This window comes from Mus pahari, chromosome 8, assembly GCF_900095145.1.
Source record: "Mus pahari chromosome 8, PAHARI_EIJ_v1.1, whole genome shotgun sequence".
Classification (NCBI taxonomy): domain Eukaryota; kingdom Metazoa; phylum Chordata; class Mammalia; order Rodentia; family Muridae; genus Mus; species Mus pahari.
Window position 1 is genome coordinate 37,558,002 of NC_034597.1, and position 65,144 is coordinate 37,623,145.

General features: G+C 44.9%; 2 protein-coding genes across 4 annotated transcripts; one reads left to right on the forward strand and one right to left on the reverse strand.

Moving 5' to 3' along the window:
* The first annotated feature begins 32,028 nt into the window (after window positions 1–32,028).
* Window positions 32,029–44,254, forward strand: Cdkn3 (cyclin dependent kinase inhibitor 3). 2 transcript variants are annotated; one of them, XM_021203563.2, is made up of 8 exons: window positions 32,029–32,136; window positions 34,142–34,224; window positions 36,122–36,177; window positions 36,642–36,686; window positions 39,913–40,135; window positions 41,594–41,625; window positions 42,508–42,611; window positions 44,134–44,254. In XM_021203563.2, the coding sequence occupies exons 1-8, from the start codon at window positions 32,128–32,130 to the stop codon at window positions 44,218–44,220; spliced, it is 639 nt and encodes a 212-aa protein (XP_021059222.1). In that variant the 5' UTR covers window positions 32,029–32,127; the 3' UTR covers window positions 44,221–44,254. The 2 variants fall into 2 exon arrangements, with proteins under 2 accessions (XP_021059222.1, XP_021059223.1); XM_021203564.1 differs by having other exon boundaries at window positions 42,511–42,611.
* Window positions 44,255–47,875: 3,621 nt separating this feature from the next.
* Cnih1 (cornichon family AMPA receptor auxiliary protein 1) lies at window positions 47,876–60,723 on the reverse strand. Of its 2 annotated transcripts, XM_029541913.1 has the most exons (6): window positions 60,540–60,723; window positions 56,677–56,745; window positions 56,395–56,442; window positions 52,679–52,791; window positions 51,132–51,275; window positions 47,878–48,761 (listed from the first exon to the last, which is right to left on the reverse strand). In XM_029541913.1, the coding sequence occupies exons 1-6, from the start codon at window positions 60,618–60,620 to the stop codon at window positions 48,734–48,736; spliced, it is 483 nt and encodes a 160-aa protein (XP_029397773.1). In that variant the 5' UTR covers window positions 60,621–60,723; the 3' UTR covers window positions 47,878–48,733. The 2 variants fall into 2 exon arrangements, with proteins under 2 accessions (XP_021058994.1, XP_029397773.1); XM_021203335.2 differs by lacking the exon at window positions 56,395–56,442 and having other exon boundaries at window positions 47,876–48,761; window positions 60,540–60,719.
* Between the last annotated feature and the right edge of the window lie 4,421 nt (window positions 60,724–65,144).

Below are 65,144 nucleotides of genomic sequence, written 5' to 3' on the forward strand. Positions count from 1 at the left end.
TTAACTCTCACCTTCCCTGATTTTTCTCACCAAGGATCTTGCATCTTGAGGTCCCAGTCTCCAGTGTTTGGTCTTCCTCCTCAGCTGCTGTTGCTACATAAATATTCCCCAAAATGCATGCTTCCAGGGCGCCTGAGTTTGAGAGGGCAGAAAAAGCCAGGGGATCTCCAAACAGGCCTGCCTTGTTGGGCCTTGTTGTGGAGAGGGATGCCAAAATTCCAAGGTCTGACCTCCCTGCGATTATTGAGGCATAGTGATGTCCTCACATCCTTCAGAGAGCCGGACATCCCAAAACATCAGCTGGAAGGAAGGCCAAGACATACAGATGCTTCATAAGGAACTGACCAAAATACAGTGAATTACCCTGTGGTGTGCTGTGTAGCCGTTCAAACCATGATTTGGACAGTTAGTGAGACAGAACCTCGAGTACCATATGTCATTAAGGAGACAGAAAGCAGGTCATCAGTCTCAGTGTGCATGATATCTCGACACACGTGTGGGTTTGCACACATTTGGCCCTCACAAAGTCCCTGTCATTCTACAGCTACCTGCACAAAGGTCACTCCTGTTAGCTTCATGACTACTCAGTTATGCCCAAAGAAACAAGGTGAGCTAAAACCAATTCTTGATGTCTTTGTGTGTGTGTGTGTGTGTGTGTCTGTGTGTGTGTGTGTGTCTGTGTGTGTCTGTGTGTGTCTGTGTGTGTGTGTTTATGTTTGTTGGAGATGGGATTTTGCTATGTAGCCTAGGCTGGGTCAAATTTGCAATCCTCCTGTCTCTGCATTCCCAAGTTCTGAAATTTTAGGATAGTTTTTAAGTTTGTGTTCATTTGTTTATGATGCTGGAGATATACCTGGGACCTTAAACATGTGAGGCAAGTGTTCTACCACTGAGCTATATACACCAGTCTTTGAGTTTTAAAAAGTGGATTAGTGAGTGTGACAATTAGTTTGAATTGTCACCTAGAATAACCGAGGGAGAGAGTCTGAGTGAAAGGTTGTCTGGATGACCTATGGACGTGGGAGGAGGAGCTGCCTTGATGCCCCTAATGGCTTTACCTGAGCTCTGTGGGAACCACCACTCCCTGGGTTTGGGTTCTGGCTTGTATGAAAGTAGAGAAGACTAGCTGAGCACTAAGTGTGAGTGCTGTCATTTCCCTCTGCTCTTGACCATGTGTGTGACATGACTATCTGACATCCACACAGTGATAGAATTGTAAGCCAAATAAACCCTTTTCCCCAAGAAGTTGATTCTGTCAGAGTATTTTATCACAGCCATAGAAAGTCACAGTGTGTGTTCTCTGTACAAAGTGACAGCATTCACAAGGACATTTTATTCAAGCATGCCGTGTTCTTTGCCATAGTTTCCTCCACCAGTATAGAGGAATTGGTCTACAGTCCTGGTTTTATGTTGCTGATTCTCCACTGGAGGGAGTTTTGGGCCCTGGCATCTGTTAATTTCGTGTACTCTCAACGGGACCCACTGTATGTCACCAGATAGGTGTTGCCAGCCCTAGCCTGAGGAGCATCGCCATCACCACCAGCTCAGCCACTCATCCAGCCACGTGAGCCAGCTTCTGCAGTCCAGCCCCCCTTTCGAGCTGCAACCGGAAGACCACTCCCACAGTCAACAGCAGAGTGTGTTGGACGGGGTGTTTCTTACTTTCTGTTTTTCATACTACAGTTCAGCAAAACCATAAACTTCCATGATAAATGGTTTCCTTCACCCCCCCCTCTCTCTTTCTCTTTCTCTCTTTCTCTCTGCTCATATAGCCCAGGCTAGGTAGTCAAGGATGACAACCTATAAATTATGGTTTTCCTGCCTCCTGCCCCCACCTCCTAAGTGTTGGGATTACAAGCGTGCACGACCATGTCCAGTTGATCCAGTGTTGGAGAATTGAGCTCAGGGCATCAGGTATGCTAGGTGATCATTCTACTGACTTACCCACACCAGCTGGAGCCTCCACCCATGAGATGTGTTTTTAAAAATTATTTAAAATAATTTATGGTTTTTTATCACCCAAGGAAGATCTTTGCAACTAGATAGAAGTCTTGGTGCCATCAATAACTATGGCAAATTCAACTACACAGAGATAAAACCTTCTGTAGGGTGAAAACTATTCCACAAGCAAACTAGAAACAAAGGATGGACTGGGGATAGGGTAATCTGGGACTGGAAAGATGGTTCGGTGGCTATGGGTACCTATCGCTCTTACACAGGACCTGAGTTCACTTCCCAGAGCCACATCAGGAAGCCTCCTGTAACTTTGATTCCAGAAGGATCAGCTGGCCTCCTCTGACACCTGTGGCCCTGTGCACACAGCACACACCCACACACAGATACACATAAGCATACAGAGTCAGAAATGGAACAAAATCTCATATAAATAAAAAAATTTTGAAAATGTTTAAATGTGTAATTCATTTCTCAGAAATACCATCTATTGTTACTAATATATTTATAATAACCTTCCTGAATGGCTGTTAGAAAAAGAATATCAAACCAATCAAAACAGCCCAAAAGAAAAACAAACAAACAAAAAACCTTCCTTAGATATGTGGTTGAGGAATTCAGTATAAAATTCATGTGGAAAGATAATTTATTAATTTATTAAATTTAACCAGCCTGATAAGGCTGTCTGGGTGGGCTCAACAAAACCACAAAGATTTTTACAGACAAGAGGCAGAAGTATCAAACTCAGAGACAATGTGGCACAAATGCAAAGATCAGAGAAAAAGTGATGTAAAGATGTCCTTGCACCTGCGTTGAAGATGGGGAGGCCACTGTCCAGGGAACACACACAACTTGGGAACCTGCAAGACAGTTGATTCTCCCTTCAGATCTTCCAGAAGGAGGTCAGTGGGTCAGCTCGTGGATTTCAGCACTTCTGACCTCCAGACTGTAAAATAATTGTTGTGTACTGTCTAAGCCATTGAGCTTGTGGTAGTTTCTTTGGAGCAGAAGGAAACTCACACACATTGAAATCTGACTCTTCGTGCATGCACAGTGATACCCACCCTTGGCCCTGCACACTCACTATCTGGGCATTTAAACAAACCAAAAAATAATGCATAAATGCAAAATGATGCAAGCACTACTTTTTTTCTGTAAGAACAAACAACCAGAACCTGCATTAGTATCAGTCACAATAATTAAGATATAACTGAACTATGTAATATTCTGCACCCGTTCTAAGGAAGTGAGGAAGTTCTCTATGCCCTGACATGAGGTGATAACCAAGTTGTAAGAAGTGAGAAAAGAGAGGCACTTTGGGGACAGTGAGTGTGGTGGGTCCAATAAGGTAACAGGTGACCAGGAGTGGGAGGGGGAAGAGCACCTCCTTCTTTGTGTGTATATAAACAAGTATCTATGGAAGAAACAACTCAGAAACCAGGAGTATGTGCCGCCTCTGGAGACAGAGCTGTGTGGACAAGAGACAGAAGATGAAATGCTTCTCAAATACCCATCACGTTTTATACAAATCTATACGCTAGTAGGCTATCTATATGAATAGTTTACCATTGCTACATTGAAATAAAAAAAAAACAAAAAGATTATGAATCCAACAAGAATAAGAAAGATTATGGAGCTCCGCCCAGACCACCACCAGGCCAGTGAAAGTATGGAAACTAGAGGTGGAAACTGCCTACAACTCTGAGGTCTGCTGTGCCTTGAATTCTTGTTGTTCAGTGAATTCACAGTGTTCTTTGCAGCCTAGGAGCACAATCTGAGGAAGCTGTTCTAGGTGGGTGAGGTGTGAACCTGAGGCCATCTCTAATCTGGAATAAAACATCACATCTGCACTGGGCACATAAAGACTCCTTTTTGTCAGTATTTCCTTAAAACAGAGAACAACTATTCACACTACACGACCCACACCATCGTAAATACTCTGAAGGTGGCTTAAAATACACAAGGGCCACAGAAACGCCACAGGGAGTACAGGTCCTTGCCCAAGGATCCAAGTTCAGCTCCTGGGGCCGTAGTAAAAAGCGGGGTGTTGGGGCTAAAGACATGACTCAGTGGTTAAGAGGACTGTCTGCTCTTCCAGAGGACCTGAGTTTAATTCCCAGCACCTGCTTGGCCGCTCACAACTGTCTGTAACTCCAGTTCCAGTGGATCCTACACCCTCACACAGACAGACATGCAGGCAAAACACTAATGAACATGCGTGAGATGAAAATATGTTTTAAAAAGAAATGTGTTTTGGCTCCAATCTATAATCCCGCCACTCCTACTTCACAGTGTGAGGTAAAGACTGAAGAATATTCTGGAAGCCTACGGGCACCCACCCTGCAACAATAAGACCCTGCTTCCATAAGCTGAGAGGAGAGAAGGAACAACTGAAAGTTGGCGGCGGCGGCGGCGGCATGGGTGGTGGTAGTGGTGGTGGCAGTGATTGTGATAAAATTGTATCCATACAAGGATGTGAGCAGGTTAGATATTAATACAATACCATTTTGTATTAGAAACTTAACCACCCAAGAATTGGGCACCTACAGGGGGTCCTGGATCAAATCTTCCTCAGAGAGAGAGTGTACTTTAAACTGCTTAAGGCCAGGGAAAATGACTCCGTCAGTAAGATGCTTGCCCTGCACGTGTAAGACCCTGAGTTCAGATCCCCCAGAATCTGCATAAACAGCCTGGCATGATACTATGAGCCCTTAATCCCAGCACTGGAGAGGCAGAGACATAGCGATCCTGGGGTTCCCAGTCCAGCCAATTGGTAAACTCCGGGTTCAGTGAGAGAGTCTGTCTCCAAAACGTAGATGAAGAGTGCCTGAGGAAGGACACCCAGTGTCAATCTCTGGTCTCCCCGCCGTGCACACACGTGTACCTTGCACACATATACCAACATACTTGCACACACGAAAATGCTTACATGTTTGTTGTTTGTCTGGGGTGGGGGTCAGGTTTGGCCCAGGTATCCTGAGTCACCTTGGGCAAGTCTATATCTGAGGAGCGTCCAGTGGCCTGGGGCAGCCTTGAGCTAGCAGCTAAGGACGGCAAGAAAGTGGTCTTCATGGAGACCAGTGGCCACGGTGTACCAGCTCAGACTAACGACACATGCTCCTGACAGGAAAGAATGGAGTCTGTGAGGTAAAGTGCTGGTTTCCCGGGCAGGACCACTGGCCCCTGACCAAGTTAAAAAACGGATCTCTTATCTCCCTCATGGCTCAGGAGTTTCTCCTGAAGGAAATGCTGGGGAAGGATCACAACCTGTGGGATAGGGCTAAGGAGCCGGACAACCCAGAGAGAACGTTCTCCCACCTCAGGTAATAAACATATTCCTTTCCCCCAAAATACCATTAAAGATATATTTTTTAAAAAAATCTTTAAAATATATATATATAAAAAAAAACCTTTAAGCTGACCTCCTGCCAAAGTCCACATCAATTATACAGCTTCAGTCAGGCGGATGCTCGGGAGGGGATAATGTTACATCCAGCTGGGCACTTTGTAGTTAGCACAAATGTAATATAACGCGCAGCAGAGTTCGTCAAGTGTCTGTCTGGATTTTCAGTTTTCATTAGCGCCATAATTAAAACCACATTTTCAGCTCTATTACCTGTAACAAGAAAGGAATGAGAAATGAGGTTGCCAGGGTCAGGCTTTTCCAGCTATTTATCCTGAGGATCTGCAGGCCACAAGCTGTTGAATTTGCTGTAAACCAGAGCGAGTAGCCCAACGTCGCACCCCGACCCATCCTGTGTGGCTTGGGAGGCACATTTATGAGGTCACTTCCTTTGAGTGGCCACTGGGCCTTGATGTCTGCAGTGCACACACGAGGCGGGCAAACCCACATTCCACCCCAGGGGTGGAATCAACCCGTGCCCTGGAAGGGACTTTTCTCCTGTCCAGACCCAAATGGTGACAAGGGCTGGGTGAGCAATGGATCAGTGGTTAGAGCACTGCTCTTGCAGAGGACCTGAGTGGCTTCCTAGTACCTATGTCAGGCAGCTCGCAACTGGACGCCTCGGGCCTTGCGGGCAACTGCATTCACTTGCAGGTACCCACACACATATACATAGTTAAAGATTAAATAATAACTCTTAAAAATAATCCAAAAACATAACAAGGAAAAGAAACAAAGAGAACAGGACTCAACAGACACACGTCCTGAAGAGCCCCAGGATATCTAGTCCTCAGACAGCCTCACTGGGGACAGCAGTCCTAAAGCCATCAAGAGCATCATGCAGGAGGGGGATAGACTGGCATGGGAATGTTACACCCAACACACACACACACACACACACACACACACACACACCGCTCCTGCGACCAGCACGCACATGCACACACATGAACTTCAGACAGTCCACCCTGAATGCAGCAAACCTTGTCTCGCGGCCTTCAAAGCAGACCTTGGAGCAGATGCTGGGATCCTGGCCAGTCCCCACCACTGTGCTGGTCCCGTTCACCCTCACTGCTCTCTCCCGTGCTGGGGTGTTCGTGGAGGCTTCTGCCTCCTCCTCTCCCACACAATCTGTTCCCGGCAGAGTGGCCAGACTTCCTCACTGCTCTTCACAAGCCCTCCGGTGGTGTGGCTCCAAGCCTCTCACAGTAGATGCCTAGGCCCTCTCCCTCTCCTCCCTCTTGTCCTGGGGCTTCTCTCCTTGCACACACACCCCCACAAGGCCTCTTCCTCGCAGTCGCAGGTGCCCCAGCTGGGACTGGCAGTTCCTGTCCCTCTGCCTGGAACTCACTGGGATCCGAGGACTTCAGACTTTGCTTTATTGGAAATTCCTCTTTCCTTTTTTACTGGGAAGCCTTTCTGGCCACCTTACTTCATGACCCCCAGTGCCCCACGCACACAGCTAGCCACGGCAGTGTCCATTTCCCCTCCTGCTTCTCTTCTCCTCCACATATGGCTATTTACTAGTTGGCATGTCCCCAGTCCATAGAGCCTGACTATATTAAATAGTCAATGACATCAAGAGAATGCCAGGGAGAAATGATGAGGGTCGGATGGCAGCAGTTGTCTTTCTTGGGGGGGGGGGGCGGTGACTAGTCCCCTGCCACCCAGATAGAAAGTGGGGGAAACCAACCATTCTCAGATCCACCGTCCTAAAGACGGGGTGTATGGCAAGTCCTTGTTCTCTATGTGAACCTCAAGGAGTCTGCCCAGCGAGCTCTCCACAGCAAGCCTTCAGTAGCTCTTGATGGGAGGGAGGCACAAGCTGGACTCCCACATGTAGGGTCAACGATCTCTGACACTTACCCAACAACATTGTCCTCCAAGCCACCCAGTCCAGGTCCTGGGCAACTGGGCTGGCACACTGAGAACTGACTTTGATGGTTAATTTGGATTCTCCTTGGCTGGGCCACAAAACCCAGAACCAGGGTCAAACACAATTCCAGATAGCTGTCTGAGGGCACTCGGGAAGGAAACTTGTACTCAAAGTTGTGGAGTTTGAATCAAGCCAATGAATGGGCTTCTGTGACCTAAGTGGCCCTTGTCCAATCAATGGGGAGTCTGCATAGAATGAAAGGCTGGCCTTTCTTCACTGGAGGAACTCTGCGTCCGAGGTCCTTCAGATATGAGCGGCAGCCCCGGCTCTCCCGCTGTCTCTGGTGGGATAACTCAGAAGGTCCGGATTCCCCAGCCTCCATGATGGGTTAGCCGATGCCTTACAATTCATCTCCAATTATCTATGTGTCCGTTCTCCTAGTTCTGACCCTGGGGAAGCTTGATTAAAACATAAGCCTAAGCTGTAAAGAGTCCATTCTCCTGGGGTCGACCTCCTTCCAAGGCCCACTTGCTTGCGAAGCACAAAGGTTCAATCAGATGGGGGTTCTTCCCGACATCACCCAGTCACTCCGCTTCCAAGGACAACCTGGTGGTCACTTCCCGTGTTTAATAAAAAAAAATAAAAATAAAAAAAATAAAAAAAAAACAAAAAAAAACGCTTCTTTGCTGGTTTATTCATCAAAATCAAGTGATTTCATTGTTTGGGGCCTCTGGGAAGAGCAACGCACTGTGGCAAGAGCCATGGTCAAGCAGGCAGTTTATATCAGGAGATAGGAAACACACAGGGAGAGGTCGGCTTGGGCCAGGGAGAAACTCCTGTGGGTAAGGGCACTTGGCCTCACGCCTGGTGACCCGAGTCTGACTCCTGGGACCCCTATGACAGGGTTCTATATTATCTTCAAAAGTACATCCCCAATGAAATGTACTTCTCGGGGCTGGAGAGATGGCTCAGTGGCTAAGTGCATGGACTGCTCTTCCTAAGGTCCTGAGTTCAAATCCCAGCAACCACATGGTGGCTCACAACCATCCGTAATGAGATCTGATGCCCTCTTCTAGGATGTCTGAAGACATCTACAGTGTACTTACATATAATAAATAAATAAATCTTTAAAAAACAAAAACAAAACAAAAAAAAAAACGAAAAAAATCAACAAGAAAAAAAAGAATCTGGAGAGAGAGAGAGAGAGAGAGAGAGAGAGAGAGAGAGTTCTCATTGAGAAAGGCTAAAGTGGAGGACAAAATTAGATCCACTAGGACCGGGGTAGGCACAGGAGAAGTGGGAAATACATTCTCAATGGGAGCTCTTAGAGAAGGAATGGCTGCTTCCTTCTCTCTTTTTTGAATGACCCCTTACAGCTCCCAGCAGAGCTTAAGGAATTAGACCCTTGTTCCTGAAGGTTCCATCACCTCCTACTAGTGCCACCCAGAGGCCAAGTCTCTAACCCAGGGACCTCTGGACCTCTGGTGGACACTTTACCCAGTGCACAGCAGCTGTGGGGATAGGAACATACTTCTTTGTTTATGATGCCGTGGTGAATCATTTTCGTAGGAGCGATAATGCGGCTGCAGATGTCACGTGTAAACATTGCATCGTGGCTTCGTGCTCGTGTGTGACTGGGTCTGAGAGGCAGCAAGGGAGCAGCGGTTGAGAGCAAGGCTGGCCTGTCAGCACTCCAGTCAAACCGCTGAGTCAAATCCACCAACCCCCTGCATTTGATGTCTGTTAAAAATGGATGCAGTCCTAGAAACGATCAGAGGGTCTACCAGACCCTGTGGAGAGACGCGAGTGAGGCTCTCTGGGAGTGAGGCTTCTCTGAGAATCCTGTTTCTACTTACTGCTACATCCTAATCCAGCTCTCAGAGAGTCTTCTAGAAACGTGCGCAATGCTTTGCCCTTAGACTCTGTAGGTTGCAAGTAAACAGCAGAAACATCTTGGGGGAGACCTGAGTCCCAGGGAGCTGGCAGGGCGGTGGTTGGGAAGATGTCCTCTCCGTGGACTGGGGCGGGATCTCGGGCCCCATCTGCAGACTGGTCCCTTCTACAGTAGCTCCCCAGTGGTCACGTCCCTCGCTGATTACTTCCTTCTGTTACCCGCGCATTTTATTGCCAGGCGGGCTGTGAGGGAACTCCCCATGTTACTCATGGAATCGGAGAAAAAAAATGATACTTAAATGCCCATGCCAGAAAAATAACAAACTTTGTTTCTGGCCTGAAGAGTTAAAGAGAAGAGGGAATGAACTGCGGAGAGCAGGTAAACACAGAGACAGGACGTAGCTCTGGGGATGCCAGGCGGAGGGGAATGGCTTCTCTGTCAACTTTTATAATCACTTGTTTCTATGGAGGAGGGCAGCGGATCCTTGCATGCCCCAGTGCACACGCGGAGGAGGGAGGAGAGCTTGCAGAAGGTCATGCTCTCTCCTTCTACTGTGCACATCCCAGAAAGTCACCAGGCCCCGTGGCAATTGTCTTCACTGGTTGTCTTACCACCCAAGAGTGACTTCTTAATGCCATGGGGTTACTTCAGAGGGTTGGCGATGGTTTGCAATACTGTCAATAAGCTAATTAAGTTAGACATTTTCAAATGGTGGGTTTCATGATATGTGAAATTATACCATAATTTGATTTTTTTGTTAATTAAAAATGTCTGGCTGTGGAGAAACCTATTCAGATGGGATAGACAAAAAAGAAAAGGAGAAAAACGAGAGAGAGAGAAAGAAAGATTACAGCTCTTCTGAGCTGCTTCTCTGATACTGAAGACTAAGGGTCCAGAGGGAACCAGCCAGCCCAGGAAGGTGGGCAAGGGAGCTGAAAGGACTGAGAAGCCAGTGCTGGGCAGGGCAGACTTGCCATTCCTCGCTTGTCTCCAACAGGAAGGGAGAGGGGGAGAGGTTAAAGTGGAGGAAGAAAGCAGGTCCCCTAAGACCCTGGTAGGTGCAGGAAATGCATTCTCAATGGAGGCTCTCGGGGAAGGAATGGCTGCTTCCTTCTGCCATTTTTGAATGACCCCTTGCAGCTCCCAGCATGCAAGTCATTGTCACCAAGGGCAAGGCAAGTGATTCCGGAGGAGAGAGGTCTAGCGGCTCAGCTTTCCCACTTTGAACAGAACTGTAACCAAAGGTGACAAATTACAAGATAACTTTGTTACTAGGGAATAAGCAATCTGCAACAATGAATTTCTTGTCTGTCTGTAAAGGGGTACAGGATCTCCTAACTACAGAGTAAGAAAAAGGTATTCTGGCTTCTTGTCTGGGGCCAGCGGCTATGCTATTATTAAGACAGGAGTGCCCTCTAAAGGTGAAAGTCTAGATTGCAGCTTACTATTAAACCCATCCTGGAACTGGATTTATTAATGGTATGACTGGCAAATGACTGTCAATCAGCCACATTCCACCGTGGCAGGTCAGTTCTGTATTCCTGGAACCTGGAGGGAAATATATAGAGGAAGAAAAACTAAAAGCTTTTTTGTGTGATTATAATATAAACAAGATTCAACATCTTCCGTCTTGGGCAATATTCTCCTTCTGTAGGCTGAAAGGAGAGAGACGGGAGAGAGCAGAAGAGAATGAAGAGAGAAAATGAAACAGATATTCTACCTTACAATGTGATTGTTAGGGGACAACTTGTGGTGGGATGGTCATCTCATGTTTGGCAAACTACAAAGTAGTTTAGAAATGCAAGACTGTGATATCTAAATGAACAACAGAGTGATACTTGGTCCCTGTGGTAAGGGCGGCATGAGACAGGTGGGGACCAGGACACCAGCCAGTCAGCCATAGTATGAGTGTATTTGAAGAAGTAATGGTATATGGGGAGATTGGGCAGAGAGACAGAGAGAGGAGAAGGGGGATGGGTGCAAGCATGAAAATATGCTATAAGAGTTGGGTTGTTTTTTTTTTTTAATTCCGTAGGGATGGATTTTTTTTTTTTTTCAAAACAAAAAGTCTCCAGAAACAAGTATCTAAGTGGTACACACCACAGCCCCCTTGTCCCCAGCACGGGGGAGGGGGATCTATTTGGGAAAGAAAAAGAAAGGGAGGATATATGGCACCTCTAAAAATGGTATAGAAGTTTGTAGTGGAACTCACTTCTTTAAAAGATCCAGGCCACCTTAAGTACCAAAATGGGAAAGTGTCCCTGAGAACCACAGGAGGGGCTTGAAGCGGATAAAGTCCACCCTGTCTTTATGCATCCTCTGACTGACAGCCATTACAAACCCAAATCTATTCACTAGACAGAATGCCGCCCAGCTCCACCTTTACGTAGCTTTCACCTCTGGCCTGTCCTCTCCGTGTTGGCTTTGGTTCCCACCGTCCTCTTAGGAGCCCAGGGGCTTTTTCACTCACCTCTCATCTTACCTCCTGCCTCGTCAGTCAGGAATGAAGTAATAATTCACCCAGCTGCTGGCGTTCCCATCCATTCGACTGCTGGCTTCACCATTCAGGCATTCCAGTGTTGAACTCCATAGCAAAGCAAACCAAGGGAGGGGACCTTCCTCACGCTGGCTTTTTCGACTCAATGGAAGGCGGGAAAGCAAAGTGAGAGACTATGGCCCACCGGCGTCTTCTTTCTTTGGACTCTGTGTTCTTCTGAGGTTGGACTGTTTGTAGACTGTATTTCAACTTCAGCCTGGAGAGGGCTTTCACACAGCTTAAAAGAAAAGGTGACTGTTATGTAGAAGCTTGTTAATACAATGCTAAAAAATAAGTGTGGTTCAGTGAGGCCCTGGGTTCCATTCTCAAAACTTGGGGGGGGGGGGGACAATACTGTGAATGTGTCACATGCATGTTCTCAACACTTAAGATGCTGAGACAGGAAGATTGCAATTTCAGAGTCTTGATATGTTGCTAGCCTGGGGGTGGGCATGGGACAGGAGAGGAAGGGAGGGGAGGGAGAAGAAGCCGTGCTGAGATATATCTCAGTAGTAAGCACTTGTGTAGCATGTGCTCCATGTCCCAGCATTGCAGGAAAAGGAATTAAATAAATATATTACTGTATTTGCTTTTCCTAACGCTAGCCTGCTGTGGTGGCCTTTGAAATATCCTATCACTTTTGTGTCCTCAAGTTCGTTCTGTCTAGAATGAAGGGGCCTGCAGCGCCCCCTATTGGTTGGTTGGTTCAGTGCCAGCTCATAGAGGACACAGGTTCTGACACAGTGTAGAATACCCCCGAATGAAAAGGGTTCCAGCTACTTCAACAGCAATGATACAGCCACAAACAGATTTTTCACATCAGAAAAAAAAAATACTTATTTTGGAAGAAAAGATCTTTCTCCTTTATTATAATTGAAGGTTTGACATCTGGTTGAAGAATCGAGCACCCCAAACCAACGTGAGGTCACTCCCATGGAGCACTGGGGAGCCTCTGTGCCGGGTGGGGTCTGAGTGCTCCCAGGGAAGACACGGTGACATGAGAGGAAGGCTTCCTGTCCTCTGATCCCACGCGACGCTGTGGGACGTACTTGGTGCGGGTTTTGCTTTATTTAGTCTTGGTGCTGGAGAACCAGACATTCAACTCCATTCCCAGAGCTGCTGCACAATGAGTACAAAATGGTGGGAATGGGGAGGCACACAGGCTAGAGTGGTCGGGGGGGACGGCTAAGCACAAGACTAGAAAGGAGGTCACTTCTCAGAAAGACATCCCACGGGATAATGCACAGGTCAAAGCCAAGGATACCTAGTGAAAGTAGACACTTGTGGGCCCGTGTAAGGTAGACTTGTTCCCCGTTGAGCTAAGGCTCGAAAACCTGGTGATCCTGAAGGGATGGTAGGCGCTTCTCCTGGTTCCTGGGCACTGGGTTCCTGTCACTAGCCGCAGCCCCGGACAGATTGGTGGCCATCAGTCACGTAAGGGCAACACCTCAAACTCTCACAAGTAGAGGATGTGACCTGTAGTCCCATAGGCTCAAGACAGAGCTCCATGTTAATGACATAACTAAAGGCCTGGAGGTCTTAGCCAACAAACTCTCCTTCCCAGACACTCCTCCCTGCAAAAGGTATTTACCTGAGAAATAGGCCTACCCTGAGAAATACGGTATGGTTTTACTCATCCGCTTTCTGAAATGACAATAAACACCTTAAAACCATGGACTGCCTCTTTTCCTCAGGATCCAAAGACCTTTGCCTACAGAGCCACCATCTAGTCTCCCCTAGAAGGCCTCTCTGTGCTCCCAGCCACAGCTGCCACCAAGCCCAAGACTGCTGCCCATCAAGCCAAGAACTCTCCCCCTTGGGACCAGCTGGAGTTCCTCCACCCCCTACCCCAGGGTCCCGGGTCACATCCAGCCTGTGGGCCCCAACTCCATTCTCAGCTCTTCCTCTGCTCCTAGTGACACCTGGGTGTCCAAGAGCCTGAGAACCAGACGGCCGAGCCTCACCACAGGCCCGGGGACCCCTAAACTAGCTCCGGCTGTCCTGTACCTCAGAGTGTGCCAGGAGTTGTGTCCTAGGCCCAGGGATGGCATGAGGTAAGTGTGGTCAACTTCCCGTGTCCTGCCTCCCTGAGTGACTGAGCCCTGTGGTAGAGCAGATGAGGGACCCCATAACCTTACAGACACTGATGGGCCCTAAGCACAAGACAGAGCTGTGAACATGAGGGGAAAAAATCACTGGGTTAGCGATCTGGAAGCGTCACAGTGTGCAAGGTGAGAAGGAGAAAGGAAAACAACATTGCAGGCCACATCAGGGCTAGCAATTCCTAGCAAGGGCCATTTGCATCAACGTGCTCCTATCAAATCAACTCATGCATCTTTAAAAGGGCTAAGACACTGAGCTGAACAAAAATATGTTTTTACATGGTACCTGCTGGCATTCTCAGCTTAATGACCTCAGGCAGGAGTCAAATGAGAGACTGAAGCCACGTCTGACTCCGACACATATTGCATGCATACTCACCACCGATGGCCTCTGAGTACGAAGGCCCTTCGTGCTCACTCGCTCTTACTTTTCTATTGGCTCTTTTGCAAGCCCTTCTTCTGGACAGGAAACTACCCACTCTGCTGTGATGTGCGGTATCAGGACTCCAGGTGACTTGATGGGGCCTCGCTGTGTTCACTTGTGAGGGAGGATGAACCGCCTTTGTGAACTTCCAGAACACTCCTTTAGATGACGCACAAAGGGTCGTATATTGTAGGATCCCATTATCCGAAATATTCAAAATAGATACATCAGCACAGTCAGGATACAAACCGATCCACCGTTGCAAAGGCCCGTGGGAGCAGGGATGGGCAAGAATGCTGCAAGTTTTTCATTGGCGTAGTAGGAAGATGTCAGGAAGAACCAGAGATGGTGGTGGCCCAAAGTGAGTGAACTAAATACCACTGAACTATTTACCTGAAAAATGGTGAATTCTATAAGAATTTCTCCACGAATAAGTTATTTGGAAAAAAAAAAAAAAAAAAAAAAAAAAGGCCCAAGATTGCTTAAGGTAGAGATTTTATACAAAGGGCAGAAAATAATTCTGGAGGGGGTGATGGAACTGCCATTTGCTTGACTGCAGCTATAATCACTGTCTGCAACAGCCAAAATTTGCATAGTGATGTACAAGTAAGCATGATTTTTACTGCATGTAATTACAATTTACTGTAAAAACAAAGATGCATCCAATAGAAACAAAATCAATGCTACCGTCTTAGCTAGAGCGTCTGTTCCTGGAATAAAGCACCATGACCAAAAGCAACTAAGGGAAGAGGGAAGTCAGGGCAGATGCTCGCCGCATGGCGGCGGGAACCTGGAAGCAGGAGGTGAGGAAGAGGCCATGGAGGCAGGCACTCACTGGCTTGCTCAGCCTGCTTTCCTGGGGAACCAGGACCACAGCCGCAGGGATAACACCGCTCATTGACCTGGGTCCTCCCACATCCATAATCCGTCACAGAAAAAAGCACCACAGGTTTGCCCATAAGTCAACCAGATGCGGACATTTTCTCAGCCGAGGCTCTCTCTTCCCAAATGACTCTAGCTTGTGTCACGTTGACAGAAACCTAGCCAGCACAGTTACTAACTAAAATGTGCTGCAGACCATTTCCTGAACAATGGCTATTTCATAGGATGGACCAAAAAAAAAAAAAAATCTAGTCTGAAATGTTATTCTACTGAAGCAAAACCACATTGGCTACAGCTGTAAGGAGTCCACACTGCCCTCCCCCACTTAGTGTATTCGCTGTTCACTGTGTGAGGATTTGATGTGTTAGAGGTCCTAAAGACTTTTAAACACAAATATGTAAATTCATCACTAGTATATAACTAAGGAAGAGTGGGGGTTGAGAAGCAGCCCCTGATGCTTCAGTTCAAGCAGGCTGTTTGTGAGACCAGGCAGCATGTCCAAGGCTGATTGGACAAGAACTTAAAGTGTTCTTGGCAATAACATCTTTTGCTAGTTTGTTTCGTTTTGTTTCTCCGCACTTCAAAGGTGTTCTGGCTGTCTGGGGACGCTTGACAAATGCTGTGAACCCTCTTGGCTCGAAATACTATTTTGTCCTTATCCCCCATAGTCCTGTGGTACAGTTCTCGCTGGGGAACATCGTGGGATGGGCTGGCTGCTCAGTCTCACGCCTCACGCCTGCCATAGCTGTTGGCTGAAAGCCAGGCCAGCAGGGGTCTGTGAGTGGCCCACACCTGGCCTCTTCCTAAGACCTAAGGACCACTGCTCATTGCTAAGTTCCCAGGGGGAGTGTCCCGGGAGCAAGCATTTCAAGAAATTCCAGCAGAAGCTCTGTGACCTCTGAGGACCCCTGCTTGGAAACCATCCATTTGTCATCCCATCCCCATCTCTATTCTCACCCCACCCCACCCTCCCCAAGCTGTTGGTTTAAAACCAAACTGCCCTGGGGAGATGGCTCTGCAGTTAAGAGTGCTTGCAGCTCTTCTGGAGGGGACCTAGGTTCAATTCCCAATGCTCACATCTGGTGACTCACAACTATCTAGAACTCTGGGGCCTTTGAGGATGACGGCACACATGACGTATGCTTACGTGGATATAGACACATATATAAAAATAAAATAAATATTTAAAAAACCCAACTCACTGGGGCAGCCTAGATTCTAGGGCAGGGGACAATACAGAAGCATGGATATTGGGGGCATATTTTATTACAGACCAGCTTTGGATGATTTCCAAAAGAGACATCAATATTCATGACAGTATTGAAATAATATTGCTTTGTTTGTTTTGTTGTGTTTTTTTTTCAGACAGGTTTTCTCTTTGTAACCCTGACTGTCCTAGAACTTGCTCTGTAGATCAGGCTGGCCTCGAACTCAGAGATCCACCTGCCTCTGTTTCTCAAGTGCTGGGTGTATGCCACCACATTTGGCTTAATATTACATTTAAACTCTAAAGCATCAGCCGTCCTAGCAGCATTTTATAAAAAAATCAGAGTCTCAATCTTAGAATGTCCAGTTCATTCATTCGACAGATATTGAGTTCCTACTATGTTTCCATTGCCACACAGGGAGATACATGGATAAATAAATCATGGGATATGTCTTCTTGGAGCTAGGTTCTAGACATTGCATCATGGAAATGCATAGTATTTGGAAAAGTCCTAGATCCTTTTGGAATGTGAAGGAACAATTTGCCCTAAAGTGGCATGAAGAGGTGTCAGGAGATTCCAAGAGACTCGTGAAGGAGGGACTTCGCAAGTATTCCAGAGTGCCTGGCAAATGCTTAGGCGACTTAAAGCATTGTAAAAGAGCTGCAGGGAGGAGCATGAGGCATTCTAAAGGGATCAAGGTTGCCATGGAGATGGAGAAAAGGGAGGGAGCTAAGGCAAGTGAGGTTCAGGTGGCGAAAGAGACAACACACAGTCAGACAACACACACCGGTGAGGGTGGATGAGACCAGAATTCCCCAACTTGAACACACTGATTCTTACTGCCCCATACCCACAAAGATGAGAGACAGAAACACAATTCAGGGACACAGAAGGCAGAGAGAGCCAGAGGCAGAGAGGGGACACCAACTGATAAGTCACTGAAGCCACAAGGACACCAAGAGAACAACTGAGGCAAAGCCAGACTGCTCTCTCTTCTTTTTAAATTAATTTTATTTAAGATAGAAGCCACAGGGCCTTGCTTTGCAAACCTTTCCACTGATCTATATCCTCAGTCATACACACACATACACACACATGTATATATACACATGCACATGTGTATATACATGTCATGTGTATGAGTATGCATATACTACGTATACATATGTATATTAGGAGAGGGCCTAAATCACCAGAGCTGGCCTTAAACTCTAACCTCTACAGGTCGTCCCGTCCTCCTACCTCAGGCTTCCCAACATCTGGAATTTCATGTTTCAGGCCATACCATGCTTGGTTATATTGCTGCTTGAGAACTGAGGAAAGAAAACATTTAAGACAAAATTGGATGTCAGAATAACACAGCAAAGAGAGGTCACATGAGATGTTGATTCCTGGGGGTGAATGAAGGTACCATCAAAGTGATCTTCACTGAGGATGTTGGAAGAATGCCAGAGTAGAGGCTAGCTAGCATTCTCAGTGCGACCGTGGAGGAGGTGGCATTCAGTCAACCAAGACATTTTGTGTGCTTAAGCTTTTGGGATTACGGGGATCTGTCACTGCCAGAGGAAGAGAGTAGAGAGTATTTAGAATCATTCTTTTCCTCCCCCACCTCTCTCTCTCTCTCTCTCTCTCTCTCTCTCTCTCTCTCTCTCTCTCTCTCTCTCTCTCTCTCTCTCTCTCTCTCTCTCTTGGGGAGGAGGGGGAAGGGGGACAGGGAGGGGAGAGGGAGGGAGAGGGGAGAGGGGATAGGGAAGGGCAGAGGATAACACAAGCTCTGGTATCATCTCGCCTTGCTTTGTTTGTCTAGTTGGTTGGTTGGTTGGTTGGTTGGTTGGTTGGTTGGTTGGTTGGTTTGGTTGGTTTTTTTAAGACAGGGTCTCTCATTGGCCTGGAACTCAATAAGTAGACTGGCTGACCAGTGCACCCCGGGGACCTGTTTGTCTCCCCTTCCCAGCACTGGGATCACAAGTGTATGTCCCCAAGGGGATCAAGCTCAAGTCTTTATATTTACACAGAATCTGTTTGCATTCTGTTTCTGTGATAAAACGCATGACCAAAAGCAACTTGGGAAGGAAAGGGCTTATTTCAGCTTGCAGTTTATAGTCCACCATAGACAGAAGTCGGGGCAGGAACCTAGAGGCAGGAAGCAAAGCAGAGGCCATGGAGAAGAGCTGCTTACTGATTTGCTCAGCCTGCCCTACCACAGACCCTAGGGCCACCTGCTCAGAGGTAGTACATCCCCCAGAGAGCTTGGCCCTTCTATATCAATCATCGGTCAAGAAAAATGTCTCCACAGTCTTGTCCATGGACCATCTAATGGAGACACTCTCCCAGTTGAGGTTCTTCTTCCCATATCACTGTAGTTTATAGCAAGTGGACGAGTACCAACAAAGACACAAAGCAAGCAGTTTACTGACTGAGTTGTCTCCCCAGCTCCTGGGAAACAGGAGTCCACATGCATTCTTTATACCTTATATCAGTAACGCACCTTAAGAAATACACTCAGCAAATGGCCTGCTGGTTCATTGAATTGATTATTCTTTTCACTTGGCAGTCCATCAACCTTAAGGAAAACTACAAGGACTGAAAGGAATCTAAATGTATTGTGATTCTTGGAATACGGTGGTTTGGATGAGAAATAGTTCCCATTCATACACTTGAACTTCTTTTTTAAAGATTTATTTATCTACTTATTGTGTACACAGTGTTCTGCCTGCATGTATGCTTGCACACCAGAAGAGGGCACCAGATCTCATTATAGATGGTTGTGAGCCACTGTGTGGTTGCTAGGAATTGAACTCAAGACCTCTGGAAGAGCAGAGAGTTCTCTTAGCTACTGAGCCATCTCTCCAGCTGCTGAACATTTGAACTTTTGATCTCCAGCTGGTAGTGCTCTTTGGCGAAGTTATGGGACCTTTAGGAGCTAGACCAATGGTTCTCAACCTTCCTAACGCTATGACCCTTTCATGCAGTTCCTCATGTTGTTTTGACCCCCAACCATAAAATTATGTCATTACCACTTCACAACTATAATTTTGCTACTGTTATGACTCATAATGTAAATACATTATATGGCAACCTTGTGAAAGGGTTGTTTGATCCCAAAGGGGTCATGGCCCACAGTTTGAGAAGTGCTGAGCTTGAACCTTGGTGAAGGAAAGACATCACTGTGTGTTGGTTTGAGAGTTTACACCCCTCCCCACTTCTGGTTCCCTCCTTCTGCTTCCTGGGTGTGGATGAAATGTTACCAGGCCAGCCTCGGGTCTCTGTTGCTGTGCCTTCCCACCATGACAGACGCTACCCCGCTGGACCTGGGAGCCACAATGACCCATCTTCCTTACGTTGTTTTTGTGTTCTTAAGAAAAATCTAGCTGGTGTTGGGAAGAAGCAGAAGAAACTTATCCTAAGTCTACCACTTCCTTTTCAAACTCCATTTCATCATTCCCTGGGGGAGCTGGGGACTTCCCAATAGCTGAACAGCTTCTGTCATAAACAGCTATCTGAGTCGGGACATCTCAGGGACAACACCTCCACCTTGCTGGCAGGGTCAAACAAGCTCATGTTCCCAGGCCTAGGGATGAACATCTACCCCACTTCTCCAAATGTTTTTTTAATTGTCTGTTAACTGGTAAGAAATATAGAAAGTGCTGTTATCTAAACCGAGTAAATTATAAAAATATATAACCGATTACCTGTTATGCTCTAATTAACTACATGCAGCTGACCTGTTCCTTTGTCTCCCTATTACTCTGAACTCCAGAACTAATGTCCAGGAGTATGAATTAAGGACTTTGAAGCCAGGCGCCCTGGATACAGCCCAGTCTCCAACATGTACTGCCATGCTTAACCCATAATGTCAAACTACAACTGGATAATACCTCAGTTCCCCCTCCCCAGTTCCCCCCTCTCTTTGTGTTCTCATCCTTTAAAAATGTACAATGTCTCTTTGGGGACTCAGTTCAGATCCTCCCTGAGGACCTCCCTGAGCACTCAGAAATAACGCTTTCATTTTGAAGCTTCCATAGCTGGAGTTTTCTTCACTTCCACCCTGAACCCAACTCTGGTAAGAAAAGAAAAAGAACAGGTTCTTATTTTTAAAAGAGACATATTTCTTATTTTCTGCCTTTCTCTTTTCTTGTGGAAGGACTTGTTTTTCTTGTTAAATTTCCCAAATAAGAAAGCAGGCAGAGTGTAGATCTGCCCATTGGAACACTTGGCCGTGGGGAGAGCAATGATAGAGAGTGACATTGGGTATAAGGAGGCTGATGCTTTATCCTCGTCCATCTGTCTGTCTGACTCTATAAGAGCTCAGTGTAGAAAGGGCAGCTGAGTGCGACGCGCTACCGTCTCGCCAGCAAGAATGACGCGACACATCGTTAGGATCCTTCTGCAGTAAAGCTTTAATGCATCTCGAGAGACAATGCATAAGCTACTCAAAAGTGGAGACCCCGAGGTGAAAAACCCTCTCCCTTATATAGGAAATGTTCTCCACCTAGGACGTGTAGCTCCCTGGTTGGCTGCTCACTATCGGCCCAGATGACGCCACAGGACAGGCAGGGCGCAAGGGATGGAAATTTACCCGGCACATGCGCAGACCGCTTGTTTACCAGTTAGAACTCTGGATGCCAGCGCCATCTTGCCATGGCGATTGTGAGGACGGCTCCCCACAGCTGAGAAGAATTGCTGATGTCTGAAGACTCTACAGAAGTCAATAACTCTGGTCATGTATAAGAAGCTAAAAAGAGGTGAGCATTTGCTAGGGCTACCCCCTAACACAAAATCAGTCAGAAGGCCAGGCTACCACCTGAAAATGCGGAGGAAGTGGGGGGGGGGGATGCTGCTGGAGACAACAGGAGGAAAATAGTAGGAGGGGTATAGCCTTGGCTAAGGCAGACGGTGCATGCATAGCCTTGGCTAAGGCAGACATCGGTACTTCCCTCTAGCCCTGTTGAGAGGAAGGTGCTTGACTGTGTGTCTGTGTTGGGGGGGTTGCTAGCTTGGCTTGTTTGGTAGTGAAAAAGATCAAACCCAGAGCTTCACAAATGCTAGGCAAAGGATTCTGACTAAATCGAATAAAAAAAAACGAAAGAAAAGTACAAAGGAAAAAATGAAGAAAATGCTGTTTACTGTACAGTACAACTGTGCCCGGACACATCTCTTACTGGCTTCTGTAGTCCAAAACTAAAAGGTAGCACAGCCCCGGTCTTAAGGAGCCCACACTCCAGTGATCTGCAGTGTATCAAGGCAAAACTGCCTTCCAGTTACTTTTGTAACCAGCACCCTCAAGATGCTAAGTGACTGACTCTCCCCCTGACTACATTAAGACTGGAGGACAAAAAGTGTGAAGCAGCTACTCCTGGGACAGGTCATTCACGCGAACCTGTCAGCCAAAGAACGTCATCACTCAGCTTCAGGTCTGAACAGGGATGTAGACCTGATGGCCGCTGAAGAATTAGTGCTTTCTAATAGTCCATCCAATGGGTTACGTTTGAATGTGATTTTCTGATTAAGGTACTCTGCATAAAATGACTTCAAACACACACACACACACACACACACACACACACAAACAAACAAACACAAGTAGCAGGCAGAGGTTGTGAAATCGGCACACAATTGTGTCCCGCCCCACTCTCAGATGTTTACTGCAGCAGCTGAACTGGGCAAAGACGTAGCTGTATCCCTTCTGGTCCGGCTTCAGAACAAGCAGAAGTAAATCAAGTGTAGGCAGGATTTGACCACCTTGGGAAGGAGCCCGGTGGGGGGACACCACCCTCCCCAGATTGAAAGCTGCGGACATGAAGCAACGTCCCAGTATTTTGGCAGGCTGGATCATGCTAGCAGCCAAGCGCATGATTGCCAGGAACCGGCCAGATCCACAGAGACACCACTTACTTCTGAATGCTGAAAACTGTTAGCAATATACTATAATAAATGCAAACCTGACTCACTTAATCAGATTTGAGTCCCAGGCTGGGGATTTCTACACGGGAGACATGTTGACTGAAATCTTAAATTTCTGCACCACCATCTTCCATCCAAGGAAGTACAGAACTATTATCTATGTGGCCTCGCCAGTATGCTTTATATTTCAGGTCATTAATATGGATGCTTAGAGCACACATGTTCTCAATTCCTTCTGAATTCACCTCAGTATGAAGTGCTGAAATAATGTTCTCCCCGTGTCTCGAATCTAAAGTGAGGAGAGGATTACTGAAGGAGATTCTTTCTCTGCTCCTGGCACATCTCTCCACATCTTTTTTTTTTTTTTTGACAAGCCGATGAGATGGAGAAAGATGTTAGCTGTGCCCTCCCATGAGAACCGTCTGCACTTGGAGCACCGGAGTGGGCGGACAGAAGGAACTAGCTGATCTTCCCCCTGAAGCGAAGGTGGGAAATCAACTCTGTTGGTTCTGGCTGAGTTGCCTGGCTTCTCTTACATACAGCTCTGTGTTCTAGTTTCAGTTTTGATGGTCTGATAAAACATCCTGACGAAAAGAAAAGAAAAGAAAAGAAAAGAAAAGAAAAGAAAAGAAAAGAAAAGAAAAGAAAAGAAAAGAAAAGAAAAGAAAAGAAAAGAAAAGAAAANGAAAAGAAAAGAAAAGAAAAGAAAAGAAAAGAAAAGAAAAGAAAAGAAAAGAAAAGAAAAGAAAAGAAAAGAAAAGAAAAGAAAAGAAAAGAAAAAAACATTTTAGGGAAAGGGTTTACTTGACTTACAATTCCAGGTCACAGTTTGGAATTTGGAACTCTGGCAGCCACCCGTGTCATGGGCACAGTCAGCAGAGAAAGTGAATAAACACAAAAATAAACCCATCTTGGCTTGTTTGATAGTTATCTCCTCTCCTATTCTGTTCAGGACCCCATGCCTAGGGAATGGTGCTTCCCATGATTGTCTGGGTTTTCTAGTCAATTAACATTTAAGGAAGCACCCTGCCGCAGACATGCCTATAGGCCAAACCAACCTAGATCTAGGTAATTGCTCATTGAGACTTTCCTTTCAGGCCGTGTCAAGTTGACAGTTAAAAACTGCGTAGTTCAGAAATCTGATTTTCCCAAAGACTGAGCTAGCCTCGGGTAACTGAGTTAGCCTAAGCAAACAAGGAACTCCTCTAGCGCATGTCAATCCTTCCATTCCAAGTAATAATTCCGTTCCACGTTGGGTTGTTGAGGGGATATGTCTGATGTCACACTGGCAACTTCCAAGGTAGAATTTGAATTTGGGTCTTTTGGCTTCAAAGCCTTTGACGCTTCTACTAGAGCACCCCACTTTCCTGGTGGAACCCTGACATAAGAACAGCATGACTTACAAAGCACATTTGCGGGGGGGGGGGGGACAGTGCAGTGGGCAGGCCTTGAGGGGTAGGCCGCAGCCAGTGAAAGAGGCCTAATGACTGAGGTTTCAGGCACGGAGGAGGCCAGGTCTTGGAGACACGGTTAGAAGCCACCAGGACTTCAGTCAGGGTCAGAACTGTCCCCACAGCACAGCAGACATCAGGCAAGGAAAACTGAGAAGTGCATGCTGGGTAATCCCACAGTTACTGCTGCCCGATTCCCAGCTCCTCCCAGCTAGGTTAGGGAAAGTGTGGTTGGAAAAAGAATGACATCCACAATGTTCCAACAAGGATTCTTCCGAGAGTGGACAGGAGGATTAATACAGAACTACAGAACAGCAGGACTAACCCAGACACAAGCAGGGCATCTGAGTCCCTGAGCTGGAGACCAGGGCTGAGAACTCTGGTGTGGGCACAGCTTGGGTGTGGTCCTTAGGACCGTTGACGACAGGACAGATTCCTGGGAAATGCCTGGGGGAAAGGAAAGTCTAAGCATGTAAACTGAGTTCTGTGACAGACTTGGCAAAGTGGAGGGATCAGTACCATTCGGGGTTGGCCACACCCAACATCCTCTGTTCCGTGTTCTATAGATTTTAAAAGTTGGTAAATTTAAAAGAGCTGTCATTGTTTCCAACGATCTTGAAGAGGCGAGGGTTGGGTAGACTCTGTGTCAGCAGTTTCTCCAGAGACAGAGAAGAGTGGGTTAGCACTGCATTGTGGGTAGGTTATGAAGGGGTGGTCTGTAATGTGGGTACCAGTCAACTGCAGGACTGGTCAGCTATCCTAGACAATACCCCAGCAAAAGAGAGCAGATCCAGAAGGAAGGTGGGTTTGCTTTTGTGTCTTGTGGTACACAAGAGCCCAACCATGAGTATTCCTTGAACTATTCTGAGGCATAGAGAAAAGCTGCGGTTCAGGGACATTCAAGCTTCAGTCTGTGGACCACAGGCATCCCAGGATAGCTATGAGTGTGGCCCAACAATTGTGACAATGTGTCACAATTTCACAGGATTAAACACCTCGGGCATCAGGGATAGAGAGAGAAATAAAGAAATAATTGACCAAAGATTCTAGAATCTTGAAGTAGAGAAATAATTCACCAAAGATTTCTTGGATCATCCATTTGAGTTTCACCCCAAGCCTGTGATAATCAGAAACTCATTTTTGTCCCGTTGCAGTAGGAGGTCATCACTGGTGTCCAGTCTTCTTGAGAAGAGGGTTACTTCCAGGACCACTCACTTCATATAGTAGGCTCTTGGTCTACAGAGTAGGCAGGGATATCAAAAATAAATCCATTGCAATGATATTCGCTTTGATAAGGCAATGTAGGAAAGTATCCATACATGGTATTCTATGGTGGTTCTTAGCATGTAGAAACATACTTTTTGAAGATTTATTTGTATTCATGTGTACATATGTGTGGCTGCATACGTTTCTGTGCATCATGAACATGCAGGTGCCCACAGTGGTCAGAAAAGAGTGTCATCAAATCCCCTGAAATTAAAATTACAGACAGTTGTGAGCTGCCCAATGTGGGTCTTAGAACCAAATCAGGTCCTTCTTCATAAACAGGGGATGCTCAAAACTGCTGAGCTATCTCTCCAGCCTCTAGAGGCATATTCTAAGAGCTGGGGCTACGGCTCCATCAACAAACCGCTTGCTTTGCAAGCAACAAGACCTGTGTTCAGATTCACAGGGAGAGATTTTCTAAGCCCTCCTAAAAGCTATCAAGGCTTGGTACCTTTAAAAGAATGCCATCTGCTTATTCTCTCTAATGCTTGGCTCAGGAATTTAGTCTTCCTATAATTTGAAAGTAGTGTTTTCGTAATAAAATGACTCACTTGCCAAATGGCTACCAGGAAAGCCCAAGCATTATCAGATGTTAGCAAAGACAGAATGTGGCGCTCCCTGCTGCCCCAGGACAAAGCCTCTGCTGTCTCTTTAGTGGCACTAAGCTCTTCAAGAATTGCAGATGCTTTGGGAAACCCACTTTGTCTGCATTTAAAAACTCACACTCTTTATTATTTGTTGAGCTTGGTACCTACATCATTGGTGTTCTGTTCAAAAAGTCTTCTCCTGTGCCAATGTGTGCAAGGCCATTCCCTACGTCCTCTTCTGTCAGGTTCAGGGTACCTGGTTTCATATTGAGGTCTCTGATCCACTTGGACTGTAATTTTTATGCAGGAAGATGAATATGAATTTATTTACATTCTTCTACATGCAAACCAGTTCAGCAAGCACCATTTGTTGAAGATACTTTCTTTTTCCAGTGTGTATTTTTGGCTTCTTCATCAAAAAACAGGTGTTCATAGGTGTGTAAATTTATGTCTTCATCTTCAATTTGATTCCATTGATCAATGTGTCTATTGTAATATAATGCCATGCCGTTTTTTTATCACTATAATTGCTCTTTAACTGGCCATATTTTGTAGCCAGGCAAGGAGGGACTGGGTTACATTCAGTTGAGTTTTTGGACAAGGGAGTCTTGTGGAGATCCCTAAACAACCCAGGCAGATGCTAGGACAGAAGGTCACTGTCTGAAAACTGTCCCATTGCTGAGGACAGCATATGGATGCTTGTTGGACATAGAGAGGGCGAGCTGGCACGGGCTTGGAGCTTTCTAGTCTCATTGGCGCAAGAAGGCATTCTGCAAGCTATGGAAAGAGAGACATGGACAGAGCCCAGCCACAAAACTCTCCACCTACAATCTGTCCTGCCTGAAAGATGTGCTGGGGAACGGTGATGCAGAGTTTGTAGGAGCAGTGAACTCCATGAGTTTTAACTTGAGGCCCGTGCCACGAGGGGACCATGCCCTACACTGCTTAGATAGCCAGGAACCAGAGACTGGATCCCAGAGTCTTGGGGATAGAACCAAACAGGACTAGCAAATAGATAGATAGATAGATAGATAGATAGATAGATAGATAGATAGATAGATAGATAGATAGATAATCAATCAATGAAATGATTCCTAATGCTATTCTGCTATTCTCATAGATCAGTTCCTTGTCCAGTCATCCTCAGGACGGCTTCTTCCAGCAGCAGATGGGAGCAGGTGCAGAGACCCACGGGCAGACATTATGCAGAGAGTCTCAATTGGAGTTCATCATCATGCCTCTCCCCTCTGAGATAGTGGAAACCTGTGGAAGAAGGGGAGGAAAGCCTTGGGAGTCAGAGAGGATGGAGGACCTGGAGAACACGGCCCACTGAATGAGCTCAGCAGGGTTCATAGGGGCTCACAGAGACTGGAACAACAAACATGGAGCCTGCATGAGTGTCCACCAGGTCCTCTGCATCTGTTAGGGCTGTTAGATTGATGGATTTGGGGGACTCCTAGCAGTGGGACCCACTGTATCTCTGACTCTCCTATGTCCTTGAGGCTACTTTCTTCCTATTGGGTTGCCCTGTCCAGTCTCAACCCGAGGCCTTTCCTCTTGTCTTATTGTAGCTTGTTTTGTCCTGACTGTCTTCTCTAATGAGGAACTGGAACAAGAGTAGGTCTGATTGGGCGGGGGATGGGGAGCTGAAAGAGTGGAGGGAGAGGAAACTGAGGAAGGCATCATATGAGAGAAGAATCTGTTTCCTTCGTGTGTGTGTGTGTGTGTGTGTGTGTGTGTGTGTGTGTGTGTGTGCTTTGTTTTTGTTTCTTTTGTTGTGTTTTTGTTTGATTTTTTTTTAAGAATATATTTTCAATTAAAAAGCAAAACAGACAAGACTCCACACTCCTTTCCTTGATGAGTCCTGTACTTCTTTCTGCCTTAGGCATAAATGAGAGTCCAGAACCGTGGGCTGAAATTTTCAGGTTCTTGTGTTCCAGGACAAACAACTGCACCAGGGACACACCATCAGGTAATAAAAAGGGGGGAGGGAGAGTTTAAGAATGAGAAAGGCACTCCTCTTGAGAACAGGGGAAGGCTGGTTAGCTGAGGAAAGGCACACATTCAATAGTGCGGGGCCATGAGTCTCTCGCCCCTCTACAGGTCATTTACAGGCGCCTGCCCCTCTCATGTTTGTATGTTGGGCTTTTCCCACAAGTGAGAAAAGACTTCCAGTCCTACCCATCTGACGTTTTATATGTTAATCCCAGTGTCATTCTCTCCAGTCCCTACTCTCCTGACATATGTCTGCTTTTGAATTGTCACCGTGATTCCATTCCACGCAGTAAGCGGCAGCCATTGCACAGCCCGGGTGTAATGCTATCTTGAATTTCCTCCACCGAACAATTTAACCCATCACAATTCAGCCCCACAAGAGGTCTCAAGACATAGCAAGAATAAATCCTAGTTCTTTGCCAGAATAGAACGCTGATTTATCTGTATTGCAGATCCCTACAGACTGCCCTCTGACCCCCATGCGCATCCACTGTTCCCATTTCTCTCAGCATTCTGGTCTTCCACAAACACACCTCAGTAGTCCGTGAAGCTCTGCTTACAGCATCCTAGGGCTCCTCTGACCTGTGGTTCCAGATCTGTCCTGTGGACAGATACCTCCCACAAGCCAGTTCCAAAGACCTGGTCAGGTTTATCACAGCCACAGCCTCCGTCTTTGGCAACTTTAGGATTACGGGTTTGTCTCATTGCTGTGACAAAATACAGAACAGACGCAACCTGAGGAAAGAAACATCTGCTTTGACCCAAAGTTTAAAAGGATATAATAAATTATAAATAAAAAGCACGGCAGAGTCCAGGGCAATGGGAGACGGGGCTGGGACCTCTCCCATCTTCATAGTTTGGAAGTAAAGGGTGAGGAACAGTAGCATTTGGTGAGCTGTCTCCTTTCCCAAGACTGCAGCTCATCAGCTGGTTCCACACATGTTAAGGACCAGTCTTCTTTCATGGGTTAATCTCAGGAAATGCCCTTACAGATTCACCTGTAGGTGTGCTTCCCCAGTGCCCTGGTACTTCTTAATCTAAGGAAGATTAAGCGTCACATACTCAGTAGAAGGAATGAAAAAAGTTACACAATATGTTGTGCTGGTTTGTACACGCTTGGCCCAGAGGCTGTCACTATTAGGAGGTTGGAGTAGGTGTGGCCTTGTTGGAGGAAGTTTGTGGGGGCTGGGCTTTAAGACCCTCGTCCTAGTTGCCTGGCAGCCAGTCTACTCCTAGCAGCCTTCAGATGAAGACGTGGAACTCTCAGCTCCTCCTGCACCAGGCCTGCCTGGATGCTTCCATGTTCCCACCTTGGTGATAACAGACTGGACCTCTGAACCCGAGCCCTCATCACTTTCTGTGGGACCTTCCATAATGAAACAAGCTGCAAGAAGAAATACTTTAACCTAGTAAGTCTAAGCAAACAGTTTTTTTTTTTTTTTTTTAGCACAGAGCCCCGAAGAGGTGTTATATGAAGAACTGCACGGTCCTTTGCTAGACTATGTAGGAATGGGCCAGCTTTTCTATAAAAGCTTGACTGTGAACCTTGGGGTTTGCGTGTATTAATCAGCAATGTTAATCAGCTTCCTGTTACAGCAAAATATCACCTGCGATAGTCAACTTGAAAGGAGAAGAGTTGTTTTGGTTCAGTGTTTCAGAAGTTCCATAGTCACCCTGTGCTTGTTTGGGGGCTAGGGAGGTTAGGGGATGGGAAAGGGGTATTTGGGCAGTACACCATGGTGGCAATGTGCAGAAAAATAGGATGTGCTCATCCTGTGACAACCAGGAAACAAGGAGAGGAGAGGGGGAGGAGCCAAAGACACAATACCCAGTTCAAGGGCACACTTGCAATGGCTTAATGTCCTCCACCTCAGGTTCATTACCTCCCAGTAAGGCCACAGGGAACCAAGCCTCAGTACCTACGCTTTTGTGGAATAGTCAAGTTCCCAACTGTAAGATAGGCATACTAGGTCTGGCGAGATGACTCAGTGGGTAAGAAGACTGACTGCTCTTCCGAAGGTCCTGAGTCCCAGCAACCATGTGGTGGCTCACAACCACCGGTAATGAGATCTGACACCCTCTTTTGGTATGTCAGAAGACAGCTAAAGTGTACTTTGTGGGCTTCCCTAGGTCAGCTCCTCAGCCCACACTTCCAGGGCTCCCACCCCTGAGCCTCTCGCCCACCTGACTCCGCACACAGGACACTGCTTCTCATCACACCTTGTGTGTGTCTGGCTGTCCCATATGTCCCACTTCCTGGCTCTGCTCACCTCTCTAGGTGTCCTGGGAATAAATGGAGCGTGGCGGATCTTTCAGCCTAACTAACCTCTGAGAAGGTGAGATCAGAGGGACGCTACGAGGAAGCCGTGCCCAAACAGCTACGCTTTCTCTAGTTCACAGCTTCACACAGGCTGCTCTGCTACTCTGTGAAATGTGTGAAAACTTATTTAAAACTTTGCAAAGTCACTGTACTTGAAGAGCCCACTATCCTAGTCACATGTCAGAAGGTAGAAGCTTAAATACTGGATGATACTTGAACTACATACCCTCATCGAGGCTCTCATATACTGTTCCATGTCCAATAGTGGATTTGTAGCGGGTGGTAACTAAGCTTCCTATGTCTATGGCAACATCAGCTAAGGAAGCAGACTTATATTAAAAGAGAGTAGCTGTAAAGTAGCATTTCTTGCTTAGTTATTCTAACTTAATCTTCGATTTTGGAAATGAGCAACCAATACAGATAGCATGAGTCTAAAAGTGTTCACTGACTACAGAAAATCCCAGGGGGTCTCCATGTTCATTCTGTGCACTGTACTAGCCTGCTTTGTGAGTCAGCTTGACACAAGCTAGAGTCATCAGAGAGAAAGGAGTCTCAGTTGAGGAAACGCCTCCAGGATATCCGCTATAATATCAGTTGAGGAAACGCCTCCAGGATATCCGCTATGAGGCATTTTCTCAAGCAGTCATCAATGGAGGACCAGGGAGGGTGGTGCCATTCCTGGGCTGGTGGTCCTGCCTTCTATAAGAAAGCAGGCTGAGCAAGCCAGGGGAAGGAAGCCAGTAAGCAGTCCTCCTCCATGGCCTCTGCATCAGCTCCTGCTTCCAAGTCCCTGCCTTGTGTGAGTTCCTATCTTAACTTCCTTCAATGATGAACAGCAATGTGCAAGTGTAAGCTAAATTAACCCTTTCTTCCCCAACTTGCTTTTTGATCATGGTGTTTCGTTGCAGCAATAGAAACTAAGACATGCATTGACCTGGCTAAGCCAGGTGCTCAGATATTTAGAAAAGCACTATTATGAATATTAGGGGATGTAATTTACATTTAAGTTGGTAGACTTTGGGCAAAGTAGATTGTCTTCCAAGTTGGAAGCCTGGATACTACAAAAGCTTAGATTTTCCTAACACAAGGAAGATTCTTTAGCTTATGGTTTTCACGGGTCATTTACAACATAGACTCTTCCTGGCCCCACAACAGTCTGCCTTTAAACTTGAACTTTATGATCTTCTGAGTCAATAGCCACAAACCTCTCACTGGATTTTGAACTCATCAGCACTCCAAAGTCATTTCTTTTACACACACACACACACACACACACACACACACACACACAACTTCTATTTCTCCGGAGGATCGTGACTAATGCTATTTCTAAGTCAAATCGTGCTGACTTCTTTCCCTAACTACTCGCCCTGTGCCCACTGACTTTGACATAAGGGTAACAGAGGAAACTTCTGCTTCTCTCAAATTCCGAGATACTATTGCTCCAAGTGACTTCTTTTCCAAAGCCAGCTAAATAAAGACTGAAAATGGAAGGTTGGGGGACAGAGGAGTTCCTGGAGAGAAGATTCACTAATAAAGAGCATGTCCTCTTGGAGAGGACCCTAGTTCAGTTCCTTGCACCCATGTAGCAAGCTCAGAACAGTTTTATATGGGCACTGATTGTGTAGAAGCCTGCCAAGGTCGACTCCAACCCCAACCCCCATATCACTTTATCTTCTTTTCATAGAATATTAGCACATTCCTACTTGGTGAACAGGAAGGCTGATCTACACATTAACTTGTGTACATCCTGGAATGATAACATCCAATGTCAAGTATGCCTATGCTCTTTGTTTAGTATTCTCCATAGGATCTACATGACTAGATATGACAGCAGTGACAGTTTTCACAAGGACACCTCTGATGCAAGGCTCTCCGCCACCAATTACCACGCCCTGACAGTTAAAACAACTTAAAAGAAAACTTTAAGAAAGCCAACAAATCTCCCTACCCTGGTATCATTCAGAAATTAAGTTCAGAAAGTCTCCAAAGTGCTGGGTTTGTGAGGAACCACTTCGCCTCGCCCCGCCCCTTGTCAGGTCCACGCCCCCAACCGGCGGAGGGGCGGAGCCCTCCAGCCAATCCACTTTCTTCCGGGCCCTCCTTCCGCGCGTCTTTCAAAGACTTCCTCTGAACCAATGAGCAGTCAGAGGCTGAGCAAGGCCCCGGAGTAAGAAATAGAGCGAGGATATGATTGGTTGCTGGGACGCTCCGCGCCACCTCCCACGTGGGCGGACCAATGGGCTGACGGTGGCGGGCTGGTCGCGGGCGGCTTAGTGGAGGCTGCGAGGGCGGCGGCACTGGTTACGGCGTGTGGCGACCCGCGATGAAGCCGGTGAGTGGGGCCGGCAGGACCCGAAGGATCCTCGCCACGGGGCCAGACGCTGGACCGCCTCGGCTGCGTTGCTGGGCGGCCAGCGGTACGACTCACACACAGTCACCGCCCTGCGCGTCGGGGAGGCGGAGTGGCCGAGCTGTGGCACTGCGGTTCGCTGCCCGCCTGAGGGGGCTCACGACGACCCTGCCAGAGAGGGCCAAGCCATTCAGCTTGACAGCTCGGATGCAGGGGCTGTCACGGCCGGGGTTGTGAGTGGCTTGGTGCCTCAGATGCAGAGGCTGTCACAACCCCGTTTGTGAGTGACATTACGATAGCCACCTTCCTTCAGAAATCTCTTGGCACTGCATCCTGTTTCCTGCAGGTCAGGATCCCTGGGCCTGAGGAAAGGCAGGGACGTCTAAGCCTGTTAGGATTTATCCACACCTGGCCGGGAGGTGGAATGAAGAGTCACACAAGCTTAAAATCTGGCTTTATAGGAGAAAAGAAAGGGGTCGTTGCCATGACTTGGAAGCCCCACCTGACATATCGTTTCTACCTCATAGCTGACACTCCACTTAAAGGCTTCATTTGGGTTTCGTTGAGTTTTCTACCAAAGAGCAGTCCAAAGAAACCCCGATCTATAATTTCAGGCAGTTATCACCTGTTCCTCCAGCAAGACCTTTCTAGAAGAGCTTGAAAGCCAAGCAGTCAGGTGGTTACTCTTGCAAGTCTCGTGTCCACTGTGTCAGCTGCCTACTGACTACCGCATTGTCGCCAGAGGAAGAGTGAGCTATCTGACCTCTGGTATAGAGGGACTGAACACAAGTAGAGCTCGCTATTTCCTTCTCTCCTGAGATCTGCCTGCTCTGGCACGCTCGAGTGAGTCCTCAGTGGTCCACTGCTGCCTGGGAAGGTGTAGATCAGTCCCGTTTTGGATTGATGTGGGAATCACTCAGCCACAGTATACTTTCTCCTTTTGACATTCTTTAAAACTGATATTTTTTGTATACACGTATTGTTCGAATGTCTGGTCTCCCAACTACGGAGTGGAAAGTGCTGCATCCAGAACTGAGTTACACCTGCTTAGTTCAGCATATAAGGTCCATCTGGATTCTTGTAATCCACTAATTCATAAAGATGGGGGAGACTGGCTCATCTGTATGTCTTCTCAGTTGCTAAGCAATATGGGTTTTTTTTTTTTTTGTGGGTTTTGTTGTTGTTGTTGTTTTGTTTGTTTTTAAGAAAGGGGGTGAGCAATGTCCACTGGCTTTGTCTCTTCTGTGTCATTTCTACTGAATACACAATCCTCCACCCCTCCACCCATATTGTGTTTTCTTTTGAGCCAGCCTGGCCATGTAGACCACTGCTCTAGAACTTGTGTCTCAGTCTCCCCAATGCTGAAATCAAAGCTTTGCACCATCATCCTGGCTTAGCTCTTGGATTTTCACACTGACTGCTTTAACTTCCTAGTCTACCTACAAACCTGCAGTTTCTTTCTTCAGAGCTTAGCTCAATGGTCTCTAAGAAACCCTTCCCTGCTCCTAAATGCTCAGTCATTCCTTCCACTCTATAGCACATGCTTTCTGCTAGTTTAACACCTTTGCACAGCTCTGTCTCTTTAGCTGTGCTAAAGGTAGACAGCATATCACAGGGTCTTCAGGTCTTCAGAACACGAACATAAGAGGGTCTAAGAAACGTTTGAGATGCAATGGGCAAATGGTACTTCAGAATTGAGGAAAACTGATAAAGGATAAACTTAGGTGCCTTGTCTGATATTATCCAAGGACTAGTTCCAGGAACCAGATATTCTTTTGGTCTAAGTCCAGTTCTACCCAATGCACAGTGCTGTGATTAATCAAACAACAATAATAATTCACTATTGATATTGCTGATCTGATAGCCTAGATTAATGACCGAGAAAATGGCAAATATTAATTCAGCGGGTATTTAATCACAGATCAGCTACATGGAAATTATATGCAAATGTTCCTTTTAGTAATTTAATATAGTGTTTCTTTTGAAGCCCATTTCAATACAAGCAAGCGAGTTTGATTCTTCAGACGAAGAACCTGGTGACGAAGAACAGACTCCAATTCAGATCTCATGGTAAGTCAGCATTTCAGTGGTGAGTTACAATATTTGATGTTACATCAACTGACAATATCAATGGACAATATGCCAGTTAAAGAGTTTTAATCTCTAAGAGATTTTCTTACTCCGTGATTTACTTTATTATCTGGTAGGAAATGAAATTATATGTCCCTCTTTTAATCCTTTAGACATTGAAGGAAAAAAAAAAAAACTCTTTGTAGCTGCAAGTAAATAGAGGAAGATTTTTTTAAATGATCTCCAACCAAGATTTATGTATTCTTTTAGAGTTAGAGAAACTGTAATACCATCTGGGTGGTGGTGGCACACAGCTTTAATCCCAGCAGAGGCAGGTGGAACTGAGTTCAAGGCCAACCTGGTCTACAGAGCAAGTTCCAGGATAGCCAAGGATATACAGAAACCCTATCTCAACAAACAAACAAAAACAAAAAAATGCATCTGAGAGAAACAGTAATGCCCAAAATAGGATATTTAATAATTAGTAAATTAAATCCTACTTAATATTGGTCACAGTAATGTGCCTATTAGTAGACCATTTAAATAAAAGTTATATCAGTATAACTGTATTTCTGCCCGACATACATGACTTAAGGGAGGAAGGTTCATTTTAGCCCATCGTTTTTGAGATTTCCATCCACTGTAGCAGGGGGCAGGTGCATGGCAGGACATAGGAACTCAGACCATGGCTGCCAGGAAGCAGAGTAGAATGGTAACATGAAGTAGCCAGAGAGGGACATGCCCCAACATGTTTTCCAGTCAGCCAAGCACTCTTCCCCACTCACCTTCCATAGTCTATGCTTTAGGTTAGGACCTCCGGGACAGGTGCGTCACCAGTCCCTTGGGCAGTTCTTGGTGCAGTCAGGTGGACCATTGTCAGTCACTTCCCAAGTCATGGCATGAGACTTACGGTCGGTCACGCCAGGGTGTCTGCAACCAGCAACTAAACCTTACCTCTCATCCCCATAAAGCCAGTGGTCTTACCAAGATATGGCTTAACTCATACCCCAGCACAGAAAATTAAACTTCTGATCCCTTTCCCTCCACAGGAAGAGTGAGGACTGAGTATTATCTTTTATTCTGTCATCAAATAAGTATTACCTTTTATTCAAAACTATGCCTAGTTTTCCATCCCAGCTGTTGTTTCTAGGATGGCGCTGGCTTTCCTCAGTGCTCATCTCCTGACACACAGATGGGGAGCCTCCGTCCCTGGGTACTGTAAACTAGGACTGTGAGTTCTAGAAACATTTTCCACTTTAATCAAAAGGATTGACAATAAAGAATGGTATCCTATTCTCTTCATATGAAATTAAATCTATAAGGTGATTTTACCCAGAAAAGTTTAACACTGCAAAATTAATATTAAGATGGAATTTTCCAGTTCGTTCAACTAAGGTTACTCTTGACTGAGTATCTCCGCTTCTGAAATCTGAAATAGCCCAAGTTCAAAACTTTTGTGAGAATCACAAGAACACCTGAAAAGATATTTTTATTTTGAGCATTTTGACTTTTAGGTATTCAAATTGGGATGCTCAGTTGGACAAGTCTATGCAATCCTTCTAGCATTTTGAAACTGAAAAACATCTGGCCCTAAGCTTTTGGGATCATACCCCAGGGTCGCTGGCTCTACCTGTGTTCAGGAACCATTACCTTCCTGGTAAACTCTTTAACCTGCTCTGTAGATTTCCTTGGCATTAAAGTAGGTCAGTCCCCATTTCCATACTTTTGCTCACTACAGGCCTTCCCTGCTCCCCATGCTAACTATGGACTGGTGGTTTGTGACTGCTGTAGATGTTAATGCAGCCTGCCTTACTCTGGGGCAGGCGCTCTTGTTGAGCAGGCTCAATTTCCATTTGTACCATTTTAAAAACTAAGCTTGATAAATTTCTCTTCACAGGCTACCTCTGTCACGAGTGAATTGTTCCCAGTTTCTCGGTTTATGTGCTCTTCCAGGTAGGTGAGGACACTCAGGTGGCTTCCTACTATTACGAGGGCCGATCTTGGTGAGCTGACAGGTGGCTCAGGGCATACAGACCGGTGAGCTTGTTTAGAGAAGCCTTCAGGAATACTTTTTGTATCCAGGGCTGCATTTCTAACTTTCCCAATTCAGTGGTACTTAAAGCCAGGTACAAATGAGGTTAAGACCGTGGCCAGCAACTCCTGCTCCTGGACTCCTTTAGTGAAATTTACTAATCTCCACAGCTATGTTTCTAAGAGTCAGAAGTTAATAGGTACACTTAAAATAGAATTGAAACACGAATAGCCATGTGAAATGACGTAGCTTGTATGCATGTGAAATGACTTTTTACAGTAGCTCGTATGTATGTTCAAATACGCTTTCTTATACAACTGATTGTAAAAAACTGATTATAAACAACTGATTTGGTTTTTTTTTTTTTTACTTGCCTTATCTGTAGGTTGTAAATTTAAAGATGTTAGAAGAAATATTCAGAAAGATACAGGTAGGTTCACTGGGACAAAAGCCTACTACTAGTCTTGTTTTAAGCCTGAAACCTGTCAAACCATATTCTCTTCTCAACATATAAAATAAATTCTTCTGGCATTTCTGTGAACTTCTCGAATGTGAAGAGGTATCTGTGACAGGCCGAGGGTTCATCATTTATATGAACACAACTTTTTCACAGTCCTAGTTACACACACATGGCAGACTATGTCTGTTTGAGGGAGAAAGTATGTAAACAGAAAACCTGCACACTGCGGTGCCTATACGTTGAACACACTGATCCTTGTGGACTTCGCTGTGGTAGTATAAATTAAGCCCAAGATGGGAGCCTAGGGATCCACCATTGATCAGATGCAGAAAGCCAGCACACAGGTGAGCAAGGCAGTATGAAACACTCTCCTTCCTCACGGATGTTCGTCGTGCCTCTGCAGCCTCCACTAACCACAGCCCAACATTCTACGTGCGTGGTACCTGGCAGGAACACATGTGAAATACGACAGTACTTTATGGAACAGTGTAACCTACTTATACACAAAGAGCCTTATGACACAGGAAATAAATATCTACACAGTTTGATGCTGACCAATAGAGTTTTTAAAGTCATAATACTTTATGCTACTTGTTCTGTAATATCAGTTGATCAATATACTTTATTTCTTACCTATCAAAAAGATGAGAAGAAAGTCAGGCATGGTGGCACATGCCTTTGATCCCAGCAAAGATGCAGGCAGATATCTGTGCATTTAAGGCCAGCCTGGTCTACATAGCAAGCTCCAGGCTAGACAGAGGATAGCAAAAACAAAAAGGATGAAAAGAGACTAATACTTGAATTGACCCTTGTGAAATTTATAAACATGTTCTGCATTTGGTATACATACAACATTAGGAGATAACTTACATGTTCCATTTGGAGGACATGTAAGTTATAAGCAAATACTATTTAAATCATTGGTTAAGAACTAGTATTACACATTTTGGAATTTCCTATTTATTTAGCAGCTTTTATAAAAAGATTCTAGTTTTTTCATTAACTTTTTTTTTAAACAATGAAGTCACACATAAAAATCCATTATATAGAACAGATCAAAATACCTGGTGAGGAAGACCTAGAATGTCCCTTTGATGTCCCTGAAAACCACCATACTAGAATCTGTTCAATGTGGGCAGAAGACATTATAGAAAATGACTCCCTCTTTGAAAGCTTTTTTTTTTTTTGGTTTTATTTTTTATTTATTTATTTTTTTAAATCTTCTTTATTTTCTTTATTTACATTTCAAATGCTATCCCGAAAGTTCCCTATAACCCCCCCCCCCGCCCATGCTCCCCTACCCACCCACTCCCACTACTTGGCCCAGGCCTTCCCTTGTGCTGGGTCATATAAAGTTTGCAAGACCGGGCTGGTGAGATGGCTCAGTGGGTAAGAGCACCCGACTGGAGTTCAAATCCCAGCAACCACATGGTGGCTCATAACCATCGGTAACAAGATCTGATGCCCTCTTCTGGAGTATCTAAGTGTACTTGCATATAATAAATAAATAAATCTTTAAAAAAAAAAAAAAAAAAATTTTGAAAAAGCAAGGGGCCTCTCTTCCCAATGATGGCCAATTAGGCCATCTTCTGCTACATATGCAGCTAGAGACACAAGCTCAGGGGGTACTGGTTAGTTCATATTGTTGTTCCACCTACAGGGTTGCAGCCCCCTTCAGTTCCTTGGGTACTTTCTCTAGCTCCTCCATTGGGGACCCTGTGTTCCATCCAATAGCTGGCTGTGAGCATCCACTTCTGTGTTTGCCAGGCACTGGCATAGCCTCACAAGAGGCCGCAATATCAGCATCCCTTCAGCAGAATCTTGCTGGCATGAGCATTAGTATCTAGGTTTGGTGGCTGATGATGGGATGGACTCCCAAATGGGGTAGTCTCTGGATAGTCCATCCTTGAAAGCTTTACTAACTTAACTACATGTTAAAATTATTTTACAATTGTAAAAATATACAATGTTTAAGCCACATTCCCCTCATTTCCACCTTCTCTCTTTAGATCCTTTCCTTCCCCCACATAATTTCTGTTCTACTTTCCTATTATATATATTATCTATATTACATTATATATTATATGTAATAGGAATATCATATACATATATATACATATTTATATATCTCCACACAAGAGAAAATACAAAATCATGCAAATTATTAGTAAGATCATTTTGATCTTTATTCTCTGTCATTAAAACAAGGTGTATGCTTTATACTTCAACTGCAAAAACTTTGTACTTAGAATAGATGAATGTCCACCTTTGGGGCTGGGATTTATTTATTTTGAAATGAATAATCCAGAATGAATAGTGCCATAAAGAAGGTCCAGAGGCTAGAGAGAAGGCTCGGTGGTTAAAAGTGAGTGCTGCTTTTACAGATGTCAGTATTCAGATCCCAGAGCCCACATGGGGTAGCTTATTGACTACCTGTAACCCCAGATCCCAGCGATCCAAAGCCCTCCTCAGGCCTCCACAGGCACCTGCAGACACATGCATATACCCCCATCCTGACATACATTTATATGCACAGTTAAAAAAAGAAAACCTTTTATTTTAAGTTCTAGTATAAAATCTTATAGAAGTATTTCTTGGTTCCCACTATTAAAATGAAAAAAGCTAAACCATAGAAGGTTAGTGCAGCTAATGTTTTATTGTCTCAAGACCTAGTCAGTAGAATCCACATTAGTGTGGTATGGTACAGAACAGGGGGAAAATAGAGGAGCTATGGCTAGAGATAATTTATGATGCTTGCCTGAGAGTCAACATGGCTGATTTCATGGGGGTAGGGGAGAGAGACTTAAAAATAATGCTATCTGATCCTTCTCAAAAGTTGAAATGTTAAGGCAGTATTTATCCCAAGGGGAAAAAATTAAGTTTTTATGCAAGAATATCAATACCATCAGCCAATCCTGAAATTCACTCAAAAGCATTTTACTCATAAATCAATCTGGTTTAGTTCTTTTTTTTTTTTTTTTTTTTTTTTGGTTTTTCAAGACAGGGTTTCTCTGGAAATCTGGTTTAGTTCTAATCAGCTTTTGTTTTAGGTATTTTCATTAGATATTTCACACTTACAAAGTTTCACCTGTTACTAGTCTGGCTGAAGAACATAATTCCCTATTCTCTCTCTTGATCGTATTTAAATGTGTCCTGTTTTATGCACGCATCTGTGTGTGTCTTGGTCTGTTGGCAGAGGAACTAAAGAGCTATGGGATCCAAGACGTGTTTGTTTTCTGCACCAGAGGGGAGCTGTCAAAATATAGAGTCCCAAACCTTCTGGACCTCTACCAACAATATGGAATTGTCACCCATCATCATCCGATCCCAGATGGAGGGACTCCCGACATTGGCAGCTGCTGGGAAATCATGGAGGAGCTGGCCACCTGCCTCAAAAACAACCGGAAAACCCTGATACAGTATGTTCTTCCCTGGGTATCACACAGCAGTACACCAGTCACAGTGACTCCTCCCTCCTCTGCTGTCATGACAAAGTGCAATGCATGGGAAGTGCACGACAGGCCTGGGACAGAGGACACACTCACACACTCCGTTTCCACACTTGAAGGGTGCTGGCAGAACAGACCTGCGAGTGTTTAGAGGCATTTTTCCTTTCCTCCTGTGGCATTGCTCCTGCTCTGACTCCTAACTTGTCATCTCAGCCTTTTCAGTAGCAATGAAGTCACTTGCTTATCTTTCAAAATTCACAGAAAAAAAAATATTTCCCTAATCAGTAAGTGGTCTTTTGAAATATGACTTCAATGGGCTATGAAGAGCATCAGTTGTCGAAGTGCTTGCCAGTGAGGTGTGAGGGCCTGAGGCTGACCCCAGCAGCCATGAAAAAGCCTTGCATGGTGGAGTCCCATAAAAACGGCATGCCCATCATGAGGTAACCCAAAGGCCAAATTTCAGAATACACAACTGTGTATAATTTCTTTGTAAGTATATGCAAAATAGTATCAGATGTAGCTATTTAAAAAATAAGAATTTTAGGCCCATCTTTCAAACAGATTCTAAACTTGTTTTTCAAAGACCCTAAAGCAACTTGTATCTTTGCAGATATCCAGGTAGTTGAATTTAGTGAGGCTCAGCAAATTCTACCCCAGCAGGTTCCAGCAGCCAAAATCCCTACCTGATGCTTAAACAGAAAACCTCGGCGGATGGGTGACCTGCATTGGGGGACTGCGTCAGGCTCCCCTAAGCAGTGTGATGGCGGGGCTTTCCCTTATGTCCCCACAATATGCTTTTGAGGATCTTTGAAGGTGATTTAAAGGAGTGTTTTCCAGCTTTGATCGTTGTTGTCCTGGAAGGTGTAGTTTTGCAGAGCTGTTGGTTGCAAGGCCATTTCCACTAGCATTCAGAAGTTTCTCTCTCCAGGCTGTGTTCTGAGCCCTTTATAAACACTGCCTCGTGCAGCCCTCACTCTGATACAGGTTCTATTACTAACACCATTTCACAGATAAAAGATAAGAAAGCAAGCTCGAGGACCTTGGCCAGTGTCAGGATTCGAGCCTCGTCCTTTGTGCTTGAAACAGAGGAAGGAGGATTGTATGTTGGCACTTGCTCCAGAACTACTCACATTTTACCAAAAAGACAGAGAGTCTTGATTCCTACTTGTTTAATGTTCCACTTCTCAGATGTAGGGTTTGGGGTTCAGTAGTCACTAAGGCCTTCTTTGACCCTTAGAGGAATTCAGAACACCTCCCAACATGAATGAGCATGTATTGCTTCTGGTGATAACTCAGCAATGCTGATCTGAGTGCAGGGTGCTGTACCCGGAGTTGGAAAGGTAAACAGAAGGCAGAGAGAGTGAGTCGTGAGTTGTAACTGGGGAGAAAATGAAAATAAACAAACTTCAAAAACTCTTTCCCTTGCAGCTGTTACGGAGGACTTGGAAGATCCTGTCTTGGTAAGAAATATATTTTCATTAACTGTTTAACTTCAAAGTAGACAAACTCCTGTTTGAGGGACCTTACCTCACGTATATAGAGAGGAGAGAAAAAGCACAATGTAAGTTTACAAAACCCCCAAACAAAGAAGGAATAATAGCAATGAAGTGTAGTTATTTTAATAAGTCTGTTAACTTTAAAGTGTGCTGCCAAAAAATAAAAAACCAAGAAATGCCTCACTGTAGTAATTATTATTATTATAAAACAGTATAAACAAGATCCAAATTAACAACCTTTGTAAAAGAAAGAACATTGTCAAAATGAAAGACTGTATATAGAAAAGAAAAATTGCACACCATGTATTTGATAAGGGAATATACAACTCAGTATACATAGACCAACGTGGCAACTTTAAATAGTGAGTGAAGGATCTGAGTAAACATGTCCTCAGAATACACAGGCAGACAGCACAGAGAGCGGTGCCCAGCGATGCCAGCCTGCTGTGGTGTATAGGTGTGTAAAATCAGTGCGCACCCCGAGAACCAGGAACCCTGTGCTGCTGCTGCTTCTGCTGCTGGGAATGCAGCACAGTGCAACTGCTCTGCAAAGCTGTTCCTTTCCTCAGCTCCAGTTACCATGACTCAAAACTCCACTCCTAGCTCCAGACACAGGAGAAACAGAGCACACATTCACACGGAAATGTGTGGGACAATGCTTATAGCAGCTGTGCGGTTAGGCGAGGCTAACTTTCAAGAGTGCAGGATAAAGGGCCTCAGCCTTTTATCTTTTAGTCCATGTGCACACACTGAATGTAGTCTGCTGCAACGGAAGTCTGACTATCAAGTCTGCAACAAAATCAAGCCAGTTTCTTAATAGTCCATTCTTTTCTGTCATGTTCTCAGTAGCTGCTTGTCTCCTCCTATATTTGTCTGACTCAATTTCACCACAGCAAGCCATAGACAGCCTTCGAGATGTCAGAGGATCCGGGGCGATACAGACCATCAAGGTAAGAACTGGGCTGTTCTGTCTGCTGTGTTGGTGGCCTCTTTCAAATACCATGTAGTGGGTGCAAGAGAGCCATGAGCTCAATTTCCAAAGCTGTGATGCACATGTGCGCACACGTGTGTGTACACACACACACACACACACACACACACACACACACACGTAGGTTTATCTTTTCTACTTACAATTAAATACAACCCGGTTATCTGTATAAGCTATTGAATTTTGAACAATGAAGAAGATAAAGTCTGCACTTTACCCTCTGAGGGATCTGCGATTGTTCAGCCTCCGTCCCAGTCAGTACCTGTGCTGATGCTCTCGTACTCGGCCAGGAAATGGCTACTATAAACATTTTTCTTGGGTAGATTTGTATCCCAAGCAATTTATACACCCTACTGTGCCGCTGAGATGTTGATGAATGCCGTCAAAACAGCAGAGCAATACTTTATTGTCCGTTGCCATGGATACTGGATACCTTCCATTCTCCTAAACACTTGAACAGGGCAGCAGTACCACCAGGCTGTGACAAATCATGTTACCCAAGCCCACTGATGGCACTGCTTGTGCACGCCTCTAAAGCTCATGTGTCTCACTGTGCCAGGTGCTCTGTCTCAGCTTTAGGTTGTCATCAGAGTGGTACTCAGGAACTCTCATCCTTGGCTGCCTGAGTCTGAGTCTGCCTTCCTGGGGTTAGAGGTCTAGTCCAGCATCAAGTACCAAGACTTACTATACTCATTCACCCTTACTAGCCAATCAACCTGCCTCTCAAGGTTTAAATACAGCCATTCACAAAATAAACCTTACCTGATGTACTTCTTTCTCTACTCAGGTTCTGAAACTAGAGCTCGCTTTATTCTGTTAACATCAAATGCTTCAAATTTAGGAAGTTCCTCTTTCCTCTTTCAAACAAAATCCAATCAGATGGGTATGAGTTATACATGTTTCACATCGCCCATGTCCCTGAGAATGGAAGCCACACTAATATGGGTGTTGGCCCGTGACCTAGGTATTTCGTGGCTAAGGGGCTCTCACCACCTCTCTCAAGGAAAGCCAGCAGTACAGTTCATTAGCAGGAATGATGGCTGTCAGAGCTATCTTTTGGAAAAATATTTAAACTTCAACAAACTGCTTAAAGCACTTACTTAATCTATATAGTGATGTTCGGTTTTTTAAATTTTTTACGAAAATTATTCCAAATGGACTGTCATCAAAAGCACCAGTCACTCTTAGATTGTGTCACTGTTGTTACAAAGAATGTCCTCCTCTGTGTTCAGTGGGGAAAAAACACCAGCAGGAAGGTAGGCCCTTCCACACTGGACAGCAGATTCACTTTAAATCTTAGTCCCAGCAGCAAGGGAATGTGGCTACAGAATCTGCCCCTCCCACCTCCTGCCTCAGCCAGCATCTCCTCCCCTTCCCAAGTCTGATTAAAGGTTCAGAAACATTTGCTGTAAGCTAAGTATGGAGTCTACTATGGTCCTAGTTTTCTGCAGTGTATTCAACATATCTTTACTCTTTTTCAGCAATATAACTATCTTCATGAATTCCGGGATAAATTAGCTGCATATGTATCATCAAGAGATTCACTATCAAGATCTGTGTCCAGATAATGAATATTCCAGATAAACAAGCACATCTGAGGTCTCCAAGTTCTCCAGCATAAGCTGTATTGGAGCAAACTACGAGTGCTATCACCACCGTGAACATAAATGTTTTGTACAGATCCTCCTAATGCTTGAGTCATGAATTCAGTGTTGTATCACAGCAGAGGGCAGCAGAGCTGGTACACTGTTGTCCATCTAGACATACACTGGCTGTTCCATCTTACCTAGAGACAGTGCCAGGGAAAGGAAGATGAAGAATACTGAGGTGTCACTGTTTGCCACACTTTGGCCTCATTTGACTATCCTACTAGGCACGTGCATAGTGATAAGAATGAAGTGTTTGGTTGGGCAGTGCTAGCATACACCTTTAGTCCCAGGACTCGGAAAGGCAGGTGGATCTCTGAGTTCAAGGCCAGTCTGGTCTACAGCTTGAGTTCCAGGACAGCCACAGTGCTACAAAGACAAATACTGTCTAGAAAAAAGAAAAGAATTTCCTGTAAGCACACACATATCTAACTTTAACAAGTATATACTTGCATGGGCACAATCATGACACAGTCCATGCAGAGGTCAGAGGACAACATGCTAGAGTCAGCTCTCCACTTTCACCACATGGGCTCCAGGATTAAATTCAGGTCATTCATCAGGCTTGCTGGCAAGTGCTTTTATCCACTGAGCCTTCTCACAAGCATAACCTGCTTCCTACTTTTAAGTAACTCTTACCTTCTCCCCTGAAGATGTGTGTTTTTCTACTTCGTTGACTTAGAGAGTTATAAGGGACTGTGAGTTTTAGAGTCGGCTCCCTCCCAGAGCACCAGCACAACGCACCACTAAGGAGACAATGTACTGTTTCTATACACAACAGATAGATTTATTTATTTTAATGGCTTTTTTTTTTTTTTGTAAAAAAAAAAGAGACAGGCTCTTACTACATAGACCAAGTTAGTCTTGAACTCACAGAAATCCACCTGCCTCTGCCTCCCAAGTGCCAAGATTAAAGGCATATGTCACCATATACAGGCTCTCCTGCTAACTCTACCGCCAGGACTCCCTCCGCACCAGCAACTCCCGATCACCCCTGTCTAGAATAAAGCTTTACTCCTGAGTACTGAGGGAGGAAACACATTTCATACTTAACTGGGCTTTCAAAGTATACACCTCTCCGTCCCCACTGCAAGTGTCTGTCAATCTGCTACAGTCAAAATGCTTGACAGGAAAACCTTTCAGCAAAGGGAAATATGGTATTAGTCCTGAAACACACTTGTGTACCGAAGTTTAAAGACATGCAATGCAAACGTTCTAAGGAAAGTATTTTCTCTGCCCAAACTATGATATTCCTGAAAGCAGTGCAGGCAGAGAAGGCAGACCACACAGGGACCTGGTCTTGTGCACACCAATGCTAGCTGCATTTGAAATTGGCACAGACTACACAGACTCAGCCACCACCCATCAATTACACAGGAGGTGCCTGAGGCAGATTTTATTAAATATGCAAAAGCAAAAAGAGGAAGCTCTCAGGAGTAGGGCAGGGCTAAGTAGAGAGTTTTCTTTGGAAACTTTATAGAAGCACCAACAAGCTTCGATTTAACAAACCATGAACTACACAGCTTAACTATATTCCACAATTTTCTGTGTTTTTCTAAGTTTTAGCATCTACTCAGTCATCGATTCATTTAAGAAACTCTCATTGCCAGAATACATGAGCACAATCAAACACATCTGTATCATGAGTGGCACTGACATCTGGAAGACGGCCGTTCTTCTGCATGTCTTCTACAATGTGTATCAAGAAAGTGAACGTAGAATAAGACCCACGAACCACCTCAGACCCACCGCCTTGTGGCTAATACTCTGCAAAGTAAATGGAATAAGCAGCTGTCATATACATTCCTTTCAGGCACTAAGAGGAGATACCTGAATTTTAGTCAAAGTAAATGGCTATAAGAAATCCAGTCAACAAATCCAGCAACAGAACATCTTTCTCTGTAGGCATGACTCTGGGAGGCTGTTCAAAATCATGTACTACATTCCACTAATAGATACTTAACTGCTGGTCTGGTTGCAAATCAATTGGTTTGAGTAGCAGAGCTTACAGTCACTTGGGACTAACATTACTACATTATTCCAGTGAGGATGAACATTCATGAACAAGGCTACTCAGCACAGCAATAATTTTCTTTCCCCGATAAAATATTTTTTCTTATGTAAATTTCTGGCTTGCAACTGACTTGATTATTGAGTTGTACATCTGTATATACGAAATGACAAATAATCTGAGGCAAATCCTTTTCAGGTTAGAGCATTTGAATGGGCTGGATAGAATGCTACAGTCACACCTACAATGTGAGCTTACCCTGCAGGAAGAGATACACAGATCATCAGTTGCTCACCAGTAATTATAGTCTAGGACTGCTATTAAAAAGTACACATGCCAGCCGACAGTGGAGCTTGTCTTGAAGGCAGAGGCAGGCAGATCTCAGAGTTTGAGGCCAGCCTGGTAGCCAGGGCTACATGAAGAAACACTGTCTTGGAAAAAAAAAAAAAAGAAAAAGAGGAAATCTACTTCCAGAAAACACTGGGAAGGCAAGTAAGACCACACAAACACTTGACCCTTTTAACCACAACCACACCTGGATGCTAAAGCCTACAAGTGACCTGGTGAATGAACCTTGCTGTTCTCTAACAATCCTCTAGAAATGCATCTAATTTGGGGGAGGGGGACTTTTTTTTTTTAGTCTCAAGTAATCATAAAGAAGATCCAAAACAAGAGGAAGTTTCTTAAAAGCTATAAAGTGGTGTCTGTTGAAAGAGCACTTGGACAAGAATAGTAATATGAAATCCCAGGAAATCTCTGCATTTTAACCTTAGCCAGGTCCCTCGTGGTCAGTAGTCCTGATGAACATGAGGGGCGAATGAGGAGGGGTTAGAAACAAATGACTGGCTATGCCACACTGTAAGCATAAGTCCTCAGTGTCCCGCAGGTACTTAGTTAACTGCACAAAGGCATCCATCCGGGAGGGGCTGCAGACTACACAGTCTGTATGCTTTCTCTGTGAAACGGCCTGACCCTCCTCACTCTAGCTCTGCATCCCCTTCTTCCACATCTCCCTTATCACCTGATCTCCAGATGGCAGCATCTCTCCCCAGGCTGGGGAAAGGAACAGAACAGTACAGGAACTCCCTGGAGTAGACAGCAGCATACATCCACACACACCCTGGTCATTAGGGAATCTCTACAAATTAGTTGTCTTTTATCATTTGCTGAAGAAACTTGTAAACTCCTTCCGGTATGTTCAGCTGCCTTCACCCTCATTCTATGACTGCTTGTGAAAACACGAAAATGTATGCCTCACAAGCAGCAGCCAAAGCTCAGCTTCAAGCTGACCTAAGCCGGCCAAAGCTCAGCACTGAGGACTGCACACGTCCCCGGAACTTTAGAATCTGAGAGAGAATGACAGAGCTGTGCCAGCAGAAGGTGAGAATTTTACCAATTAACAGTGATGGGCCTGGGCAACCAAAGCTCTTCAATATTACTTTTAAGAAAACAGACAATATAATAATTTACTTCTAAAGATGACAATATTATGTATTTTATTATGATGGATTGAGCAGGTTTGAGAAACAGCTGTTTGTAATCTTTCAAACAATGCACGGCAAAGCATCTTCATTTCAGAGTTTTATTGTGTTGCACTGAAGGAACAGCGGGGCGGTTACACAGTTCTCTCATTCATTTTCGAAAATCTAAAGTACTTGCAAATTCTTAATACCTTGACCACTGGATTAGAACAGTAAGCATCAATATAACCAATTTCCTAGTAAATAATGTCTTACAAATAAAAACCCATTTAGAATAGCTTTAAATGCATTCTTTACAGGTAGGTCAGCATGTTTATATCACTTAGACTTAAGAATTAAAGCAAGTGTATTACTCTGATGGAATGAGGGAGGCCCCTCTCATGCAATACATAGGGATAGTATTCAAGTCGACAGGGACGAGGTCCCACTCTTCTTACTGTTGTGTCCATATATAATCATCTACAGTGATAAGTGAGGAACCTACGATGTTCCCCATGAGTCGGATACACACTTTCAGTTCACCAGAAGCACCTCATATCTACAGCTAACATATTTAGATGGCATTTCAATAAAACCAAAATGAGCCCAACAAGTCCTCTAAACCAAGCTTCCACCGGGCTGAGGGCAGTCAGAAATGAATGCAATCACTCGGAGGGTGATGGCTGTTCCTTAAGAGTGCAAGTCCAACCTGTCAACACCAGAGGTAATCATTTTATATTAATTTATACGTAATTCCATTTAAATTCTTTATCCAAGTAGAACATATGAAAACAGTCTTTCCACAAGCAAAAAATGTGGAAACATTTAAAAAATAAGAAGTCATTTTTTAAAGTAACTGATCAGATTCCGTAGGCTACTCTTGGAAACAGGACCTTGCTAGATAGAATCCCTTCACTGGTGGCGTTTTGCATGCACTTAACTGGACCAATTCTTCTGTGTTGTTCTAAGAGCTCACCAGAACATAGATCATGCTGAAACAAAAGAGAAGAATCAGTATTAATTCCAATACTCATTACAACAAGTCTTACAGACCTCAATCTTTACACAGTCAGCTCACACGTGCTATTAGTGTCACAGGAAGACCACTGACACGCTGTCAGTGTAACTAGCAGGACGCTGGCCTGTTGCCCCTATTTCCTTTCCAGTTTTAGCAAGCAGAATGATGCAGCTGAACCCCAGTGAGAGGCAGAGCTCGTTCACAGAAGCAATCCAAACACCACTCGGGGCAGCGCCTAATCACAGGAGGAGGCATCTCTGGAGATGCGGTCTGTGCCACAGCTGTTAGGTCTTTCCTGGGCATGAGGTCACTCGGCTCTCCAAGCAGCCTCAGGAGGTCGGTGCTCTCACTGGTCCCATTTTATGCAAGGGAATGGTCAAAGGAGGACCATCCCAATCATACCCTACTAAATGGCCCTAGGCAACAGGAATGGGGACAGCAAAAGGTGTACAACCCCCCCCCCCCCGAGGGGCAGTAAATATATAATCTAGGCTCACAAAGTACCAAGGGCCATTCTATATCAACAGTGATATTACAAAGGCACTGGGAGGGGCCAGGAGAGAGGAAATGTGGCCCAAACATAGTGCATGGAATTCTCAGAAAATTAAAAAAAGAAAAAAAAAAAAAAAGTAAAAGGAAGAGAGGCACGGGGGACGGTGCAAAGCCCACTCTTATCTCCAAACGAAGCGAAGAGCTGAGCACACGTGGACTTGTGTGTGGTGCCTTCATGTCTGGGTGAGCATTCTCCACAAATGGACATCTCCAATGCAGCTATTTACACAGGTTTGCTCTCTCAGAAGTCTATTTTACATGCCTACTACATTCCAGCAGTATCTACAAGTTAGCTAAAAATATTAAGAACGTGAAAATCAGGAAGAAACTGAAAAACAGAATTTCACCATTCAAAATCTAGTCACAGCTAAAGGTGAGCGTCACAACCAAAAGGAGAGAACCTATTAACTATATACTTCATCTCTAGGTGCACATAAGACAACTTCACAACACAAGCTTCCTTTGTCCTGTCTATAATGGAAACCAGGATAATAGAGAGACAAATGTGAACAGATAATAAATATAAATTAATAGAAGCTTAATTATTTAACTTAAAATAGCAATTTTTAAAGATTTTTTTATTTTATGTGTCTGGGTGTTTTGCCTGCATGTTTGTCTGTGCACCACATGTGTCCAGTACCCTCAAAGGCCAGAAGGACACATCGAACGCCCCGGAACTGAGTTATAGATGGCTGTGACCCTCCATGTGGTGCTGAGACCAGGCAGGTCCTTGGGAATCAGCTGCCAGGACCCTTACTCCTGAGCCATCTCTCCTACCCCAGTATAACTACATTTTTTAAAAAATATCTTGAAAATTAAAAGGAGAGACCTCTGCAGTACACTTATACAGTTTAAAAAACAATGTCACTGTACTTCACAGGGTCCCATGCTAGTCTGCTGTTGTTTTGATTTGTGTGACATAGGGTACTCTGTAGCAAAAGAAGAAAGAAGTACAAAGCTGGCCCAGGCTGTCTGCAGCTCCTAGGCCTTCCTGCCCTGACCGTGAAGAAGCCTGTCTAGCTTCCTGCGCACTCACCGGGATCTCTTCCATTGCCGTTCCTAAGACAGGGTCACCATGTAAGCCTCAAGCAGTTTCCTACATCCCACACCTGGAACATCTGGTTTAATGTGCTATACCTTCAACACTGGTTCACAACTACTGCAGTTTTGCCACACAAAGGCATTTGGCAACATCTAGAAACATCTATGGTTGTCTTGACTGGGAAGGTTTGGGGTACCACTAGAATCTTGTGGGTAAAGGTCAGAGGTGCTGCTGAACACCCACAACCTATAAAAGTGTTACACAAGAAAGAATGACTCCGTCCAGGGCACCTACGGTACAGAAGCTGAGAAAGCCTTAAAGAGAGGAAATGAGACCAGTACCCTGTGACGCTGGGCCACCTCGTTCATCTCATTCAGATCAAGCAAGCCAGAAAATTAAGGGCAGGACACAAAGTTTGTGAAAAAACATACAGTGAGCAGTAGAACACTATCTGAAAAGATGATAAAGTCATTTAAAGTATATCTAAATATTAGCTCCAAATATGGTAAGTAATACACTTTTACAAACCAATGCAACCCTGTCCTCTCAATACCATTACGTCATGGAAACAGATTACTCTTTACCAACAGTGTGCCCTGACCCTCTTCCTGACATTGGCTTCATGCTACTTGCTGGCCAGAGGTATGCCTGCACAGGGGCCTGCTAGCTCCCTGACACTACTTTCCCCATTTAAGACACCAAGTTCCTCTGCAAGGTGCTCAAATACATAGTGAGACGTTTCAAACTTACCCATATAGGTAGTAAAAAAACGCTAGAAGGTAAAAAGCGAGTTTGCACCATCCTTCCTTCTGACAGTAGGCTAGAATGTCTGCATTCATGATGGTGGTCGGGTCATAGAGGCCAGGGCCGCTCATCACTGGTCTACTCATATACCTGAAACAGACACAGTCATTAGCATATGGGAAGGGTAATGGCCTTCAAGCAGGGAGGGGTCTTTCTTGTCCAGCATTTGCTACAGGGATTGGTTCCAGAGACAAGGCACATTTTTACTTGCAGATACAACAATTTCTTACTTTTATACCATCTTACTCTTAAAACTAGAGACCATAAGAACGGAGCAGCCATACAGATCACATATGGTCTCTGAGATTTCAGAAATCCAGTAAAAACAGGAACTGGAAAAGAGAACTCAGGTGTTTTCCTTCTTGCTTTCTTCCTTTCAGATTTACTTTTATGTGCAGAAATGTGTTGTCTGCATGTATGCATGTGCACCATGTGCATGCAGTGCTCACACTGGCCAGAAGAGGGCATCAGATCCTCTGAAACTAGAGTTACAGACTGTTGTGAGCCACCACCTGGGTGCTAGGAACTGAACCCAGGTCTTCTAGAAGAACAGCTGGTGCTTTTACCGCTGGGCCATCTCTCCAGCCTCAGGTGTTTAACATTTTATCTCAACATAACTTTACATGCCCAGGAGCAGGCACTTGATCCAGAGGCCCCAAGGGTTCATTGCTCACTTGCTTTGCTGCATCCCTGCCCTTCCTACCATGAGGACAGCTTTTCTGAAAGGTTCATTCAGTTACAGACATAATAGCACTTTACATCAAAATATTCTTTTTTTTTTCTCAAGGAGTTCCACGTGGGAGAGGTTTATTATGGGGGAATGGGGGAGTGGTGAAACGGGCAGAAGGGTAGAGAAGAGGAGAGAGAGAGAAAGAGGGAAGAGAGAAGAAGACGGAAGAGCCAAAATATTCTTTAACTTATCTTCTAAAAGAGAGAGATGAGATTCTTACATACCTATTTAAAACAAAGCTTTCAACTTATGGGGAGGGAGAAAAAACTCTATGTGGGTCAGACATTAAGAATATAAACCTATGTAATCTGGTTCTCTCTATGAAGTAGCTAAATGCTTTAAAATATAAAGTAAGCACGAAAAAGACACACATTGTACATACTGATCTATATGAAGTTTAAAACGGGCAAAAGGCATGGAGGTAACAACTTGATGCTAGGCTTAGAAAATGTTCTGAGGGCTAGAAGTGCTCTATCTTAATCTGTGTGCATTTACATGTACATGTGTGCATGAAAATGCACTTGGATGTAAATACACTTGGCTGTACCCATCAGACTTGTATGTGGAACTGTGACTAAGGTTCTTTGAGGAATAACAAAGTCCTACAAGGACACTGAGAGCTCCCTGCTTACTGACCTGAGCTGAGTCAATGCTAAATAACTTTCAACCTTCATGGAGACACACAGTATCAATGATGACTGTATCAACCACAGCAAAATTAAAATTTAATTAAGGAACTATTTTAATTGTATCTAAATATTACCTCCAAATATGGTATGCCAAAAGGGGCATATTGAGGCCCAGGGTAAGCCACTCTGCTGCACAGAGAAACATGACACAGAAGAAAGCGTGGATGAGGTACTCTGGAAGCACAAGCTGGAAGGAAACACAGGCCGTTATCACAGTGCTTGCTCAGAGGGGCAGCTGCTCATCTTCAAAGCAACTGACAACCACGTTTCCATTTTAAAACACCACTGTCTTCTGAGAATCGGAATCAAAGATGCTACTGAGTGTTAGCTCCATATTTGGCTTTTTACCAAAAGTATGATTCTAAGCAAACTGGCCAGAGGATAAGAAGCTTTCACTAGAAAAGATGAGAAATTTAAAACTCAAATTCTTAGAGCAGCCAATTAAATTGCGATTAACATCCAGAGTGTTTAATTACTTGTAGGTAAGTGGAATGCTTGTACTTCCATCACTCAGTAATAATAATTCAAAAATGAAATAACCTGAGCACATGCAACATGATAAAAAAATCCATAAAACAATCTCCCATTTATAAGTTTATGTGTCTTTAAGCCGTTAGCAAAACCAAGAATGCTACATGTACAATATTTAGCGAGTCACATCACTTCCCCCCTCAAGTTGTTCAATGGAAAGCCAACCAGCCAACATCTCAGCACAGCTGGGAGGACACTGAGGCACACAATGAGAGAGAGACACACACTTTCTGCAATGTAGGAGGGAAAAGTCGCAACTCGTAACCATGAAAGGAATTGCCAGGTCCCAGAGCTCCCACTGTTCCGCTGCCTTTGGGTTCCCCTATACCTGCCTGTCCACTAAGCTACATGGCAGAAGACAGTAGGACTGCAAAGCTCTAAAGAAAACAAGCCTTTTGATAAGTAGTGAGGGCAAATTAATTCAAATGGCATAACATGGACTTATAAAATGAAGAAGACTTAATGACTTGTTTTAAATCATTTTTTATCCTAAATGGCTCAGTCTAATCTAATGTGTTATTAAATAAAACATCAAAACTGATGACAGCTCTAGCCAAAATCTCTAAGTCACAGATGCAAAGCCCAATTTATCAACTGGCTTCACAACAGGTTAAAGCAGTGTGAAAAAGGTCCTTCCTGAGAGTGGGCTGCAGGAGAAGTCAGATCATCCATCCCGCACGCTCCAGCCTCTTCTAAAGCCCACACTCCTTCTCCAGTGGAAAGTCATATGGCCACCTAACTTCCCCAGGGCTGGAACTCACACCCACGGTCACACACCCTAGCCAAGCCCTCTTTCACAGAGCTACCCCCAGCCTAGTATCAACGTTTTAATGAACATTATCTTACATAAAATCCTAGTAGAGCCAACTAAGGCACTAACCAGAATATTTGCTACCAATTTAAGCAATATGATAGATAATTAAGATAAGGTTCACATAAGCATATATAGACATGTATGATTTAATTTAAGGTCAAATTTTTATCAAAAGGACATCTTTGAAACTCTAACTACAACCAGAATAGACCAAGAAAACATGCCCCACAGTGTCCACTGGAACTGCTTTCACACGTCAGCATAAATGACAGCTGCTGCCTTCTTCAGCTCTAGAGCCTAAGACCTAACAAAACTAACTGCTTTGCAACTGCACTTAGACTGAGGTGAGGAGAGAAACTTGAGACTCACAACTCCCCGGTGCTCCTAACTTATCCTTAGAGAGAGCACTACCACAGGCCCTGCAGCTTCTACCCCTCCTGCTCCTCCTCAGAAATGTCCAGAACATTCATGATGTGCTTCTCACCAATCAGAGCTTTGCGGGGTTTCTTTTTTTTTTTTTTTTGGTTTTTTTTTTTGTTTTTTTTTCTCCCTGTGTAGCCTTGGCTGTTGGTTGTCCTAGAACTTTGCTCTGTGGACAAAGCTGGCCTTGAACTCCTATTCACCTGCCTCTGCCTTCCAAGTGCTAGGATTAAAGGCATGCATCACCTCCACCTGGCTAAAATCAGAGCTTTTCAAGCATTCAATTACCACAAAATTCATCCTACTCACAACCCAAAGGTCATCTAAAGCCTAGTATCTAGAAAAAAATACTTCATGCAAAACATGGCTGAAATGATTAGTACTGAACCCTGAAAAGCTCTATTCCCTTATTAAGTTTGCATTTTTAAAAGTCCCTGTCTTCCCCCGTACTTTGGCAGAACTGTAAAACAAATTGTAATAGGGAAAACTGTCAGATGCACTGCTCATCAGCCAATCATCGGCACCCTATGCAAATCCAGCTCCCGGCCGGGACAATGGCCTCCCCTCCTGGAGCTGCAGTCGGCTCAAGCACTTGTCTTTTCTCAGTATGATTTTCTTTCCATTAAGAAAAGCCAGAAATCACACACTATCTGCTACAATAAAATGCCTCCCTCTTAAGGTTAAAAATTACGAAAACACAGTTTAAATGTCAAAAATCAGGCTGTCTAGCGTATAACTATGGTCTCTGCCTTAACCTCTCTGACATGGTCAGACTACTTGTACCTCATAGAGCAACTCAACCTAGTGTCCTACTCATGAGAATAACTTCAGGGACCTGAATAAAAAGCTGCAGGGCTAACGCTTCTGTGCGGAGCCTGGCACCCAGAAGCGCTCATGTGACTCTAGCTGTAACCTCATCACGTCAATGTCCGACATGTAAACTGCCAGAAAACACAGTATACTATTAACAACTTAAAAGATCCCAGCTTCTGACTTCTTGACAACTGGTTTTAAGGACCGGGGCAAAGATGTCCTACAATGCACACCTGTCACTCTCCACCACAAAGCATCTTCCCAGGCTTAACTTCCTACAGCAGGGAAGCCTGTGGTCAAAACTTGTGGTCGTCCCTACATAGCCTTACTGTAAAAGGTGTCTACATTCACCTGAGAAACAAGGAGAAAGTAGCAAGCTAGCTTCCGGGGGCTTCTCCAAGTCAGAGTATAAGGATGCAGGGCCATGGTCCCCTCCTATCCCGCAGTAGCTTCGAGGGTCAGCTGCTGCTTTCTAATCTGTTGCTGTATCACAAGCAACTCTTTAGCTTCTGACCAATCAGGCAAAATCAAACCTACACACCAGAGAAGAATCTTTCTTCAGATACCAAATATGTATTTAAAAACCAACCCAAAACACAATGGAGCCAAATTATCAATAAATCTATCACAGGCCAACGTAAGACAGACCTGTTTTAGAAATCTGAGGTAAATACAATATACTAGAAATAACCACATAGGCACCTGTATACAAACTGCTAGCTACAAAATTCTGGCATCTTGAGATCAAAAGATAGCATCTCCACAAACAAGATTCCGAGCTACAAGCACAGAGCTGACACAAAGGCTGAGAGAGCACCTGCACACGAACCCAGTCGCCACCAGACACATAAAGCTGAAACTAGATTCGGCAGCTAAGTCCACACTACAGTCCATGTGTCCAAGTCATGGGCTGAGAATAATTTCCCCACTATTAATGTCATTTTATATTGACCAACTTTCAAACATTGTGCTAAGTAATTTAATACAGATGTGCCTATGGCTGTAACATAAAAAATGCATAAGCATTTAACAGCTTTCCCTACTTGACTGGGCCAGCAAGCAAACATTTGCATAGAATGTGGAAGTTTCGTGAAATCATAAACCTCAACAGGCAATGAACAAGCACTGAGCGCAACGATACAGAGACGAATGCCCTAGCCCTCCCCGCCAGGTGATGTGGCATTCAAACATTCAACTAAAAGCAGTACACACCTTTAGTGCAATTTTGACTCTTTTAATCTTTTTGACCTTTTCAACTGTCTTTGGCCGACAATGTAAAAAGCAGATTGGAAGAATGTTAGTATGACAGCTGACAAGATCTCTGGCAGATTAATAACACAACAGTCAAGTGTGACAGGAAAGAGAACTTTATTCTGCCTACTTCAAACATACAGATATATCATGCTACTGAGAATACTGGCCTTTTTAAAGTGATATCAAATTAAAAGCAAATAGGTTTTTAAATCTAAAGATGAAAGCAATGTCATAACTTACAGGATTCAGGGTATTACACTGGTCTATAGGGTTCTTGTAGTCAGTCTTCAGTTCATCAAATGCTATGATCTAAAATAGAATTAGAACATTTAGGACCACTCACTTTAATAGAAAGCAGCAACAAGCCTGCCCCAACCATCAAAATATTACTAAATAAATAAAGGTGTAACAACACTTTAGCACCAATTTAGTCACACGAATGTGCTAAAAAGAATGAGAATCAGATTAAAGACCTGAAGACATGTCATCATGACCACACACAATTGTCTACATCATGACTGCATCATGATCAGATCTTCTGCACCCACCGTGACCTTAACTGCAGTTTACCCAATGTTTCCTGGCAAGCTGCTTTCTCTGCGTGACCTGAGCTTTTCCTACTGATACAACTATTTAAGCACGGTTTCCTTTCCCCTGAACCACTGCCCCCTTGCTGAACCCCTCCTTCTGTAGCCATTCCCCGTTTTCTTCGGCAGAGATTACGGTATACTTGTCTGCAGCTCTTCTCTTGTAACCCACCAGTATGGCATCTCTCACTCTGAATCCTGCATCTGCATGCATGTTTGTCCACCCCAATGGAGTGTGTGGCCTCAGGGAGAAAGGCCACTTGTAATCGTCTGTGCAGCCTTCTCCCGGGGCTCAGTGTCCTGGGACTCTAGAGTGGACTCAAACAATTCAATGTATGACAGCTCCGCGTGGATAAAGCTGAGCTTGCCCATGCTTCTAGGAGAACATAACTTTAATCCTAAGTGTCTCCACACCCTTACACAGACCTTCAAACAGTCAAAGGTGGGGTCCGTACCACCTGTGGCATTAACTCAGGTGTCAGGAGTCAAGGTGGAAGGTTTGTGGGGACCCTTCAGTTGGTGTCCCCAGCCACACCCACCTCTCTCTTTAGATGTGCGCTACTACAGCACTCCTCACTGTCACGATCAATAGTTACCTATTTCTAGCTTTCATTGTGCTCACTTCAAGTTCTTGATCTCAGAAGAGCACAGGTTTCTCTTAGTCTCTAGGAGTGTATAAGATACACATCTTCTAACCCTCTGTATTAAAACCCCTAACGAGAATAGGAGATAAAAATAACTGAATATTAAAATGTACATCCAAGGAGGGTAGGAAGTTGAGAGGGGGAGGCATGGGAGGAGATGGAAGAAGAAAAAGAAATGGAGGGAAATGATACAAATTTAATTATTTGAAAAACTAAAATTAAAAAAAAAATTTTTTTCAAAGCCCCCTTGCTCACGCAGAGGCTACACCAGCACTCGAGTGTCTGGTTCCCTTAAGAGAATTGAAGCTCTAAGGAACTCCCCAGAGAGTCCAAAACAGCAGAAATGGGGCCTCAAACCAGGTGTGGAGTCAGCTAGACAATTTACACCATACCTTTTCACTTGCCTGAAAATGATCTTTTACAGCTTACAGCTCACACATGGAGGAGAAGCAAAGAGTGCAGCAAGCCACAGGAAAGCCTCCCCAGGGACCCCATTTCCATGTGACTTTTTTAATCATTCATTCGTTTACATCTCAAATGATATATATCAGTCTATTACTTCTAGGTCTACAAAAATAAAATCATCTTGACTTAAAAAAAAATTTAAAAAATGTAATATTCACAGCAGCAAAAATTTTATTCTGTACGTTACTATGGCTCAGGGTCTAGAATATTAATGTGCAGCACATTATTGAATAAATGGAAGCTTTAAAAAATAGAAAAAAACACTAAAAATTGTTAATGTACAGAAGAATTCAACAAAAAGGATTTCCTTTGTCACCAATTTCTAACACAATAAATGTTAAAATTATAAATGTGTAGTTTGAAGGAGATAAGCTTTGATCAGTTATGAATATTAACAGTCAGGTACATCATATTGTGTGGGATACATTCCTAAGTCTACTTTAGTAACAGAAACTCAAGACTCATAACTGCAATACTTGTATTTAGCTGGTTAAGGTTGACTCAAATAAATAACATTAACATACAGCCATCTTCGAAGGCAGGACTTCATGTAACTCAGAATCAAATGCAGAAGGAATTCAGGATCCTGTCACTATGTCCCCAGTGCTGGGATCACACGTACACCCCATGCCTAGTTTATGCAGTTTCTGGGGTGGGATTTATGCAGTACTAAGAAGTGTAGGGTTTCGTGCACGTTAGGCAGGTACTTGGCCATGAGGGCACACCCCTAGTCAAAACTAACTTTTAAATTGAACAGTTTCTTTCAGCTGGTTCCTAGGGATCTTTTGAGTAAAAAGATTGCTGAATGGTTTTCTAATAATGTACAACAGACATATAATTAAAATTATTTTCCCCAAAGTACAGTAATTATCTGAACTAAGGAATCTCTAAACCTAAAAGCTCTCACTAATCTGTGGTACAACTTTCTTTAAGCCTATAACAGGACTTAAAATTATCTATTTCACCTAGACACATTCCTTTCTAATAAAATAACCCATTTAAAAAAAATTGCAGGTGTTTCTTAAACCAAACACAGAATGTGGAAAATGTGGGGAAGTGCCCAGCTCTCTTCCATTAATCTCCACCATTCCAGAGGACATTTATAAAAAGAGCAAATGACTTAAAGTTACATTTACAGATGAAAAGGAGCCAGACACTTTAGCTTCATCGGAAACAACAATGGGGCCAGCTCGTAAGCTATCTATCTTCCTGTTCTTCCACCAAAGAGCAGAAGATGCTCTTCCAATCTTTAGTTAAAACTAATGAGCATTGTGTGAAGTAGCAGTTATTTCTGACAAAGTGAACACCGGACCCCAACTGCCCATCCATAGGCAAAGAGGCTCTAAATACAATCACACTGCTTAGCAAGAAGGACCCGTGGTATCTATCTACTTCGGAGACTTCTGCAACCATTTAATCTGCTGCCATTTAATCATGCACAGGATAGTGATGAAACCTGACTTAGTATTTACACGAGGTTGAACTCGCCCCATCATTCAAATTATGCCATTATTCCAGAAAGTACTGGGAGGGTAGAAACAAATGAGCTCAACTTTTGAGAATTGCTGATCTCCAGAGAGCTCTTTCAGTGGTGCTAAGCGGTAGAGGCACCCAAAGTCTGTCTCAATAGACCTGTCACCAGGAACAGGGCGCAGTAAGAATGCACGTCCACCCTGCAAGGACATATGAGGAGCCAAAGGTTTCTGAGGATTTTCAAAATCAAATTAAAACTCCTCCTACTAAATGGTTATGCAGCCCACACCACAGAGGTGGCTTGGGAGGCTGGCTCCTGAAAAGCTCTCGCGATCCAGGTATGACTTCAGGGGAAAACTCGGAGATGTGGCCAACGAAGTAATCAATCCAAGCTGCCTCAAAGTTCACCAGGAACTCGTCTCCCAATCACGGCGTTCTACTAGAAAATCGCCCATCGAGTGCTGCAAAGCAGAGTTGGAAATGCAGCGAAAGTAACTTACAACTATCCGATTTTTGGCCGTGCTCCGAGGAAGCCTTAAAAGGAAATCGGTAATTCAAGGATAAAAATTAAGAAAACTTCACGCCGAGAGCCGCCGCTCGGTACGCACTGGGCATCCTCCGAGACCGGGGACGCGGACAAGGCGTCCGCGCGGGCCCGGCGTAGCCACGGAGCCGCCCGCCTGCCCGCCCCGCCCAGCCCTGCTCGCGAATAGCGGAGCGCGGCCTGGGCCCGCACGCGGCGGCGTGGACACCGGGACCCCGCACGCCAGGCCCTCCGGACCCCTGGCCCGGGAGCGCGCAGCGTCCACGGCCCTAGCAGCCCGGCCATGTCCTGGCGCGCGCCGGCAGCCGGGGCCCCGCGCAATCCCGGGCCCGGAGCTGCAAGAGGCTGCGCCGTCGCTCGCCCTCTTTCCCCCCTGCCCCGGCTACTCACGTGCCAGATGGCGAAGAAGATGAGCGCGGCGGTGAGCAGCAGCGCCAGCATATAGCAGAAGGCCGCGAAAGTGAACGCCATGGCCTGGGAGGAGCTGCCGGGCGCGCCGGGGCCAGCGGAGAAAGGCGGCGCACGGCCCTCTGGGTAAAACCATTCACTTCCCCCGGCCTCAGCCTCCACCGCCGCCGCGGCCTCCTCCCGGCGCGCCTGCGCAGAGGGCCGCCCGCGCGAGCGCCCCCTGATGGTCGGAGTTTGCGTGGCTCTTCTGTTGTCTGCACAGTTGATTTTTGTCCTTCATTCTGTAGTTTACTCTTTGGATAGCCATTAAATGAATGTCTAGTTTGTTCCAGAGACTAGTCTTCTGTTTGAAATGCAAAAGTAGATTTTAAAAGTGCCTGTATCGAAAGGATTTAATCTACTGTCAGGAACGAGCGACTAAATGCTGTTGTAACTCTGTAAACTGGTACCTGTGCATGCTATGGAAGGTCAAAGAAGGGCACCCGGCCCTCTTGGAAGCTAATCTGAGGCTTCTATGATTAGTGTAGGAAAAGAGAAGGGAGTGCTAGTGATACAGGAAAATGGCTCAAATGAGCAAAGGGCAGAGGTGGAAAAGGGAAAAAGAAAAGGACAACCGTGTGTCTTGGGTACAACAGCCATGGATCTGCTAGTGGAACTTGGGTGACAGAGCTCTAAGACCTCAAACCACAGAGTAGCAAACTACACTCAGTTCAGGAACTCAGCTTTACACCCAGACCCCGGCTTTTCAAACTTTATTGCTTATCACAAGATTTGAAAGATTTTGTTTTTCTCAGTGCAACCCTGTAACATCATAAAGACCACAGATTAGAAAGGCAGTGGTGGAGAAAAAGAAACAAAACCAAAGTAAAATTTCTACAAAACAGTTTCTTTTTTTTTTTTTTCCAGTGGTGGCACACGCCTTTAATCCCAGCAGTTGGGGGAGCAGAGGCAGGTGGATTTCTGAGTTTGAGGCCAGCCTGGTCTCCAGAGTGAGTTCTAGGACAGCCAGGGCTACACAGAGAAACCCTGTCTTGAAAAACCAAAAAAAGAAAACAATCATTTTTAATGCTGGCTGCAATCTAGGAAACCAGTTCACCACCTACTAAGCTGTTGATGATGATAGAAGGAAAACTCTTCAAGGCTTTTAAGCGAGAAAGGCACGATAAATTTGCATTGAAATGTGTTCACAGGAGCAAACTGTAGAGAATGGTTTAGAGGGCTATGACCAGCCTGTCTGAGACTTTCTGCAGTGGTAGACATAATGCTCTTCTGGAATATAGCCACTGGCTACATGTGGACACAAAGTGGCTAAGATGGCTAAGAAATTGAACTTTAAATTCTGCATCACTCTAGTGGATTAACATTTATTTTAAAGTTATGTTCATTGTGTGAGCACACACCCAGTGGTTGGTGGTGAGTGGAAGAAACCCTGAACCAGTGGTCTGGGAGAATGTGTGCTATTGGCTTGGGCACTAAATCCTCAGATCCATGGGAAAATGGCAAATGCCACTACACCCCAGGCTCAAGGAAATGGCAAAACCTTTCTCTAGTCTGTGTGGATTTTAATCTCCACCACAGCCCCACCCCACCCCACCCTACCCGACCCTATTCACTGCCTGAAGACTGCTCCCTGCAGAGACTGCACCTACTAAGATGTATTAAATCTGCCTCCTGGTTCAGCTGAACGCAGTAACCCTTTCTCCCTGTTCCTATACGAAATACACACACCAAGCTTCCAGGAAGCTGTGCTTTCGCCATCCAAAAGCCCAGCCTACCTGGGCTTTTACCCAACTGTTCCTGTATGTGTGTCTGTCTTTTATCCGTTCACTGGACACCCCAGCCATTTCTGGAGGCCGTGCAACCACGAGGTATGATCAGTGAACAAATCACAGGAATCGGTTCTACATCCCAGGGACAGAACTCAGAGGTCAGGCTTAGCCCAGCGCCTTTGCCCACGGAGCCATCTCACCAGTCCGCAGCTGAACTTCAAATGGCTACATGTTGCTACGGTACTGGATAGTGAAGGTCTTTGTCACCAAGATTATATGGCATGTAGAAATCATACTTTTCTGATAGGTAAGAGGACCACTTCAGTTCTGGGGGGATCTGATGCCCTCTTCTGGCCTCCACAGGTACTGTACACATATAGTACAGGGAGGCAAAACACATTAAAATAAAAACTTTTTTAAAAAGTAGTTCCTCAAGAGGCCCTTGGTCCTGTGAAGGCTCTATGCCCCAGTGTAGGGGGATGCCAGGGTCAGGAAGTGGGAGTGGGTGGGTTAGTGAGCAGGGGGAGGGGGGAGGGGATAGAGGATTTTCGGGGTGGAGGACCAGGAAAGGGGATAACATTTGAAATGTAAATAAAGAAAATATCTCATTTTTTAAAAAGAATAGAAAAAACAGGAGTTCCTCAGCTACACTAGACATATTCCTAGCATTCCATATCCTCCTCGTGTGATTCATATGACTGCGTTACTGTGCACACAGGATGCTTCTATCATCACAAAAAGAAACTGGGGAGAATACCATGAGGGCCAAGAGCAAATTAAATCAATCAACCATAAACAAGGCAGTGGGTAAGGAAAATAATCAGTCTACTTGACGCTTTCAGGGGCCATTACAAACAGTGAACACTCTATGGCTTGTGTCCAAACAGCTCCCGGTATTATCTGGGATTTACATTAACCCTCTCAAAACACTGGAGTGTTGTAGTGCACAGCAAGTTTCTGCTTCTCCTTGTATATAGAGATGGAGCTGAGTGCTATGGGACAGGACTGGCTGAGGCTCTCTCTTTTAATTTGTGTCTCCATTCTCTCTTCCTCCCTGGCTCAAAGTGTCTTTCCTTCAGTTTGCCTCCACATCACCTATTGCTTAGAGCCCCCCAACCCAAATAGCTACACACTACCAGCTAGGTGCTGAGGGCCTAGGAGATAAACCCTACAAGGCCTCTAGTCTCAGAAAAAGTCCAAAAGCAGTTCACACACACACACACACAAATGTCTCTGCCCACACTAGGTGATGCCAGTGTTAAAGGGTGACGAGCAGGTAGCACTGCAGTTTTAAAGGGCTGTACAAGACCTTGGGTGGGACTGGCACCATCTTGCCAAAATCTAGAGAGTCTCTTAATAGCCCAACATGGCTTTCCTTTGCTTTTTCTTCCTCGCCTGTCTACAGCTGCCACCGACTGACAACAGGGTACACTTCACCCACTCTTCATCCAGGTGGGAAATGGCATTCTGGCCGGCACCACGCCCAGTCCATACCAAGGAGACAATCCTTATGTGGCCCAGAAGGCTCATAATTCATTCAGCCACTGCCCAGAGAAGCAGGAGTAGGATGTTTAGAGATTGGGCAGTAACAGGAAAGGGCAAGTCTTGGACTGATCTGAATCTCCCCTCATTGAACTCCAGGACTCCCATGGAGGTAGAACCATAGTGGGGACACGTCATTCCAGTTACACAATGCTTTGGGAAGATGTGGAACTGTTCCTTGAATAAGGATCCTCCAAGCACAAAGAATATTGTGGGACAGGGGCTGGAGAGATGGCTTAGCAGTTAAAAGTACTGACTGCTCTTCCAGAGGTCCTGAGTTCAATTCCCAGCAACCACATGGTGGCTCACAACCAACTGTAATGAGATTTGGTGCCCTCTTCTGGTGTGAATGAAGGCAGCTATAGTATTCATATACATACAATAAATAAATACATCTTTCAAAAGAAGAGCATTGTAGGACAACAGTTCTCAGTCTCCCGTAAGAGCTTTGTGTATTTGGGGTAGTAATCTTATCTGGAAATTACAAGTGGCTGTGGGTAACACAGGAATCTACACATATGCCCAAATCATAAACTTTGGAAAAATAGCCATGAAATTGGGGGGCCCAGGAAGGGTAACGGGTAGTGTGGTGTTGTCCCTAATCTACTAGCTATGGTTTGGACATTGTGTCCCTAAAAGACTTCTGTGTAAAAGGCTTGGCTCCTGAGCTACCATGGTTCAGAGGTAGGGCTTTGGGGGAAAAGATTGTATCAGTGGATTCCCTTACTAGTGCGATGGCGTATTGGGAGGTGGTAAAAGGTAAGAAGCGTGGCTTAGTTAGATGGAGGAGACCACAAGTGGTGTATAGTGGTTTGGATGAGAATGGCCCGCACAGGTTTGAATTCTTGGTCCCTAGAGTAGAACTATCTGGTAAGGATTAGAAGTTGTGGCCCTTGTCTGAGAAGGTGTGTCACTGGGGGGTGGGTTCTGAAGTTTCAAAAACCTAGTCTCTGCCTGCTTACAACTTGCAAATCGGATATGAGCTCTTGGCTACTGCTCCAGCGCCATGCCTACCTGCTGCCACACTGCAAGCCATGATGCTAAGAGACTAACCCTTTGAAACTGTAAATAAGACCCCCAACTAAATGTTCTCTTTTATAAACTGCTTTGTTCGTGCTGCCTCCTCACAGCAAAAGAACAGTGACTAAGGGCTGGTGAGATGGCTCAGTGGGTAAGAGCACCTGACTGCTCTTCCAAAGGTACAGAGTTCAAATCCCAGCAACCACATGGTGGCTCACAACCATCCCTAACGAGATCTGACTCCCTCTTCTGGAGT

Bases quoted from the DNA above. Each gene is read 5' to 3' on its own strand.
- Cnih1 (XM_029541913.1), bottom strand. From the start codon at position 60,620: ATGGCGTTCACTTTCGCGGCCTTCTGCTATATGCTGGCGCTGCTGCTC. The intron at 56,443-56,676 runs GTAAGTTATGAC...TGTCGGCCAAAG, and splicing joins AGTGTAATACCCTGAATCCT to ACAGTTGAAAAGGTCAAAAA. The intron at 52,792-56,394 runs GTGTGTACTGCT...GTTTCCTTCCAG, and splicing joins GAGTCAAAATTGCACTAAAG to CTTGTGCTTCCAGAGTACCT.
- Cdkn3 (XM_021203563.2), top strand. The intron at 40,136-41,593 runs GTATGTTCTTCC...TTTCCCTTGCAG, and splicing joins AACCGGAAAACCCTGATACA to CTGTTACGGAGGACTTGGAA. The intron at 41,626-42,507 runs GTAAGAAATATA...TCATGTTCTCAG, and splicing joins ACTTGGAAGATCCTGTCTTG to TAGCTGCTTGTCTCCTCCTA.